The sequence below is a fragment of the Triturus cristatus genome, chromosome 3_1, assembly GCF_964204655.1.
Source record: "Triturus cristatus chromosome 3_1, aTriCri1.1, whole genome shotgun sequence".
Classification (NCBI taxonomy): Eukaryota; Metazoa; Chordata; class Amphibia; order Caudata; family Salamandridae; genus Triturus; species Triturus cristatus.
This window is the reverse complement of record NC_140583.1, coordinates 1,121,087,445-1,121,159,533: the sequence shown is the minus strand read 5'-3', so window position 1 is coordinate 1,121,159,533 and position 72,089 is coordinate 1,121,087,445. Positions and strand designations below refer to the sequence as shown.

Here is a 72,089-nt window from a genome sequence, read left to right as displayed (position 1 = left end):
GGCGGGATATATTCGATTATTAACGTGGAACGTCCGGGGACTTGGTAACCCCAAAAAAATAAGGCACACGTTGGCATATTTGGACAGGCAGCGCGTAGACATTGCACTACTGCAGGAGACCCACTGCGCACCGTCACGCCGAATACCTGTGGGCCGTCGATGGGCGGAATCAGTGCACTATTCCTCTTACTCCTCATATGCGCGGGGGGTGATGGTGCTCGTCAGGAAAGGACTTAAATATACAATTGAGAAGGTCGAGAGGGATGACGTGGGGCGGTGTGTCATTCTGACTGGTCTCCTGCGGGGGCAACGACTGGCTGTGGTAAATGTGTATGGGCCTAATGTGGACGATCCGCAATTCTACCACTCATTGTGGAGCAAACTGCGCGACCTGCAGACTTCGCACGTGGTGTGGGGGGGAGACTTTAATCTTGCGCTCTGCGACGACATTGACCGATCAGGGACGACTACAGAACCACATAGGCGCGCACTCCATGTCCTCCAGGACATAATGGCAGATAGAGCACTCACTGATATTTGGAGGAGTAGACACCCGGCTGAGCTGGCCGCTACTCATGTGACTACGTCGCGAGGTAGTTGGTCCCGTATTGATTACTGGTTGGTCTCAGGGGAAGTTGCACTGTGGACGAGGGAGATTTGTCACCTGCCTAGAACACTTTCCGATCACAACCCGGTGCTCCTCGCCTTGGAGCTCCCAAACTACACACCACCCCCATTCAGCTGGAGATTTAATGCTAAGGCACTCATAGACCCCCTATACGCTGATACCATTGGGCAGGCGATACAGGACTACTTTGAAAATAATGCGTCCACTGCGACCGACTCGGGAGTGTTATGGGAGGCCTGCAAGGCCACTATACGTGGCGTCTGCATCAGCACTAATGCGGGCATCCTTAAAGATATTCAAAAACAAATCGGAGCCAAAGAGGACGAGCTCCGAGCTCTGGAGCGTGAATACGAAAGCACTCAAAATGCTCGGACATTGGGGGACATTCGGACAGCTCTGTCCGAGTTTCAAAAGCTTGCGGACGATGAAATTAAGTATACCATGAAACGACAGATGGCGAGGGCCTACGGGGAGGGAGGCAGGCCTGGTAGGCGATTGGCGACTAACATATGCGAGGGACGTGCACCGCAGAACATACAGGTGATACGCGGACAACTAGGAGAGCGGAAATATGGTGAGCGAGAAATATTAGGGGAATTTATGACTGCATACGGAGAGCTGTATACCTCCAGGCCTACGGCCTCCGAGGCTGAAGTCGGGGAGTACCTCGACGATGTGGCGATAGCGTGGCTTTCGGACGCACATCGTGAATACCTATCCCAACCCGTCACAGTGGAGGAGGTCACAGAAATAATTAAGTCGCTGCCGAATGGTAAGGCTCCGGGCCCTGATGGCTTCACGTGCGAATTTTATAAGGCGTTTGTTGACCAGCTGGCCCCCCGGTTGGTGGAAATGTATGGAAATGCCCATGAGCAACAGCGCCTGCCGCCAACCCTACGCGAAGCATTACTATTAGCACTCCCCAAGCCACAGAAAGACCCGGAGCTCTGCGACTCATATAGACCGCTGTCCCTCATAAACGTAGACAACAAAATATTGGCCAAGTTACTGGCTGCCCGACTGAACCCGCTGATGCCCAGACTGGTCTTACCTGACCAATCTGGATTCATACCCGAGCGCTCCACGGCGCACAATACACGAACGCTGTTTGCGCTTTCCCATTATTTGACACCAGAGACGAAGGCTGCGGCGGTCTTTTTAGACGCGGCCAAAGCCTTTGACTCGTTAGAATGGACATATATGACTAAGGTACTGAGAAGGATGGGCTTCCCGCTCATGTTTCTCCAGTGGATCCATCTATTGTATGATGCACCTGTGGCGAGGATTAAGGTAAATAATTATATCTCCGACACCATAGATATCCGGAGGGGGACGAGGCAGGGATGCCCGCTATCCCCTCTCTTGTTCGCATTAGCACTGGAACCTCTTGCCTGCAGGATAAGACAGGGACATCACTATTCGGCCCTGCAGTTTCCGCAAAGGCCATTGCACATATCATTATATGCAGACGATATGCTGCTATATGTGAGAGATCCGCAGACTAATCTGAACCCGCTACTGAGGGAATACATAAAATTCGCGCGGCAGTCTGGTGTCACTATAAACTGGGCCAAATCACTGATTATTCCCTTGACCGACACCACGCACCCGCACCACATAGATTACCCATTGGAGTGGAAAACGGACCCGGTAAAATATTTGGGTGTGTGGTTTCACAGGGACCCGGAAATTGTGATCAGGGCTAACTACGGGACGGTGATTGACACGCTGGAGGAGAAGGTGGGGAGATGGATTCAACTGCCTTTATCACTGGCAGATCGTATTGCTATAGTAAAGATGGTGGTACTGCCGAAGTTACTCTACTTATTCGCTAACATCCCCATACACCCCCCACGGGAGGTATTCCGCAGGATTGTTTTGATGGTCCACAGGCTTGTCTGGGCGGGAAAGACAGCTAGGGTGGAGATGCGGACGCTCACATTACCGTACAGTCAGGGAGGGTTCGGGGTCCCAGACCTCTATCTCTACTACCTTTGTGCGCAGGCGCAATACGCACATTACTGGTACCACAGGATTCCATTTCTCACCCACACTGCGATTGAGGAGGGAGATGCATTGCCAATCCCACTTGAGGCGATCATTACTCACCGTAGGCCCCCTTTGCACACGCGAGACATAAATACTGTTGACACCACAAACAAAGCATGGCATGCCATGGGCAGATTGGCCAATAAACTACCGCTGTATGCCCCGGCGCTCAGGCTTAAATGGCATCCGTCCATCTCGGTAACGCAAGAAAAGCTGGGATTGGACCTATTGCGCCAAGTAGGCATCGACACTGTAGGAGACTTGTACGAGGAGGGGACATTTAAAACACTTGCACAATTAACATACATTAGTAATATGTCTACACTTTTTCGTTTTAACTATCATAGGATACAAAAAGCTGTAAAGCAGCTGTATCCAACGTACCCCCTAGAACCACAGGCATTAACAGCGCTGCAATGGCTGATAACCACACCTGCAAAAAAGCACCTGGTATCAACACTATATATAAAAATGCAAGAGGACATGGCGGGAAACACGCACGTTTCCATGGGCAAGTGGAACAGCTGCCTAGACACGCAGTTAACGGAGGAGGAGTGGACAACGGCCTGCACACTGACGGGGATGCTGACGCCCAACGGTAACCTCCGCATATTAAATTTCAAATACCTACACCAGACGTACTACACGCCGGCTAGACTACAACGGTATGGGCTGCGTGGGGACTCTAGGTGTGAACGCTGTGGGTCTGAAGGGGCAGATTTCCTGCATCTGGCATGGTCCTGCGCAGCAGTGGGAGAATACTGGGAGCAGGTGACGAAAATACTGGGGGCCATGGTGGGAGGTGGGGTGCGCTGCGAGGCCAAAACCTGTTTGCTGGGGCTGCTGCCCGACTTGCGGGCCCTAAAGCGTAGATTCTGTGTGGTTGCGTTACTGCTGGCCAAGCGAAGGGTCTCGCTATGCTGGAATGGGAGGAGAAGCCCGAAACCGAAAGACTGGCTTATGGACTTAACGTACTGTAGAGATACCCTGAAAACTTACGAAGAGGAACTCCCTGCGGGATCGGCGCCCAGAGACTACTGGATATACCTAACCCAATATCTGCAAACTGTTTCAACAGAGTCCGCGAACGATTAGTACGCAAGGGGAAGGACGATGTGTATAACAGACCTCTGACTAGGAAATGTAAAGGTAACATGGATGTAGGATGCTGTTGTGCTGTGACCGCAATGTTTTGGTTGTTGTTTGATTGTAAATTATAACAAATGCCAATAAAAAAAAAAAAAAAAAAAAAAAAAATTATAGTTAATGTAAGGTTTAGGTAAGGTTTTAGATGTTTTAGTCAATGTATATAATGTTATGAGCTATGCTTCCTTTTCTTTTGGATGGGGGTTGCTATTTTTTCCTTGCAAAAAAAAAAGATATCTATCTATCTATCTATCTATCTATCTATCTATCTATCTATCTATCTATCTATCTATCTATCTATCTATCTATCTATCTATCTATCTATCTATCTATCTATCTATCTATCTATCTATCTATCTAGCTATCTAGCTATCTAGCTATCTATCTATCTAGATATTTGTTTAGATATTTGTTTAGAATATATGTATAGTTAGTTCATGTTCAGGATAAGCTGTCTTTGTTCCATCTTCAGATGTGCTTTAAGGGGGTGGTGGGTTGATGTCTCATATGTTGTTGAGTGTATAGTATTCTATAAGGTAGTTAGCTTAGTGTACAATTTAATTAGTATAAGTTAGTTTCGATTAGGTAGTATTTTTTATAATGAATAAATTGTTAGTAGTTCGTGATTGGTGGTGGCACTTATGTTTAAAGCTATTTGATGGAGTGGTGATATGGAAGTTGGATACAACAGATTAATTCGCAAAACATTCATTTGTATGTCTAAGTGTGGCCATTACATCATCTTCTAGGGAAAGGCTACTGTCATGCTGCTGTTGTATTGTGATCAGTAAACATGCATGAATTTTAGGCTGGCAAAGTTGACTTATGACCTTGCATAGGGATAGTCTGCTGATTTAGTTAGCATCTTATGAGGAACTAACGGAGTTAAAAAACACATTATGCTTCATCATCTTTGTGAATATGGTGAGGGCTCCATCTTGACATGTGGCATGGTATGATGCCCATCACAAAAACCATTGTCCACACCATTGAATATAAAAATATCTGCCAAGAATGACTTGTTAGCAATGCAAGGTGAAGCCAGTTCTTGTGGCATGATACTGACTTGAATATTGAACTAAGTCCCTATCCCCATCCTGAATGTAGGGAAATGTAAAGTTCTTGAGAAAATGTAGTCTGTGTGATATGAAGTATTGGCTAATTTCACACATATCCTGTAATCTCACTCCCTATGAGGACACACACTCAGCAAAATCCCTTCTTCAAATGGCCTTCTGGATCTGTTGTGCTGCCTAAACTGCTCGAGCATTGTTGACACGTTAAAACTTGAATGGTCACAGGCAACACTCATCTTTGTGACTTTAGTGCTTTTATTTACAAGTGATTTTCTGGAGTTATCCGACTGGCCCAGTTCTTTTGAAAACAACACTCACATTGTGTACATGGCCGGTGGAGGGCTAGACAGAGTCCTTGGGGGGGAACATGTACAGAGACTTGTGGAGGTAGAAGAAAACGTCAGTCAGGAGGCTGATTGTTGTGTCATTGGGGAGCAAAGGGCACATTGGCAGTCCATTAAAAGTTCAAGGTGAATGTAGCAGAGTCAATCTGAGGACAGCGACAGATGATGTTCCGAGACATGATGGTAAGCACAAGGCTAAAGTAAAACTACCCATTTGACACAGATAAATCCTACCGCTGACTTCTCCTTATGAATGTTGTTTCATCCACATCTTCCTCTTCTGATGTGTCATATGCCTCTTTTGAGGGTGATTGTGGATTGAGGGAGGCACTGGGAGGTAACACATCAGGAGGGGGAGAGGTGGATGCTGAAGGTGCAGCAGCATTCATCTGTGCCAACAGATGAGGCATCACTGAAGTGATGATGAGCTGCAGGGCTTGCAAGGCTCCAGCAATGTCTCTGTGGTAGGCATAGAAAGACAGAGGCAGCCATAGAAGCCAAGTGGGAATCCTCCTTCCACTTCATATTCTCATTGATCTTGTGCATTTCACCCAACTCTTTGGCAACATCGCTGGTGCCACTTTGACTGGGCAGTTGTTGTGTCTCTGAGTAAGGACAGCGATGTCACCCATGGAATGCTAGAGAGCATGAAGCGGACTGTGGTTGCCTCTTATGGCTTTTACGTGGTCCCTAATGGGACTGAAGCATACACGGATCCCATCCAGTTTGGCCACCAGGCTGTCCAACCCCACCCGCACCTGACCAGGCATCTCACGCTGGACTTCTACTGCACTACATTGGAATAGTAACAGTCGATCCTCAGCACTGTTCCCTGTAAGGTGTATGCACATGCACACCTCTGTTCCCCAGAGCGCACAGTGCGTGTGTGTAGTGTGCACAAACACAGCACATCCCGCAAGAGTGTTCGCACCGCCGCTTTTAAAAGGTGAGCGGCTTGAAAAACAGCAATTCCTGGTTGCGGACAGTGGACGGCAGAGGAAGAGACCACCTTGATGAGTAGCAGTCTGTCTCTAGCGGCTGTGGGCTGAGGGCACTTGCTGCACTCTTTTGATTCTAAAGTGTGGCTGTGGGGCAGACTATGTGCTTTTGTTTAAATATTCATTTAATTGCAGCGCCGTCATGAGCTGTGATTAACATTTCAGATTGACCTGAAAGCACACGCCGTGTTTGTAGACTTTCTGTATTCTTTTATTACTAAAGCGCGGCTGCGGGGCAAAGTGTGTCCTTTTTTCTAAGTATTCATGTTAATGGCACACCTGTTAGGAGCTGCGATTAACATGAATAGTTTAAACAAAAGCACACAATCTACCCCACAGCCGCACTTTAGTAAGAAGGGAATACAGCAAGTTTACAAACACGGCTTATGCTTCCAGGTCAATCTGAAAGCAAGGGCCTTGTTTTCAGACTTGCTGTATTTTTAAATGTGGGTGCCATGTCTCCCATATCAGTCAATGGTCCAGCCATGGAGAGGAAGAAAAAAAGGAACGAGTATGCTGTAGGGTGCAGGAAAGAGGAACGAAAAACTATGAACAACTATTTCATTGAAAACCACAGGTGTAGGCAACAAAATAAATGACGCAGACTTCTTTTTGCAGTTTCCTAAAGCACGAGCTCGACCCGAAGGCTTTGCAGCACTTTACACAAGCAACAGTCACATTACACAAGGGAACATGCATTTTTGTTTTTAATCACAGGGTGATTATGTGATTTCCATGAAATCACAGCACAATTGAGTCGATGCTGAGACTCAAACATCGTTCCCAGTTCCAAAATCGGCAGATCTGACCGTTAGTCCACATCCACTCCACATCCTCTCTTGGTAATCATTTATCATTGTCAGCACGTGCTGCCCTACAGCAAAGATGGGATATAAATGAGATGCACAACTCCCTCTATGGGGCTGCAGCAATGGAGGGTGCCACTGTGAATGCAATGGATCGTCTACTAATTTTGGTGCACGCGATATGACATCACAGTAGAGCGCTCTAGGTTACAAAATAACCTTTACTTGGAAGTGAAGAGCTTGAGTGTTTACCACCTGGAAGTTTCTAACGCGTGCAAAGCAGAAATTGAGGCTACAAGAAGGTCTCTAATTCTACATCAATTCGAAGTTTTGCTGTGTTACAAATAGGAAAAGTAACACATGAAAATAATGTCCTAGATGTAAACTGACAGTAGTGATGCTAATTGATGATGATGATGATGATGATTGGACCTTTACTCCTCGATATGAGTTGAATTTCTTATCTGAATCCTCATGCTCCACTTAAACATAATCATGAAGTTTTTCTAAAAGAAAGTTGGGGTTCCGTTTGGAGTCGATCTTAATTGAAATAAAGTGTATTCCTATTTTTCAGGTAAAATGGTTGACCAAATTCCAAGAAAGGCACCGTTGGACCTGGCCCTTTCAGCAGGGCCAGCCTCAAACATTTTGCCTTCCTTGCCCCATTTTTTCTTAATTCTTTTTTGGTGACTTTAGGTCTCTGTACAGCAAGTCTGCAAACACAGCTTGTGCTTTCAGGTCAATCTGAAAGCACACGCCCTGTTTGCAGACTTGCTGCTGTTCTTGTGTTATTAAAGCACAGCTGCAGAGCAGATTGTGTGCCTTTGTTTAAACATTCATGTTAACCAAAGCTCGTGAAGCGGGCTGCCATTATCATGAATACTTAAAACAAAAGCACACAATCTTCCCCCAGCCGCGCTTTAGTAACACAAGAATACAGCAAGTCTGCAAACATAGCGTGTGCTTTCATATTAACTTGAAAGCACATACAGTGTTTGTAGACATGCTGCAGTTCTTTGTACATGAGATACTGGCACAGCACATTTAGCGAAATATGTATAATTTCATTAAATTTTCATGGAACTTAGCAAACGTTTGTGAGGACATATCATGTGATTTCCCCCAGGATATGGATTTACTTCTACCCTCAGTAAATCTCTGACCATACCTATGATGAGAAAGTCCATTCTTTTAATGTACCTACAAACGTATCAACTTGTTGGTGTTAACACTACATTACAAGGCCTTTATGCCATGCAGTACACACACCACAGCTTGCCATTTGATTTTAGGTCACATAAAATGACACTGTACTTATGTAATTTTATGCATGAGTAAATCCGTTTATGAGTGTAAATTCACATTTTGAGAATAACAAATGTGAATCTTATCTCAGATTTTTTTAAATGTATTTATATTGCTTTCAAAACAATACCAAGAAAGAAGTTTACATAAAAAAAACATTACAAGCAGCTTGGTACAAATACAGTCTAGTTTTGAGTGGGCATAATTAATAATCGGTTATGATCGTTTGGGAGTAGATGCAATTGTAGTCTGTTCCACACAACAAGTGCAGTGGGGAATTAGAAAACAGAAAGGATTTTACATTGTGAAGAACAATCAACATAAAGAATATGTTAAGATCAATCTTTAGTCTTAAATTCTACTTAGGGAACATAGAATATAGAGCCTCAGAATTCAAGGCAGCCTATTGTCTGATTTGGCATCGACTTGGGGTAAAGTGGTGTCCCAATCGGTCAGTATCATCTCCCTCACTTGGCTGAAACAGAAGAGCGAGGTATCCTCAGCTTGTGCCCACTTCTGCAAGTCCAATTTCCCCTTATACAGTGTTGGGGCCTGGGTTGATTTCCAGCTGAGGGCTACAGATCGTTTGGTAGTTGTCAGTGCCAAGTGCTAAATCCTAAAATCTACATTTAATTTTATTGCACTTGGGATATGACATAAGGAATAGGAGGAAGACCTTAGGCATTGATATGTGTCACACACTGCAAGAAGATGTCACCCTCTCCCCGAATGTCACGCACTCTTCCCCACCCCAGTACAATCTAGCCCATCCTACCCCACTTCAATCTACTTCACTCCAATCTACTCTACCCCACCCCACTCCAAACTACCCTACTCCAATCATCCCACTTCAATATACACAACTACAATCTTCCCCACTCCACTCCACCCTAATCTACCCCACTCCACTCCAACCTACCCCACTCCACTCCACCCTAATCTACCCCACTCCAATCCAACCTACCTCTCTCCACTCTTCCCTTATCTATCTCACTCCTCTCGAATCTATCAAACTCTACTTCACTTCATTCTACTCCAATCTACACCACTCCAATACACCCAATCTACCCCATTCCACTCTACACAAATCTACCATACTACACCTCAATCTAGCTCACCTCACTTTACATCACATACACATTACACAGAGACACTGAATCATAGTGGGTAAATCAATGTATATGAAATGTTACATCAGACAGAGGACTACAAGTTGTAGGAGGTACAAGTCATCCATACTGGTAGACAGTGTAGTTTAAAGGTTCTTGGTCTGAAGAAGCACACACTGAGAATTTAAAATGTAACACCATGACTTTGCTTGTAAGAACTGATTTGTACCCAAGTGAAACCTTTTTGAAACATTAGGATAATGAATGACTGGTGGGAAAATTCATAATGCTTAAGTCTATAACTTGCAGTTTGCATGCAGCTCTTTGATAGTTAATAGCTCACTGTTCTATAATAGGATTTAAAGTTATAAACTGCAAGTAACAAAAGGGGCTCTCTGACAGACGCAGTAACACACTGATCTATTTAGGATTTTTTTTTTTAAGAATTGATAAAATTTGATTTAGACCTTGACAGAGGTCAACAAATACATTATTAATAGGTAGTAAAACAGTTCTACTATTCAGACATTAAAACAGTTTTAAAAAACGTAAAAAATATGTATACAGTTTATAACAAGCAAATTCATCAAGTGGAGATTTACAAAAATTAAACTTTTTGCATAGCACAGATTATGTCTGAAACATATAGGCTGATCGATTTACAATGCATGTTATTTGTGATCTGCATGGGTCCCCTGCTTTGCATCAGGCACTTTAACCTCCTCTGGCACTTTAAGATGAGTCAAAACTTCCACTAGACAGAACGCAGATGTCTCTGCAGCAGGTCCATCAATTTCCAGAGTTATCTTGACATTTTTATGGTTGCCTGAAAATTGCTGGTGGCACCAGCCTCAGCAGGTGCTTGTAAAACTGTATTGTACTTGAAAACATGGTGCCCTTCCAAAGTCAGTGCCCGGTGCGGTGGCACCAATCGCATGGCCCTAGAGCTGGCCCTGCATTTGAACGACTGAGTGACACTTTTTCGCAAGCAATGAAGATGAGCTAAATATATAAATATCAGGAATAACACCCCTCCCCCCTCTTTTGGAATTCTTGAGGGACTATTTTAAAACTCTGAAAAGTTTGTCATTACACATTGAATTTGGTATGTCATCAATGCTTAATAGAGGCACAGCAATGTATTTTAAATGCACTACTTCAAGCATGTTTTCTTTAGCTGGAGATAAAGATTTAAACATAGTTCCATTGCAACTGTTTTAGAGAGGTTTTAGCCTTTCCAAGACCCGCTCAATCACAAATGCTGTTTACCAAGCAGAAACCCTAGTAAAATGCAGGTCGTATTGTCCCTTCTTACCAAGTACTATTAATGTTGTAAATTAACATGTCAAAACTCATACATTTCCAGACCTGAGCGGCCGACTCAACTAGTAAGCTTTTCCTTTCAGCACGGTGTTGAAGCCAGTCACATCTTTTGATATCCTGCCTCTCTCTGTAGAGATGACTGCGACCTCTTCTGCTCTCCCAATAGTCACTCATGAGGTCAGGCGGTGGTGCACAAATAAACATAATTGCCACTGTGCCTCACTAGTGAATTCCTGGCGGCAAATGGACACTATCACATGACACCAATGCCATGTGATGTGGCCGGCTCAGACTGCGTGACTCGCAGCACCAATATGCAGCCAGCCAAAGTCAAGCGGAGAAGCCAGTATTGATCTCAAGTTTTCTGGTACAACATTGTGCAATTTAATTCAGCCACTAAAAGCCCGCCTTAACACCTCTCAAATCCCTAACCACTTCCCTTAAGGCATCAATGTGGCCCTTGATCACACCACAACCAAATATGTTTGCCCCCTGGAAAATATTTGTGAAAACACGGTCTATTTTAATTGTGTTTACATGCTAATGTGTGTGAATGAGACGCATAGCTGTTAAAACATTGACATGGCAAAAGGTAAAGAAAATGCAGGTGAGTGGGTGCATTGTGTGGGGAGTTGGTGTAGTAAAGGTGATACAACAAAATAGAAGTGTTAGAGAAGTAACTTAGTTTTAATTAGAAAGTCTTTATCAAATTTTTTGCACACCACTTAATGCATCATCTTCAGGTGAGATCTTTTTATGGCGTGTGTGCTGCTCAGCCCTCCTTGTGAATTTCCTAGTTCACCCAACTCAACTATTTGTGCAGTTTGAATGCCAGGGAAAAGCTGCATCACAGAAGGTGTAACACACAATGCAGATTTATAGACTAGTTTAGCATAATGGGTGCTAATAATGAAGCACATGGGCATGTGCCTGTTTGGCCTAAACTGGAATCCCATGTAACTATTTGGTTGCTTTTCCTATTAGAGTCTCTGGACCAGTCCCATTCATAGTCTGTAACTCTTAGAGATTTTGCTAACAATCTTGTCTTCAATTGCAGGTTTGCCGTCTGTAAGGTATTTGGATTTGAATGGGCATGCGTGAGTACCACAAAGACAAGGTATTTCTGTTTACGTTCCTTGTTGGATTGGGGGTTGCTGGGTGAATAGATTCACAATCTGCACCCCTTTTATTTTGCAGGTTTGTGACACCGTACTACTAATACAATTGCACAGGCAGACTTGAGTACAGGCAGAACAAATAGGTCATTGTTTTGTAGAGTTAAACTGGTGCATCTTGTACATTGTAGTATAACAACATACCTTAACCATGTTTTCTTCTGTTGCAGGTTTTGCAGACAGTACCCCACACATTTCAACGGACATACATGAGTACGAGCAGAACAGGTAATTGTTTGCTAGAGTTAAACTAGTGCATCTTGTACATTGTAGTATACCAACATCCCTACCCATGTTTTCTTCTGTTGCAGGTTTCGCAGACTGTGTCACATACATTTAAGCGGGCGTGCGTGAGTACAAGCAAAACAGGGAATTCTTTGGAAGTGTTAAACTGTGGTGCATCTTGTACATTGTAATATAACAACATACCTTACCCATATTCTCTTCCTTTACAGGTTTAGCAGACAATACCCCACACATTTGAACAGGCATACGTGAGTACAAGCACAACAGGTAATTGTTTTAGGTGAGTTCCCTTATGGTGCACATGGTATATGATGTATCATGGTGTGCTGTATCACAATGTGCTGTTACAATCTTTACTTCAATTGCAGGCTCTACGGACAGTGCTACATATAAGTTTGGAAGGGCAGAGCAGAGAACAGAAACATCCAGGTAATTACGCTCTATGTTTTGCCAGCAATGCCTCAGTACTATGTGACAGATTGTATTCATGAGCATAGGCATCAACTTTAGCCATGTTCCTTTATTTTGCAGGCTTTGTGGCACAGCAGGATAAAACCGGCTCGCACTTAAATGTTCAAGCGCAAAGCTGTAACTTTGGGAAACTTTGGTGCTTCACCACAAAGGAAGAAATGCTGCCTTGCGTTCAAGGAAGAGTAAATGAAAGAAACTGTGGAGGCTGAGACACAGAAATCATGAAGCAAGGTTTGCATGCAACTCGGAGAACTATTTCAATACAGTCCAGACGTGGGCTAGATATCCAAAGCATGTGCTGAAGCCAAGCTTGTTGGGGACTTTTCTACAGGGAACAAATGGAGTGATGACTGGCAACTGGATTACATGAAACACCATCTAATTAGCAAAGTTCACAAGTATGCCCTGGTGATATTCAGAAACAGAAGTGCTGCTGCCAGGTTTGGTTATAGAGTGTGGGCAATGCAGACAGAAACTAACACTGACAATGCAAACAGAATGGAAGTGGTTGAACGACAAAGATCCCTGTCTGAGGAGATAAAGATTCTTATCAACAACGTGTTTATGGCAGTTAAGATGAATACTTCAATGTTTTCTGTCCAAGACATCCATGATCACCTAGCTTTGTATGATAAGATACCAGACAGCTGGATGAGCAAGAACTATGCCTTTGAGTTCATTGAGGCCATCAATAGCATGATACACTGTGAAGCTATGGCAGAACTTCGTAACGCTTTGTATCACACATTGATAATTGATGAGAGCACAGATATTTCTGTTACACAAATGCTCATACTTTACTTCAAGTTCCGACCTTTAACATCAACAGAGCACAAGACACTGTTAGGGGTATATTGAAGCTGACTAGTTGTAATGCTGAGGCTATCACTACTGCTGTGAAATAATTCTACACTGCCAATGAACTGGACCTTAAGAAAATAGTCATGTTCACATCCAATGGAGCATCTGTGATGCTTGGTAAGAATAATGGTGTTGCTACTCACCTTAAGCAATCCATTCCTCATATAGTTGAGCAGCATTGTGTCACCCATCGAGAAGACTTGGGAGTTGATGATTCCTGGAAGAGGGTTCCAATGATTAAAGAGATGGAGACATTATTGAGGACTGTCTACACTGTATTTTCCATATCTCCTGCAAGAAAGTCCAAGCTGGATGAAATCGCATTGGTCACTGAATGTGAAGTGGTCTCTTTTCAACCACTGAATGAAGTCCTGTGGCTTTAAAATCATTTTGCAGTTGGTGCACTAATTCGGAATTACGAGGCTATTCGTAAGTAGTTTGAGCATGAGATCGTTGAGGAGAATGATCCAGTTGCTAAATATTGCTACAAAAATCTATCAGACTCAAACTACCATGTTTCCCTTGCCGTAATTAATGACATTCTGGGAGAATTTGCATGTTTGTGCAAACTGTTCCAAAAAGCTTCTTTGACTACTGTTGAAGTTGTAAAGTATGCAAGAGCAATGATTGGCCAGATTAAGGAGCAGTATTTGGGGGACATTGTCTTTTGGAGCAGCACTGTAAGAGATCTAATAATGTTGTACAAGGAAAGGCAGGAGTTTGACAGTGCGCCTATTTTTTCTTTTGTTTCCCTTCTTTTTGAGCACATTCAAAAAAGGTTATCTGAAGATGAACTGAAAGAATGGGCAAGTTTGGGATTCCAGGCACTAGCAACACAATCTCATTTTGATTTTGGGACTGAGAATGTACAAAGACTTGTTGAAAAGTATAAAAATGTCTTGGTCCTGGATAATTGTGAAACAGCGGAAGATGTTGTTCGACAACACAGAGAATATAAATATGTTGTGGCAGAACATGCAAAGGGTGGGTTATTTACCACCTTTCAATACATGGTGAATTTCACTTTATGCAATGGTGTCTCAGCTTGTTGATGTCTGTGCGACATTTCAAGCATCTAGTACAGATTGTGAACGAAGATTCAGCCTCATAAACACTATCAAGAGTAAATTGGGAAATAGACTAGAGCAGAAGCATTTGGATATGCTAATGAAGACGAAGGCCTACCTACTGAGTGGGAAAGTTGACCTTGATAGAGTTTATCAGCACTGGAAAACTGGCAAGGATCGACATGAGAAGCAACCATGTAACCCATCTAGTGATGGCACTTGACGTGTGGGAACAGCCCTCCTTCACAGTCCATGTTTGCCTGAATGTCACACATTTCACAAACTGCCTCTGACGAGATAGCCCGACATTACTCAGTAGCTTGCACATCAAATTGTATATATGTTATGTAATTTTGTAACTTATTATGTATATGTGATCTTGAATAGGCTCTCAACATTTCCTCACGCAAAGAACAGTGCTCCAGTTAAGAACCTTTAGTAAAATCTTATGATGGTAACACCGCTGGAGTCTTGTGCTTTTCTAAACCTGAAGTGTACTTGCCTGTTCAACCAATTCATGTCATGGCCTGTGTATCCAAATTGCAAACCTGCCTTAAGACCCTTAATGTGGCGCTGTATGTGTGGAAAAGAATCGTCTTTTCACTTTTTTAAGCAAATGTTTGGAGTGATATTTGGTGCTGCACACATGCTCGGTCTGGTTCTTGGTGCACATAGCCATGGCTGCAGTGCACAGAGACCCTACATTGCTGCACACAGAGGAAATAAATTAGAGGGAACATTGGTCCTCAGAGTCCCGGGAGACATCTGTGGTGCTAGGTGGTGCCTGCTGTATGTTTTGCGCAGCAGGTGGAGAGGCCATGATGCTATGGGATCTTGCCACTTCCCAGATGGGCTGCCTATGGAGTCAAGCAGCTCTTGGATGGTGTCGTTGTCAATGGTTGAGAGCTCATCTTCCTCTTCCTCATTGAAGAGTGGGACAGGCTGCTGAGCAGGAGGCGATGTTTCTTCCTCTGCAATGTAAAGGGCAGATACTGTTGTATGTGTTTGTCCACTTTGGTCAGGCATTTATGTAGTTGACAATCAGAGTGCATGACACTTTCTATTCTTATTGTACAACATCACTGATGTAACATTTATGTTGATCATAGTTTTGGACAGTTTCCCTGTATGCCAACAGTGAGGGGCACTTTTCTACGCCCCTGCCGCAACTGTTACATCATCTGTTCAAAACTGGCTGTGGTGCTGGTTGAATCATATTATTGACAATGCAGAATTCATCTGATTAATTTGTCTTTACACTGCGTTGTGGGTGAGTCAACCTTACTCAATCACGTTTACATATTCGTTTTAGTCACTAAGTTTTGAGGTATGTGATGGCAAGTAGATGTGCTTGATGTCCCATACTCTGACAAGTGTCTATGTGTTTGAAGGTGGCCAAATCATATTGACACAGGTCATTCCCATTGATGGATGTTGATGTTCAGGCAGGGACACCTTCTTGTTCATTGACAGTCATTCCCTCTATCCAGTCATCCTTGCACTTTGGTGCATTGGCAATGGTAATATGATGCACGCAGGAGGACATAGGACTTTGAGGCTAGCTTCTGCACAGCAGACCTTTTTTGAACCTCACCGGGATTTGCACGTGGATGATACATTCTGTTCTGCTCAGGATTGGATGCCTTTGTTACTGGAAGGATGTTTACAGACATCAATAGCTATGCATTTATTTACTGTCACTGCTGACTTTACCTAAGGGCCAGTTTCAATGCATGTCAATGTGTCTTGGGCATCCAAAACCAGAACCATAATGACAATGACATACTGCTATCTGAACAACACAAGTAGATACTTTGATGTGAATGACTGCATTTTGATGAATTAGGTCAAGGTGATGTGTAGCAAAATGACATGCATTAGTGCCACATTGTGAATGGGGCCCATTGTCATACTTCACTTAACATGCGTGCAACAGGGAATGTGTGGTTCTGGGAGCATGGGAAACAGAACACACATGTTGTTGTTTTAGGGAACACATTCCTACAATGCTGAAGCCTTACACTGTAAGGTGAACAGCACCTTGGCCCTTCAGAATGTTCATTTTTGGATATATGGAAAGTGCACAGATTTGATACAAGGTGTTTGAAATGGTAGTGCAGTTTTGGAGGGAGGGCTCTCGTCCAGTTTTGGATGTAGTTGTGTGTGCTTCATTCACCTACACACATAAATGCAGCAGTTACACCATTACATTTGCTTTTTGACATTTTCCAAAACACTATTGCAACCGGACCATTATCAAGTCTTTGTTTAGTAAGGGTATGCATGCTTCACAATATTTACATGGCAGTGTTGACCCATTAATGTGGATTGAAAATACCTTGTAGAGGAGGCACACTTTCATTATGATCCTGTGGTCCTATGTACAAACATGTAATGTAACGCTGAATTACTCTTCTTGGATTGACACTGCGCTCAGCAACTTCTGTAAGGGGGCTCAGACTTATTTTCTACATTACGTTGATGCATGAAATTTTGGCATGCACATGCATTTAATGTTGCTGGCTAGCCCCAAAGCAAACATTCTTTCACTTTTGTGTATGAGTGCCTGCTTTTGCACTAGTCAACGACATGGATCAACAATGCATTTTGTAGCACAGGACTGAGCCATATTGTTGTATATAACGTGCAGTGCTACATTTCAGAAGTGACAGAGGGCTGCGTTGAGCCAAGTGGGCTGACCCGACGCTTAGTGAATTATTTGAATATTTACAATCCCCTGACACCACAGGTATGTCACATTGATTGACTTTCCTGTGGTAATAAGTGCTTTGCCTTATTTACAATGCAGCATCAATTCACTAAGTGTGGCTTGACACTGCCTTGTAAATGATGCACTCTTTCACGCTGTACTTTGTGTGAAGGTGGAGGGCAATGATTGTTGTATTGTGTGTTTCACCGCAACACCCATTGATTTGGACACTGCCTCCTATTTACTAGGGCTGCATGACTAGGAGGCAACGTTAAAATTAAGAGCAGGTAAAACCTGGTCTTCAACATGCAAAACGAGGGGAGATGTGCTATTTCTCCTTGTTTTTGCTGCATTGTACAGCACACATAGAAACATAGAAACAGCAAACCATAGAAACAGAAAAAAGGCCAATGATTGTTTTTGTGCGGGAGTGAGAGACCTTACTGCAAAAAAACATTCTTTCACTGAACACAGACACCCTTGCACTGAGTTGAGAGGGTGCTTGCATTGGTGGTAGACTGCTAATGTTTACACCAGCTCTGGGTGAAACGCAGGGCTGCATCATATTGTTATCAATGACGTGCAGCTCTGTGTTACCAAATTGGCAGAGCATGCTGTTGAGCCTAGGAGGCTAATGCAATGCTCCTCCACTTCTCTAGTCAATATGGCCCTTTGCTTCTTGATGTAGCCCAGAGGTCGGAGACATATTTGTGGTCAGTTGTCTATATGTTTAGATATTTACATGTGTATATGTGCTGGATTACAAGTCACTTACACCACCATTGTCTTTATATATATTCAAAAGCTAAAGTGACATGTGAATATATTCCCACGTACCTAAGCATCTAGAGTTTGGTCTACACACAGTGTGGGTGGGCACTGAGACATAGTAAGATAAATAGAAGCACCATTACTCCCTCACCTCAATGCCCCTGGTTCTTACTTACCCTGTTGCTGATGTAGCTGGCCATATTCAGCACTATCCTGTCCCTTGACTCCAACCACCACCTCCTCACAGATGACTGTGGACACCTGTACCTCCAAGGTATCAAGTTCCTCCTGTGGCGCTGGACTCCCACCTCCGGTCTGCAGTGCCAATTGTTAGACAGTTTCCACTCAGTCTTGTACTTGGCATCATACCAGCACTTCTTGCAGTTGGCCACTGTCCTCTTGACTTGTGCTACCGCATTCACCTTGGTCACAATGGACTGCCAAATGGCATTTTGTGTCCCCATGGACACCCTTGAGATGACAAAGAGCTGGTGTTGATTCTCCGTCACCTCAGCAATCAGGATTTCATTTTCCTCCTGACTGAATATTGTTTTCCTTTTCCTCTTCCCATGGGACCCTGGTTGGTTATCCTGGATGTTAGGGGATTGATATCTCCAGCTGAACTGGGTCCAGTCGGCTCCATTTTGCTTTCAAGTATTTATTTTTTGGTGCTTCGCGGGCTTTTGTGGTTTATTTTTCTTGCGAAGCGTTAAGAAAGTGTTGTGACGCTGAGTAATGTTAGTTTTCTGGCCACTGACTGGCCAGCCGTCACTTTTTTCATGTTAGCGGTAAGATTTTTATCACTGTGATGTTAGTGTTTGCAGCAACATTCGCAGCCGCAAGCAGATCCTATCACCATGTAGCGACATATTGTAAATACGTTGGTACTCTGGCGATAGTTTTCGTCGATGCACAGTGGTAAGAAAATTGTCGCTAAGCAACACTAACTTTGCTTACCAGCAACTCTTGTAAATATACCCCACAGAACTGCAATTGTTACATTTACCACCTTGGTGCCAAATGGTTTTGATATTTTTTTTGTTTGAATCAAAAACATGAATACAAGACATTATAAATACCATAAGTATCTTTAATCATAATAAAAGGATTAAAAAGAATGAGCACAGCATATTTCTTTAGATTTGTATCGTTCTCTGTAATGTTAAAATATTTTAATCTATTTGTAAGAAGAAAAACAAATTAAATACATGTTTTCCCAGCTTGCTGCATGTACACCAGGCACCATGGTTTAGGTCCTGCACTTTTTAAAATAAATCAGTGCACCCTGGGAGATGTTGCCTGTTTACATTAATTAATTAAAGCATCTGTCTAAAGTGATATGTAACAGAGGAGTTCTACAGCTGCATAAGCAGTGTTTGGTGTACATGGTGCAATCTGGAAAACCAAAGGGTGTCCTATAAGTTTAACGAAAAGAAGTTGCCGAATAGCATTGTTCTATATGTATGAATGTCACAAAGAGGCAAAGAATGTAATAGAGCGCCCTGCAACATTGTTGGAAGATTTGTAATTTCAAAGACGGCAATGGAGAGTAAAATATTTTAACACCCAGTCTGGTAGATTCTGCCAGCTAAAGACAAAAAATGTAATGAACATTGACACCAGTCTTTCTTTTACCTGAAGTCTAATTTTATCAGCAAAGGGATACAGGATTTATTGGGTGATTTAGACCTTGGTAGGCAGCCCACTAGTATTTCAGGTCAGTGGATGCTATGGCCTTTGCTTCCCTGGATGACAAGCACCTGCCATATCAGAGAACCTACCATGTTGGTATTTCGAAAGCCACCATTGCAGCTGCCACTGCTTCTTGAGCCTGCTGGGCAGAGTACGCTATTTTCCAAATGAAACCTCTAAAGTGCTGGTTGGTGCTGGAAAATAAACAAAATGGCTATGATAAGAAGGGAATATTCAGCCTGTGCATTAGGACCATTAGCCGATATCTGTGCCTGGCTGATGAAGGTTATGAACCCGAAACCGGTCCCAGGATGCTTAATTCCAGTCCAGAGAAGACATGGCTTGGCAGTTCGGGCTGGACTGTTCCCATGAGGCACAGGGTCAGACTGATTTGCATATGGCCATGTCTGAACTGGGGTGGTGGAGTAAGCTAAAGAATGATGATGGATTAAACCCAGATCAATTGACTGGGGGTGAGTGTTTGATTTGCTCTAACGCTCCGTCCATCATCCCCTTTGGTATCGCTTTGTTCGCCCTAAATTGGCAGGGTATGCCCAGACGTGGGTCCCTTGCTCACTTTGCCACTGGATTCAAGATAGCCAGGCTGATGAGCGTTATGAACCCAAAACCGGTCCCAGGATGCTTGCTTCCGGTCCAGAGAAGACATGGCTTGGCAGTTCTGGCTGGACTGTTCCCATGAGGCACAGGGTCAGACTGATTTGCATATGGCCATGTCTGAACTGGGGTGGTGGAGTGAGCTAAAGAATGATGATGAATTAAACCCAGATCAGTTGACTGGGGGTGAGTGTTTTATTTGCTCTAACGCTCCGTCCATCATCCCCTTTGGTATCGATATCTGTGCTTGGGACAACCATTTCTAGTCTGACGATCCTGTCCAGAGAAATCTAGATGACGGTCTCACTCCACTCTGGTGCCCCAGTGGAGGATGGAATTGGTGTATGTCACCTTTGTATGGTGGTTTGTAGATATGGGTGCCCAGCTCCCTGTAGCTAGCCCTTGCATTCTAGAATGTTTCTTATTTTGTTTGGCGTTGATTACTTAAACCATTATCCCCCGTTCCTAATTTCTACCTCCATCCTTTTCTTGCAGCCTATTTTCTACTGTTGCTTTCTTCTTGACACAAGATTACCCGTGTTTTCTGTCAACCATGGCTTTATTATGGGGAAAATCACTGGATTTACAAGACTTGTTTCACCTTTACTCTCTCTTGGTCATACCTTATGCCTTTACTTTCTACTGTCACATCTAGCACTTTAGGAAAGTAGTAACTAGAGATAGGTTAGAACAACACTTCTCAATTAATGGCTGTTGGACCCGGCCTCGTAGAATGGCCCTACGTGCCCCCGCACCACCGAAACCTGGTACCTGCAGCCCAAACACACGGCCCAGCCGACCCTCCCCACCAGGACACACGCACCGACCCGGACGTCCCCGTCCATGGCCTCTCTCCTTTCGGCCACCCCGGGCCCGCGTGCCCACTTCATGCAGCAAGATGGCCGCCCGGCCCCAGCGCGACCCGGGCCTAGAGGCGCCACTCCGGCTGGAGGACATCACGCTTCCTGGGGATGAGAGAGGGAGGAGCAGTTTCTATCGCACCTCTGAACTCCCCTGGGACGATGGGTTTCGATCGGCCCTCCGGCCTCCCTGAGGGCTGGCTCCGTGCCTGCTGGGTGTCTGGGACTCCTCCCGACCTGGCCCCGAAAGGATCAAAAGACAATAGCAGGAAATCCCGACAAGCGATCCCCAGGTGACAAGACCCCTGCCTGCACAGACTCCGGACATCAAAGAGGGGTCGACCTATAACAGGGGGTGCTCTGGGTCTGTCCGGCAGATTCGACGCTGGAACAACGAGAGCCTGCCGACGTGGTCGCGGCTCCTGGAACTTGGACCCTCCTGAGCCCTGCTGAGTGACTCGCGGCTCCCTGAAGATCGTAAGACCTCCGAACTTGTACCTGAGCCTGCTGAGTGACTCGCGGCTCCCTGAAGATCGTAAGACCGCCGAACTTGTACCTGAGCCTGCTGAGTGACTCGCGGCTCCCTGAAACTCGTAAGACCTCCGAACTTGTGCCTGAGCCTGCTGAGTGACTCGCGGCTCCTTGAACCTCGTAAGACCTCCCAACCTGCACCTGAGCCCGCTGAGTGACTCGCGGCTCCAACGGACTCTCACGGTCCCGCCGGACCCCGACTACAACCACGTATCCCCCAGCTCGAGGATTGTGAGCTGTGCGCCGGATACGTCCCTGCCTTGAACCTTTACCAGAGACTGGCCCGCTACCCCCTACCCCTTCCGAGACTCATTGAGCCCGTGCTCACCTTGTACATATTTGCAGTGATAACCTACTTGATAAAGATTGATTTCTAAGAACACCCGGTGTGGTCACTCTGTGTCGTGTGGTGCCAGAAGTACGATCCTAGATACGAGATTCCTCCCCCTGGGGAGTCTCCCGCCAGTGCCCGGCTACAATACTTCGAGGGTGGGTCTCAGGGTAGTCAGGACCCCCTTCCCGGCTCCTCTGAGGTCGCCGTCTAACAATGGCTTACCAGGTTTTATATGTGCATAGGTGCCTTCAGATTTGTCTGTGTGGGTGCCAGTGAATCCGCTGGCATGTGTGCTTGGATCTCTGTAGAAGAGTCAATCCATGTGTGCATGTGGATTTGTGTATATATGTTGTTATGTTCTACTTGTATATTTTTTAAGGCATTCATTGAGTTAGCTTAGTGAGTTAAACAGTAAGCACAGTCATTTGCAGTAATTTGGTTTTCACAAGTTCAAAATTCAGCATGGCACACTAATAGTTCCACCCTCCTGAAAATTTGGAACTTAGAACAATTAAATGTGTAAAATTAAACAATCTTAGTTACAGTGATTTGAAATTGAAGTAATATTGTATTAATGCTCACAGTTAGTCCTAGGAAGCCACTAAATCTGCCCAGGACTGAATACTGCCACCACTTCACCATCCTCCCCACTATGCCCACTGACAGTAATGATTACAGAGGGCCTGATTTTGATTTCAACTCCTTCATAGCGGTGAAGGATATCCATCTGCTGAATTATAAATCCCCTAGGCTATTATAGCATTTATATTTCGGCAGGCGTGGTATCCATAACCATTGTTATGGAGTAACCCATCTGCCAAAATCTAAATCAGGCCCAGAGTCAGCGGGATCATTGCTGTAGGATAGTGAGGTGTTAATGAATATCATCAAGATGGTGCTATCATGGCCATGCTAATGTTCTAGGTTCTTTTTGGCATCCTGGCATCAGTGCCCTGAGGAATAGCCAGGGATTCACTCCTTGAGGTGGTACACAAGCACATTAGTGGCAAGGGAATATCAGGGATTTCACAAGGTCAGGTAATCTGAAGGAATATTATTGATCGCAAGGATTACCTTTCCTGCTTCCAGGACAGAAGGGGAGCCTAGAGGCCTTGGATTTTGTGTCTGGGAACTGAGTGGGGTATGCCGCTGAAACCTCACGCATGAGTTATGCCAGCAGGGGATAACTGCAATGGTGACATTTGAAAGTGTTGGCGGGAAATAATTTAGGGGTAAGATTTAAGTAGCGAGCAACCACTGCATTTTTATTTACTTTCACCATGTCATAATTTTGAAAACTGTGTATCCCCACGATGAAGGCCCAATTGCACCCATAGAATCACAATTACAACGAAATATGTGACCAGTGTCCTGTGCACTCTCAGAGAGGCCAGTGATTGGATGGCCTTGTATTCTGAACACCTTTTTGATCTACTGACAGACCCTCTGAGAAGCTCGCAGAATTATTCTTGTTTGTTGTGCCCTTTCAACAATGAGAACCAGGAAAACTAGGTTGAAGGGTTTAGTGTGTATTTCATTTTAATTCTTGTCAATTGTCTCGCGCGGCTGTGCATGTATTGTATTGATTCAATCTGCAAGCTTAGTTCTCCGAACGTTTTTCCTCGGCAACATTATTGACATGACCTGCTGAGCAGAAGCATTGGAGGTGCCGAGCTCCTTAAGGTGTTTCAACTTGTGGAATGATTCTTGGATAATTACAACCTTTTTGGTGTGTCCATTATTCAACAATTTGGGTGATGAGTTGAGACACCATTCATAAACCCACTATTTTTTTTTTCCCTCTACATTTTCCATTTTTTTAATCCTTCCAGGAAATACTTTATCTATATATTTGATCATCCTTATCAAGAGGAATTCCTACTTCACACAAGGAATACTGCTTCATTGCGGAGTGTTTATTGTGGCATGGTTTATGGATTTTGCTTGGCTCTGCTGAATGACTCACCGGGATACTTTGCAACTATTGAAGGCATTGTACAAATCTGGGAGCCATTACCAAGCAAAGATTCTTCCCCTCCAGCATTCAAAGCTTCGTCACTCTGCCGACAGTAAGGTTCCGGATGCTCTCCGTCATTCGGAGCTCTACGTCAGCCTGTGTGTACGGCGTGACCTTTCACACATCATCACGGAAGGTCACGCTATGCGACACCATTTTGATTCATCTAAATAACATGGAGTGACGTACGTCCTGGTTTCTAGGGAGTTTCTCTGCACATCTGCACTCAACAAGTATTTAGAAGTCGATGCTTCTATTACGGACTTACATGTGTGATGGTAACTGTGTTTTATTTTTTTTCCTACCATCAGTTTTGAAATTTATAAAGGAACCAGTGAAATATATAAAAGGATTATAGTAAACTAGTACCTTGTGGTGAAGATTGGACACTATATTCAATTAATTTCCTTATTCAATGGTCAGTTTGTGAAATATTTAAAAGGATTATAGTGAACTAGTTCCTTGTTGTGAAGAGTGGACACTATTTCTGATTCATTTACTTACACAATGGCTTCACAGAATTTTACCTTGCAACCACCTCAAGCCTTTTGGCCAGTAGGGAGCAGTCCTTGCATGGAATGGACTGAATGGAAACTTATTTTTTAATTTTATCAATGCCAGTGATGAAGAACATAAGATGTCCCCTGAAAGGAAAAAAAACCTATAGTTTTACATTCATTTGGGCCTGGTGATCTAAGAGCTTATGAAGAAATGACTAAAGGGGTTGTAAGTGATGATGTCAATAATTTCAATGCTATCCTTAAAGATTTTGATAACCATTTTGCCCCCAAAGTCTGCATAGGTATTGTTAGATATAAGTTCTTTTGCAGAAAACAGGAAGTTAATGAATCCATAGATAAATATGTTTCTTCCTTAAAGCAATTAGCAGATGATTGTAAGTTTGATAACTTACAAGATCAGTTTATTAGAGACCAGGTTGTCATGCACACCAGACATCCTGCCATTCAAGAGAGATTGTGGATTAATGGAGAAGCCGAATTAAAAGATATTCTAGCTGTTGTGAGAAAAGCTGATTTATCTAGTTGCAGTGCAAAAGTGCTCAACTCTGATAACAAATCCAATTCTGAAGGCACTATTATTAAAATTAAGAATAGGAGTGTTGATAAATCTAGAAAGCTTAGTCCCAAGAGACAAGATTCTCTAAATAAAGGTAGTAATTTCAGGTGTTATCGTTGTGATAGCAGTTCCCACTTAGCCTCCAGCAAATTCTGTCCTGCTTTAAAACAGAAATGTTCTAATTGTAACATTGTAGGTCATTTTGCAAAAGTTTGCAAGAGAAGAAAGAACCCTAAAGTAAAATGAGTGGATGGGGAAGTGTCCAGTTCCAGTGATGAAGAACAGTTAATTAAACATGTGTCTCCTCACAATTTAACAGAATATGACAATTCCAAGAGTTATGATTCTAAAGAATTATTTCTACTTAAAATTATTGATAAGAAAGTTGATAACAAGAAGAAAGCTTTGTGTTCAATATCCTTAGGTGGATCAGTGTACTAATGTATGCAGACTCTTGGTCACCTTATACTATTGTCGATGAAGAGACGCGGAAAAACAAATTTGCCAATAAGTTAGGGCAAGAGTTAATTCTACCTGATATTCACCGGGATGGTTTTTCAGGTGAAAAGATTGATATAGTTGGTTTTCCCTTTTTGCTGTTCAGATTTATAGGGATAGAATCTTTTGAGAAACTATGTATAGCAAAGAAGTGTTCAGCTGTTTTAGGATGGAATGATCAATGTAGTTTCGGCATAATTCTCAAACCCAATAATGAGGATCCAGTTATAATACTGGCGACAATATGGAATTATGTAAAGAAATCCTAAACAAATTTCCTAAGTTGTTCTGTAAAGAATTGGGAAAAATTGATGATTTTGAACACTGTATTGTTTTAAAATCTGATGCTTGTTCTAAGGTTCACAAAGTTAGACATATTCCCATTCTGCTTAGTAAGGAGGTAGAAGTGGAACTAGAGAAGTAAACTAAAGCGGACAATATTGAACCTAGTGAATCCTCACAGTGGATTTCTCCAATTGTCGTCGCCCAACGCAGCTATGGCAAATTGAGACTTTGTATTGATTTAGGCCATTTAAACAACAATATAGTTGTTGACAGATTCCCTTTACCTAAGATTTCTGAAATGTTAACCCTCATGAAAGATGTTAATTGGTTTACTACCATTGACTTATCAGCCGCATACCATCAGATACCTTTAAGTGAGGATAGCAGGTCACTTACTGCGTCTGTTACTCTGTCAGGTTACTTCCAATTCAAGAGGTTACCGTGTGGTCTTGCATCTGCTGCGGCTATGTTTCAAAGATTAATGCATCAGCTTTTTGGGAAACATGATAAAGTGCATTGTTTCCAAGATGATATTTATATTTTTGGCAAGGATAAAGAAGAATATGATGGTGTGTTGAGGGAAGTTTTAAGTATTCTAGAACAAAAAAGTTTTACTGTTGAACATACTAAGTGCAAATTTGACGTGAAATCGATTGCTTACTCGGGGCACTTTATCAGTGGTGCAGGGGTGTCCACCAAACCTGCATTGGTGGATTCTATTGTTAATGCTCCTCACCCTAAAAATAAAGATGAGGTTCAATCCTTTACTGGGTTGGTGGAGTTTTACTCCAAATTTGTACAACAGTTTTTAAGCAGAATTTGTAACATTAGACAACTACTCAAGAACTGAAACATGTTTTTTTGGAGTGAAGAATATAACAATGAATTTGTGGACCTTAATAAAGCCATTGCGAATGCACCTGCCTTAAGTAGTTTCGCTTCTGATCTTAATAATTGCATTACGCTAGCAACAGAGGCTTAGGTGGAGTACTTTCTCAAATTAATCTGGAGGGTAAAGAATGTATTGTCGCTTATGCGTTACGAGCATTATCACCAACTGAAGAAAGATTTTCAGTTATAGAAAAGGAGACTCTTGCATGCATATGGGCTTTAGAGCATTTCAGAGTGTTTGTATGGTGAAAACCTTGCACTGTTCGAAGTGACCACAAATCATTGGTAAGGTTATTAACTACTGAAGGATTGTTTAATGCCTCTGCCAGGATAGCCAGAATGTCATTAAGATGACAAGATTACATTTACAAAATTGTTTATGTTCCTGGCAAGGAAAATGTGGGCGCAGATTTTTGTCACACATGCCTACTAAATTACACGACAGCCCTGACCGTGAGTGCGAAAATGTTCAGGTTGCTTTAGTTCATGACCAAGGTCTATCTATTGTTAAGAAGGATGAATGGGTACAGTTATATAATGCTGACAAAGTCTTACAACAACTAGCAGTATTTTGTATTGTTGGATGGCCTAAAACAAACAGAATTTCTAAAGAGTTAAAACAGTTTTGGGAGATTTGTGATGAATTATCTGTACTCCACGGTAATGACTTAAGAGGTGAGAGAGTTATACCCCCTTTATTACTCAGATTGTGCATTATCAAAATGTGTCATGAAAGTCATGGTGGGATCGTCAAAACAGAACAAAGGGTAAAACAATGGTATTGGTGGCCAGGCAAGGATTTAAGTATTGAGAGAGTAGTAAGAAATTGTGTATGGTGCGCAAATTTAGATAAGACCCATGTCACTTTAAAGCCCGAGATGTCTAAACCTATTATTCCTAGACAACCTTGGCACACTGTTGCTATTGATAGCATGGAGCCAATTGGCACTCAAAATAAATACATTTTATCACTCATAGATATTTTTTCAAGATCGGCAGTGCTAAAAATTGTGGATAAAGTAAATTTCGAAGTGATTTTAAAATTTTTAGACAATGTTTTTGTTGGTGAAGGACTGTCTGCACTTCTCATTAGTGATAATGGAGTTCAATTCACCTCTAGGATTGCGAAGGATTATTTTGAAAGAGTTGGTATGAAACATCATACTACTTCCTTATACAATCCAAGTGGAAATAGCATGGTGGAATGCTTTAATAGAGTCCTAAAAAATTATATTTATTCTGCCATTACTAATCACTGTGACTGGGAAATGCAAATATTTAAATCTTTGTGGATGTACAGAACCACACCACATGATGCTTTAGATCTTTCACCATTCGAAGTAATGAGAGGGAGAGCAATCAGAACTAAGTGCAAATCTGAGTGGTATTTAATACTAGTGTTCCTGTGGATATTATAAGGTCTAGAATTGAGAGAAAGAATCTTAAATACAAGGAGGCCTATGACCTCAAGCATGGCATAAAGGCTTGTGATATCAAGGTGGGAACTTCGGTCAGGGTGAAAAAACTATGGAAAGTAAGGAAAGGTGAGAGCCATTTTTCAGAACCTATGAAAGTAGTTAAAGTCTTGCAGTTCAATTAAATGATGGCAAGGTCTGGAATCTGAAACGCTTTGCTGTGTTGAAAGGTGACATCAATCTGTTTGAGAACCGTAGGGAACAGTAAAGTTATCTCTTGAAGAGAAAGTTGCAATCTTTTGATATCTGTAGCAGAAGCTCCAAAAAAATGATGGTGTACACTGTTCCTAATGTTCACACGGATGCCAGTAAGAGTCATGTAGAACATGATTCTGAACCTTCTATTAGGAAAGATAACAAAGTAATCCTGGTTCTTGTAATGAAGGTGTGGATGAAGGAGAAGGTGTGGATGAAAGAGGCCTCAGTAAATTCATTTGCACTAAATCAAAATGTGTGGATGAAGGAGGTCTCAGTATGTGCATTCGTACAAAACCAAAATGGTTGTCAGACTTTGTCTGTGATGATTCCTCTATATAACACCCTTTTTTAACAAAAAAATTGTAAATTCTCTAGAAGGGATGTGTTGTGTGTTTCTTGTCAATTGCCTCGCGATGCTGCACTTGTATTGTATTCATCTGTAAACTTAGTGCTCCAAACGTTTTTCCTTGGCAACAGGCATTACTGACATGACCTGCTGAGAAAAAGTATTGGAGGATCCGAGCTCCTTAAGGTGTTTCAACCTGTGGAATAAATCTTGGATATTTACAACCTTTTTGGTGCGTCCATTAATCAACAAAGGGTCCATCGGGGAAGAAGTGAGTGACACAACACAAAGGGAAGATGGAATACAGGTGATGAAGTGTTGTACTCCTAACCCACTTCCTGAATTCCTGAGAAAGTGCACATCAATCAGCTAACTAGGCTCTTCCCTCCATAACACAATGTCCCTCCTACCAGTCAGAACTAAAAGCTTTTCTCCTCCCTACACCAGTGCACGTGTGAATTTCCACCATAGTCTGACACAAGGTGAGCTCTCTTACCTGCACCAGAAGCAGTTGTATTGGGTTCTGTGTGGTAGATGAACCAGGAACATCTTTTGTTTGTTCAAAACAAAGGTGTTAAGTAAAATAGACACGGAGTTTGGAAACAGTATATTATTTCATTGACTACATGTGAGAGGAAATGGTTTTTGAAGAACTTCCGCTTTAAATATGTGACTCTACATCAGAGGCGCAACTAGACCCAAACTGGTGCAACAGTCTTTTTTGGCTCCCCCTACCCCATTTCCTCCTTTTCCATGAATTCCTTCACTACCACTCACCAACAATGCACCTCATCTCTCTATAGCACCTTTCTGAAAAACGTTTCATTTTTTTATAGCGCTACTCATAGTTTACTCATGCTCAGTTCTGTGATCTGCATGGTACACGTTCTTTGTATCAGGCACATTACCCTCTGTGGAGTGTGGGTGGCAGGAGTCCCCATGTGAGTGCACTGTGAGCGATGTGACAGTGTGAGAGTAGAGTAATATGAGTGACTGCAGGGTGAGTGAGGTGACCATATCAATTTGGGGGTGGATGTAAGTGCAGAGTGGGGCGAATGAATGCATCATTAGTGATGGGCTAGTTTGAGTAAGATTGCAGATTGAGCAGTAAGAGGGACAGGTGAGTGAAGTGTCACACGTGCAGGGTGAGTAGTGTGCTCGTGTGACTACAGGGTGAGGTACAGGGTGAACAGCACAAGTACATTTTGAGTGCTAAGTGATCACTGTGAGTGCAGGGTGAGCGGGTAAATGGTGTGAGTGCATGGTGATAATGTGAGTGCATTGTGATCGCTGTGAGTGCAGGATGGGCATGAAAGTGAAGGGCGAGAATGAGTAGTGAGTTGTCTGAATGCAGGGTGCATTCCCAGACACTTGAAGTAACGGCATGTTATTGACGGCGTCGGAGGGTTTCAGATATAAGTTAAACTATTGCTATTATGGCATTAAAGCCATATTTTGTTTTCAACACTTATCTGTGCATACATCTGAGAGCAAATATAAATAGAAAGCACTTTCAATTGTGTTCTAGGGCTGCCTGATTGATCCATGACTGATATTTAAAGGGAACAAAAACAGAAAAGTCACATTACAAATGAATACATACTTTTTATTTATAACCCTATTTAGTTTCAAGAGGAGTTATTTGCAGGCTATTTAAACAAAACATGGCTGGCATTTTTCTTCTGGCAATCATACTTTATATTACTTTTTATAAAATGCATTCTTACACTATGGCAGTAAATGTAAAATACAAATGTAAGGAATAGGCAGAGTGAAGGCCCAGGGGGTACTGGAACCAGAAAAAAAACTGAGCCTCGGTAACCAGTTTACAAAGGTATTTAAATGTGCAAATGTTCTTTCAAGACATGTGAAAAACTCGGGCGTGCCGGAGATAAGACTCCAGACACTGCCTAGCCAAGCCACAGCAGCTCTAGCAGTCCGGGCTGAGACACACGGGGGCCTGAAGCCATATTAGCCCTACGTGTGTTGTGCGCCTGCTCTACATAAAGGATGAAGGGGCAAATGAAAAGTTCTCTCTTTCTGACTTCCACTCAAGGTGAAGTTAGCCTCTTAAACGTGCGCATTTAGGAGCAGATTTACAAGAAACTGACGCATCTGTAGAGATGTGTTAGTTTCCCTGCACCAGCCTGCGAAACCCTTACGCCACCATGGATGCACCGTATTTACAATACAGCGCACTATGGTGCAAGGATTGACATTTGCGTCAGAAATTCTGATGCATCTGTTGGAGCAAAAGTCATGCATTGCTGTAGTGTTCCAAGCACGACACAACTCCAGCGATGCATGTTGAGGCCTATTCTCACTATAATTCGTCACTCCTTACGCCTACTTCAAGCAGGCGTAAGGATTTGACGCATTAGCATCCTAGAAGTGGTGCAGTGAAATCTTGTAGATTTCACTGCGTCACTTTAACGAGGTTTTCCTGCATGGGAACGCCCACCCTACATACATTATACCTGACGCATGTTTAATGTGATGCAGGGCTTTGTAGTGTGACACATCTCCCACACATGTTGTAAATTGGCCGCATTTTTTACGGCGGCGCTGCATCACAAAAGTGATGCAATAGTGGTGCAAAAGTACCACAAGGAGCTTGCCCCTTAACTATTAAGCTAACTGGCGGAAATAAGACAATTACGACACATCTACAATGCTGAACCTTCTAATTTGCCAACAGCCTCCTAGAAGCAGCAATCGCTGTGTAGCACAGATGCATGGGGCGGTCACTGTCATAGAGAGATAAGAAAAGCTAAATATAATTACAGAATCAAGTGCAGATGATAGTGCTTAGCTCAAAATAGAGATGTGTTTTTCAAAAAGATCTGTTAGAACTTAGAATGTTAGGATTTACAGGGTAATTACACAGTGCAGCTTATCCATGCTTCCAATTCAAAATGTATTTCAGAAAAGTCACGATTTTTATTGTTTATTGAATCACAATTGCCACTTCTTGCATCGTTGCCGAATGATAAAAGGCACGAGTCAACCTCGCTAGCGTTTCCACCCTGTGATCCCCAGATTATACAAACGCTACTGGCACACCACACAGTGGCCCAAGGATAAACAAACATCAAAACTGTTGTCTGAACATTCAGTCACTGCAGAACTATTAAATGAAATCCGCATATCTCGGACATACAACAATTTCAGAACTTTCATTTAAAAAGCTAGGGGATTTGTTGAGATGAACATACTTTCCTTTCACAAAAGAGCAGCGACCGACGATGCAAAAAGACAGTGCTTTTAGCGAACGAAATAGGGCCATCCATTCGGCCTTCTAGATCAATCCTCCTTTGCTAGAATTTCGAGTTGGGGCGAAGTGTTACTGTGCAGCTTTGCACCAAAAAACTAGAGTAACGTATGCAAATTGTGCCTCCAAAATGGCGCTGCAACCCACTTTTCCCGAGGTCCATAGCCCCATACCAGTGCATCTGCCTCTCGAGCACTCGTGCTGTCATGGCCGATGTCAGAGGCCTCCTAAATATATTCGATCTAAGAGTTTAGAAAGCCTGTTCATGCGTTGCAGGTCGCACACTGGTATCGCACTGGTTGCACACTGGTACCCCAGCTCTCCTAAACCTGACTTTCATGTAATCAGTGACATCTCCTTTGGTGGTTGGCTTCCTGCAGCCAACGCAATGCTTTCCATTCCTGGAGCTGCTCTCATGCGGATTTCAGCGGTTTGAGCAGGCTCACCCGGCACTTCTTATGAGGACAGAGGCCTGTGCCTGCAATTCCCTGGCAGTTTAACACTACAGAGTTTGGGGCGACCTGAAGTGCGCATGCCTGGCCGGCTCAAGACTACCATCCTGTCCGAAAACAATCAATCAGGAGGTTTATAAAGTGCAGGCTGCTCACCCGGTGCAGGTCTCAAGGTGCTGAGTGAAAGGGGCAGGGGGTTCCGGTGACCCTGGAGGTTTACTGAGTTCCATCGAAGAGCCAGGTCTTGAGGTCCTTCAGGAACTTTGGGAGCGTTGCAGTCTGTCGGAGGTGGAGAGGTAGGGAGTTCCATGCCTTGGCCGCTAGGAGGGGGAAGGAGCTCCCTACAGTTCTGTTTTTCTTGATCCGAGGAACCGATGCGAGGGAGAGCTGGACCGAGCGGAGAGAGTGTTGGGGAGTGTGGAACGAGAGGTGTTGTGGAGGTTCTTGTGTGCATGGGTGAGAAGCTTGAAGGTGATTCTCTTCTTGACGGGGAGCCAGTGTAGGGTCCGTAGGTGTTGGCTGATGTGGCTGTGGTGCGGTAGGTGGAGGACTAGTCTAGTGGCGGCGTTCTGGACATTCTGGAGTTTGTGGGTGAGGTTTTTGTTGATCCCGGCATAGAGTGTGTTGCCGTAGTCCAGTCTGCTACTGATGAGGGCTTGTGTGACAGTTTTCCTGTGTTGGGGGGATCCACATGAAGATCTTATGGAGGAGGCAGAGGGTGTGGTAGCAGGAGGAGGTGATGGCGTTGATCTGGGGGTCCATTTTGAGTTCAGAGTCCAGGATGATTCTGAGGTTGCGTGCATGGTCCGTGGGGGAGAGGGGATCCCTGAGGGCAGGGGGCTACCAGGTGTCTTTCCAGGCATCGGGGTGTGGGTCCATGATGAGTACCTTGGTTTTGTCAGTGTTGAGTTGAAGGCAGCTGTTCTTCATCCATCTGGCAACGGCTTCCATTCCATCTTGAAAGTTGCGTTTGGTGATGTTGGGTTTGTTGGATAGGGAGAGGATGAGTTGGGTGTTGTCTGCGTATGATGTGATGTTGAGTCCATGTGCTCTGACGATTGATACGAGCGGGGCCATGTAGATGTTGAGGAAGGTCAGCCTGATGAAGGATCTTTGTGGGACTCTGCAGGTGGTTGGAGTTGGTTCTGAGAGAAATGAAGGTAGTCTGACTCATTGCGTTCTGCCGGAGAGGGTAGAGAGGATCCAGTTGAGGGCCTAGTTCTGGATTACCATGTCGTGTAGTCTGCGGACTAGGGTGCGGTGAGAGAGAGTTTCGAAAGCCGTGGAGAGGTCTAGGAGGATAAGGGCCCAAGTTTCTCCTCTGTCAAGGAGGGTGCGGATGTCGTCTGTTGCTGCAAGTAGAGTGGTTTTGGTGCTGTGGTTCTTCCTGAAGCCTTATTGGGAGGAGTTGAGAATGTGGTTTTCTTCGATGAAGGTGGCGAATTGGCTTTTGACAGCTTTTTCCATAACTTTGGCCGGATAAGGGAGTAGGGAGATCAGTCTGAAATTCTTGAGGTCGGTGAGGTCCCCTGAAAGTTTTTCAGGAGAGGATTGATTTCGGCATGTTTCCAGTCGTTGGGGAAGGAGGCGGTCTCAAAGGAGCGTTTTATGATACGTTGAAGCTCGGGGCGATGGTGTCTGCGGCTTTGCGTAAGATGGGGTGGGAAAGTGGTCCCTGGGGGCCCCGGAGTGGGTGTTCTTCATTATTCTCGGAGTGTCTTCAATGCTGAGTGTGGTCCAGCTGTCTAGTGATGGCTGCATGCTGCTGGGAGTATTGGGAGGGGTTCCTCATGGGGGATGTTGCCATTGAAGTTGTTATAGATGGTCTTGATTTTGTGATGGAAGAAAGTGTTGAGCCTGTCACAGAGGTCCTGAGAGGGAGTGATGTCTGTGGACTAGCTGTTGGGTTGGGCGAACACTTTGATGATGCTGAAGAGTTTCTTGCTGTTGTGTGTGTTGGTGAGGATTCTGTCCTGAAGTGCTTTCTTTCTGGAGAGTCTGATGAGCTTGTGGTGGGCATCAGTAGATGTTTTGAAGTTGTCAAGGTCTGTCTGGGTATTGGAGTTCCTCCACAGTTTTTGAGTCGTCTGCAGGTGCGTCTGGAGTTTCGGAGTTCGTTGGAAAACCAGCTGACTTTCTTGGGGTGGGCTTGGAGGCTTTTGGGGGGGGGGTGGTGTTGACGCAGTCGGTGACATGCGCACTTTGCACTGATATTTTTCAAGTTATCACGCTGCTCCCACCAATCGACCCCACCCTCATGCTCCCGCTAACAGTGGAGGCCGGAGGCACATATGATTAAATGGTAATAACCATTTTATTAATTTACATTTACCTGCTGTGCTTACTGCAGGTGAGGCGATGTTCCGTTGCCCTTTAAGAGGAACCACCACTAGATCCCTCTATATCATCCACTCCAAAAAAGGGGGGAGGACAAGCATCATGGCGGGGAGAGACTCTCCTACCGCATGTCCTTCTGGCATTGCTTCCCAGAAGCACAAAGACAACACGCATGACTTACCCCACTTATTGTCATCCTCTTACCACACCTTATCATAGCTGCTCTCATCCCTTATGGCCTTCAGGTATAAAATGTTGATCCTCCACATTGGGGAGTGTGCTTCAACGGTGATGGGAAGTGTCTCACCCTGGCACGGGAAATTTAAAAGGATTTCACAAGCGTACTATACTTGCAGACAGGAATGAATCCTGAGGATTTTCTAAACCATGAAAAGACGGGGTTCTACCACGGGCTCTGAGATAGCAGATCTAACCACAGTCTTTCCACCCATTAAAACTTGTAAGAATTGTGTGGGAAATTTCTTCACTCAATCCTCACATTGCTAGGGTTTCCGGACAACTAGTGAGGTCTGAAACAGCCATTTGCCTGTTGTTTTCTCTGCCTCAAAGACGTCTTTCAAATGGATGTATGACGTTACAACGCATACTTTTACAACGCATGCACTTACAACGCAATTTTTACAACACAACATCCACTACAACGCATTCCATTACATCGCATGACACTACAACGCATTTTTAAAAACTACCTTTACAACGCATTCCATTACATCGCATACCACCTTTACAACGCATACAATTACAACACATAATATTACATTGCATTTAAGGTAAGTATTGGATAGTATAGGGGTAAAAATTACTATTCTAACTCCAGGGGGTGCAACAGAAGGGTAAGTGTTGGATAGTATAGGGGTAAAAATTACTATTCTAACTCCAGGGGGTGCAACAGTAGGGTAAGTGTTGGATAGTATAGGGGTAAAAATTACTATTCTAACTCCAGGGGGTGCAATAGGAGGGTAAGTGTTGGATAGTATAGGGGTAAAAATTACTATTCTAACTCCAGGGGGTGCAACAGTAGGGTAAGTGTTGGATAGTATAGGGGTAAAAATTACTATTCTAACTCCAGGGGGTGCAACAGTAGGGTAAGTGTTGGATAGTATAGGGGTAAAAATTACTATTCTAACTCCAGGGGGTGCAATAGTAGGGTAAATGTTGGATAGTATAGGGGTAAAAATTACTATTCTAACTCCAGGGGGTGCAACAGTAGGGTAAGTGTTGGATAGTATAGGGGTAAACATTACTATTCTAACTCCAGGGGGTGCAACAGTAGGGTAAGTGTTGGATAGTATAGGGGTAAAAATTACTATTCTAACTCCAGGGGGTGCAACAGTAGGGTAAGTGTTGGATAGTGTAGTGTAATATTATGCGTTGTAATGGTATGCGTTGTAAAGGTAGTATGCGATGTCATGGAATGCGTTGTAAAGGTAGTTTTTAAACATGCGTTGTAGTGTCATGCGATGTAATGGAATGCGTTGTAGTGGGTGTTGCGTTGTAAAAATTGCGTTGTAAGTGTAGTGTGTTGTAAAAGTTGCGTTGTAAAGGTTGTTCCCCCTTTCAAATGGCAACTGGAGGTCGATGGGGCCTCTCTCTGCCTATGTATAATAGTGTTCTAAATGCCAATATTACAAAAGTTATTATTGTACATGTGTGTGTCCGTTGGCAAGCACTATAGGTAAGTCAAGCCTACGATCTTTGTCAATACTTGTACAGACTTGAACAAAACTTTGCATACTGAATAGAACTACTGTAACACTATTCAATAAAATATGAAAATATAAATTCATTGCTCATCCGAAATCCTACCCCAAAGAATTATTACATGTAAAAATTGTAGTGAAAGCTTACTTAAAGTCATTTGAATAGACACTTCAAACCCACCCTTAAGCAGTGAAGAGCAACCTTATCAAAAGAACCTAGTGAGTCACAGTTTGAAGTCTGTCCCAAGGTTCTGTTGAAGTCCAAGGCTCTAGACTATACAGAAATAAAACTGCATATACAAAACAGAGAGCATTGGCATCGCAGTAAACTATACCTGTGAAAAGAAGTCCCAGTTATTGTTCTTTACTGTGCACACTAATATGTGATCTAGTGCAAGGCTGGGTCTCTGCAATACATTTAGATAATGGAATCAAAATGTTGCTAAGGAAAGAAGTTTTTATTTTCTATATAATTTCTTTATCAGAAAGAAGGACATCTGATGCCCTTAAAAAGATACCAAATGACAAGTCTACATTGAATATACTACTACCATTTTCTTTTCTGCATGAACAGTCACGTGTTGCGCCAGCTCTTCCATATGACATATGCTTCTGCATGTATACCATGGAGAACATCCTACATGACCTCCAGTTGCAAACCAAATTGTATTGATCATTACCATGTCCCCATTACTGTGGATGGAGGTGCAGAGTTAACTCATGAACCGTGGTCAAAAGACGCATATCTAAATCTACAGATATTTTTTTTAATTCTGCATATGTTTGCCAATATGGCAAAAAGAGAAAATATACATTGACACCGACTAACGTGTTTTGTTTGTTTACTGACAATGGGGAATTTTGAAATCACATACAATTGAAATATTTAGGTTAGCTTACATACATCTGCCATTAGTCCCCCCTTTTTTATGTTTTTATTTAACACTTGATTTTTTTTGTGTTTAATAAGCTTTATTAATAATAAGATATGTCACAAAGAGCCAAGCGGTTAACAAAGCAGATAAAGGCAAGCAAATAAAACAAAAATAATCCAGTGATAAAAAATAAAGGAAAATCTATTTACATTTTAAACAATAACTGGGGGGAGGAAAAGAAAAGGGGGAAAGGGAATACTCTTACATTTGAAGAACGAGTAGTATTGCATAATAATGAACAACCTTGACAAAAGTACCATAACAATTGAAGAAACAAGCTTATTAATAAGAAGTTAGAAAAGAAAAGAACAGAGAAATTTGCACCTTCACTGAGGTTTAAAATTCTCAGAACATATATGAGAAATCTTTGTTTTTACTATCTGATCTAGATATAATGTTAGTGGTAACCAGTATACGTCCCTATTGACAGATGGTTTACTGGAGGAAACAAAAGCATCATCCAATCCATGGTAATGACATTAATTATTCCACCAATGCTGAATGGAAAGGTTAGATGAATTTTTCCAATTGAGTGCAATTTGTTGGAAGGCTAAAGCCAACATAAGGTCATATAAACCATGATCATGTGTACTCAGACCCAAAGTGTCTAATTAATTTCCTGTGAAAAGACTAACATTAGAGAGAGGAGTATGTATATTAAATATAAGAGAAATGTAGGCCAAACATTTCCCCAAAATGAGGCAACATGAGGGCAAACAAAAAGAAGATGCATGAAGTCTGCTGCAGGAGAGCCACAGGTCCAACAGTTCATGTCAGTGTGAGAGAAGGTAGCTATAGACATAGGAGTGAAATGCAATCTATGATACAGAAAAAACATATATTTGGTAACGGACGCAGATCTAGATATTTTGAGTGATCGACTCCAAATCTTGTCCCAGAAACCGGTGCTCCAAACACAACCAAAATCCGCTTTCCAGGCAAGTTTCACCTTACACTGGACATGAACAGGATCAGGAGATAAGGTGTGTTTGTAAATTAAGGAAGCCTTAGGAAGAACAGTAAGTATTTTAAGGAGAGAGTTTTCTCTAAGGAGAGAGTTTTCTTCTTCAGAAGAAGATGGAACTAAAGGGAGTAAACAAAAAGTTTCCCAGAATGGCTGCCATTAAAATGGAAAAATTGTGCCAGAAGGAAAGAGGACATATAAAAGTGGCTTGAAAGTGAGGGAATGAACAAGGGGTTGTACCATCAAATAGGTCATGGACCAACGTTATCCCCTGCAATCTCAAGGATTTCCAAAAGTGGGGTCTATTATTAATGGTAATGAGGCAATTATGCCATATCGGCGAATGCAGAAAGGATTCTCTTGAAGTAATCTTCGGATGGATTAGGGGTCTCAACAAAGAGAAAGTATGCTTGAATAAGGGAAGAATATTTTGAACAGGCTTGGATGAGAAGGCCAATACCTCAGTTGTAGAGAAAGGCGCAAGAAGGGAGTGTTTAATAGTAAGCCACAAAGGTGTGAAAGGGGAGGATTCTGCGAGAAGCCATTTAAGAGCTTGACAAAGGCAAAAAGATTTATGATAAATTCGAAAGTCAGGAAATTGAACACCCACATTGGATTTGGCTTCCGGAGTTGTGATAAGGATATTCTAGACCTCTTACTTTTCCAAAGAAATTTAGAAACCAGAGAATCGATTTGCTTAAAATAAATAAACGGAATATGAATGGGAAGCATAGAGAAAATGTATACTAGAATAGGAGTGATCATCTTTTTAATGGAATCTAGATGACCCCAGCAAGAGAGAAATCGAGGATTGCAAGAAGAAAGGAGTTTGTCAATGCAAGATGAAGCTTCTACCATATTAGTTAGATTGAAGCTGAAATGGAGTTAGTGAACCATATTCCTAAATACTTAAATTTCGATCTACTCCATAAAAACCCAGTAGAAGAACAGGAATGATGTGTGCCGAATTTGGTGAGAGGGAGAATTTCTGTTTTATCTGAGTTAATCTTATAGCCTGAAACAAGAGAAAATGATGACATTTCTTGCAATAGGGGAGGGATAGATACTTCAGTGTTGTAAAAATAATTTTCATCCGCATAGGCAGAAAGTTTCGAATGATCACCATAGCGAAATCCAGAAATAGAATCATTATTGTGATTAGAAGATAAAAATGGTTCAAGAGTTAGGATAAATAGAAGAGGGAAGAGAAGACATCCTTGGCGAACCCAAAGCCGTAGAGGAAAGTAGTTAGACGTATGACTATTGACTAATACCGACGCTCTAGGGGCAGAATATGGCAAAGAAATTGGCGAGATTATTTTAGGGCCGAAACCATGCCAATTAAAGGCCTTAAACAAAAAGGACGCATTCACCATATAAATTGCTTTTTCTACATCAATGGAAATCGCTGCTAGGCAATAAGAAAGAGAAGGCACCCTGGGCACCACCCCCAAGCCAACGGACCACGCACGCAACCTGGGCTTCATCCTTGACTCCTCCCTGTCGATGACCAGACAAGTCAACGCCGTCTCATCTTCATGCTTCAACACCCTGCGCATGCTCCGAAAGATCTTCCGGTGGATCCCCACCGAGACCAGGAAGACGTTCACCCAGGCACTCATCACCATCCGGCTGGACTACGGTAACGCCCTCTACGCCGGCACCACCGCCAAACTCCAGAGGAAACTCCAACAAATCCAGAACGCCTCAGCACGACTCGTCCTGGACATCCCCCGACACAGCCACATCTCCGGACACCTGAGAGACCTGCACTGGCTCCCTGTCAGCAAGAGGATCACGTTCAGATTCCTCACCCACGCACACAAGGCCCTCCATGACCTGGGCCCCGAGCTCCTCAACACCCGCCTGACCTTCCACACGCCCACCCGCCAGCCTCGCTCTCGCCGACGTCCCACGCATCTGCAGAGCCACCACCGGAGGAAGATCCTTCTCCTACCTGGCAGCCAAGACATGGAACACCCTCCCCATCCACCTCCGGACTACCCAGGACCACCTCGCCTTCAGGAAGCAACTCAAGACATGGCTGTTCGGGCAGTAACGCTCCCCCCCCCCCCAGCGCCTTGAGACCCTACGGTTGAGTAGTGCGCTATACAAATGCCTATGATTGATTGCTTGATATTTAGAACATTGAGGAGTAATCGAGGGTTATCCGAAGTCAGTTTACCTTTCACGAAGCCACATTGTTCTTTACCAATCAAGTGTGCCATAAGGGGTTCCAACCTTAGAGCAAGTAATTTAGCAAAAACTTTATAGTTCACATTGACCAAGGAGAAAGGACGATAATTCTTACAAAATAAAGGATCACGACCCTCTTTATGAATCAAACAACTCATGGCTTCTTGAAAAGTACCTTCCGTTTTATCAGAGAGAAAGAAGGATTGAAAAAGATGTAGAAGTTTAGGGAGTAATAGATCAGAAAAATGCAGATAGAATTCAATCGTAAAACCATCCGGCCCTGAAGTTTAACCTTTTTTGAGTACTTTTAAGGCACTGTAAATGTCCTAAATTGATAGATCAGACTCAAGCGCAGAGAAATGGAGGGCACAATTAGAAGGGGAAGGATTGGTTTTAAGATAGGATTGAATAAGGGAGATATCAGGAGGAGATTCTGAAGTATATAAATCTTTGTAGAATTTCATGAAATCATCTAGAATATCTTGATCCTGACATATAAGCTTCCCATCTGAAGAGTGTATGGAGTCAATTAATATTAGATCTTTCTGAAATTTGAGGTAATTGGCTAGACGCTTACCAACTTTGTCACGTCCACCATAGTAACGAGTGCAACTACGGAGTAGTATGAATGCTCCATTATCAGTAGTTACTTTATTAAAATTCAGCTTCGCACGTACAAGCTCTTGCATAATTGAGTCAGAGGGAGAAGTGAAAAATTTGTGTTCCAGGGTTTTTGATATGAGCTTATATAGATCTATGCTGTTGAAGAGATCACTTCTTTTTTTTTAGACACAATCTATAATAAAACCATGAGCCATGGCTTTAAAAGAGTCCCACAATACATGAGAGGAAAGATCGGGATCATTGTTTAATACAAAAAAAATCCTCAGAGAAAGATAAAAGAAGAGGAGAAGAGTTGGTCCTGTAAAAGAAAATTGTTAAAGCACCATCGAGAAGACCTGGATTGCGGAGGGCGCAACTCAAAGTCTGCAACAAGTGGAGCATGATCAGAAATGACAATTTGTTCAATAGAGGCAGAGATAAGATTTTGAGTTTATTGTTGGCAGAGAAAGATATAGTCTAATCGAGAAAAGGAGCCATGAGGTGGAGAGAAGAAAGAAAAGTCAATAGCATCTGGGTGACATAGTCTCCATGCATCCACAAGGTGTGACTGAGAAATGGAATTAAGAAATTGTTTATGGGATTTGTGTGGAATGAGTCAAACCTGGGATTAGTGGTAAATGAAAGGGTCAACAATCTGATTACAATCACCTCCTAAATTAAAAAAATCAACCCTAAATTGCGCACATTTTTTTGAGACAGTAGGCCAAAATGAACAGTCCAGTTTAGAGTTAGGCCATAAACATTAAATACTGTCAAATAAATGTTATTGATAAACAATTTAGCTAACAACCATCTCCCTTCTGAGTCAGTCTCTTGGGTTAGAACTTTACATTTCAATTTTTTATGATATAAAATATTTACTCCATTTCTCTTGGTGGTAGAGGGGGAAACTAAAATGGAACCAACCCAACCCCTTTTCAATGTCAATGTTTCAGCCTCCCTGAGATGTGTTCTTGCAAGAAAACCAAATCTGGATTATAGGAAGCAAATGAGCTAAAATTCTCTGTCTTTTGATAGGATTAATAAAAATATTTCACATTGCAAGAAATAACTCTGAATGTAAAAATACCAAAAATATATAGAGAACAACATGTTCAACAACGAAGAGAGTGAATAGGAAAAAGAGAAAAGGAGAAAAAGAAAATCTGCAAAAGTGTCATTAAAAGGGAAAGGAATAAAGGAATGCAATATGCCAAGAATACATGTAGAATGTTAAGATCCACAATGAAGTAGCAAAAAACATACATCGGGAAAGAAAAAGGTAAAACAAGAAAGTATTGCAGTAGTATCAGCAAATGGAGAAAGAGAAAAACACTAGAAAGGGATAGGGAGGAAGGGTAGAAAAGAGTCAATGAGAAAAGACAGTACATTTCAGAACCTGACGACTGTAATACGTACCTTCACAAGGGACAGAAAGAAAATAGGGGGTGGCGACGGACATACGAAGACAGAACACCCAACAGGAGAGGAAGGGGGTGCACAGTGAATTCCAAGAAACCTGCAATAACAATAGAGAATCAATGTGATATCCAGAACAACAAACTTCAATATAGGCAAAAGAGATCGAGTGTAACAAGAGAACTATCAAAGTCAGGTGTTGGCAGAAGGACCAGCAATCTCAATCGAGGATGTTGAATGAGAGTGAATGAATTTCCTGAGATCTACAGGATCCTCAAATGAAGACATTTTGTTCTGAAAGGTGACCTTAAACAAGCAAGGATGGAATAAGCCATATCGAGCACCAAGAGTATGAAGAGCAGGGCGAAGGTCTAGGAATTCCTTCCTTTGTTTAGCAGTGGATGTAGAAACATCTTGATAAATAAACAGTCTTCCGCCAGATAAGACTAGTTGTTTTTTTAGCTTAGCTGCCTGTAGGACTTGAAAGAGGTCAGTGAATTTCAAAAATAAAATAATTTCTCCATGAGGTTTTGAGGGGGCAGATGAAGAAGATTATTGCGGACCCAGTCTGTGCACACGTTGAATGTTTAATTTGGTCTTTGACGGAAGGTCCAGAAGCTGTGGGAGAAAGGTTGTGAAGTAAGTAACAGGGTTGTCTCCTTTAAGGCCTTCAGGAAGGCCATACAAGCAAAGGTTATTGCGCTGATTTTTATTTTCAAGGTCTTCAGTTGACTTTTTGAGTAGCAAAACATCTCTCTCCAAGTGTGTAATTCTGGTTGATGAATCCTGTACATCACTGATCTGTTGTTCCACCATGGACAACCATTTATTGTCCAGAGTCTGTAGACAAGTGTTTGTTTCCTCATTAAAGGGTCTTAGAGCTCGTATCACCTCCAAAACAATATCCAAGGATGCAGGAGACTTAGACTTGGGTGGAGAGTGGGTCCTGTTTGATCCTTTTGTTGGTAGAAGAAGGTAGCTGTACTTTAGAAGCGGGGATAGGCAAAACTGCGGGTTGAGAAGACACAGATTGAGCCATTTCCCCATAAGTATGAGACAAATTGATGGAGGGAAAAATATGGGTAGAGCAAGAGAGGGGTTGGTTGAAGGAATGTCTCTTGATAGGGTGCAGTCATTTCTTGCTCCTGCCCATGAACCAACACAGTAAAAACCAAGAATGACTGTGAGGCAAAAAGCAATAATGAGCGTAAAGTGCATAATAGGCAGCAGTATGCCTCAAAACGAATGTTCCTTCCTCTAAACAAGTACAGCTCAGATATAAAAAATGTGAAGGAGACCCATAAAACATATAAATAATAGTATTCCTGAACCAGGCAGAAGGAGAAAATCATAGGAACTAGAAATACAAAATGGCGGCCGCTAGGGAGAATGTAGAGTCACCTGAAGAAATTAGGGTCCAGCAAGGAGCATTTTGAGGAATGACAGCAGCCTCATCTGAAGTAGGAGTTAATGTCCTGGGAAACACCAGCTGCAAGGAAGTAAAGGTGCTGGAACCTCCGTAATTACATCGGCGATTCCCGAGTGGGCGCAGAGCTCTGTGCTCAGGCGGCCATCTTTGGTCTCGTCGCACGCGCCTTTTCATTAATTAACACTTGATCTTAATGTACCTTCTGAAAGGCTTTCTTAAAGTGCTGAGTCATGATGTCCAGTATTTTTTGGAATGACTGTCAAGTGATTCTTCTATTAGTACCACTTATCTTCTGCAGTACGGTTTAGTTACCGTGATGTACATTCCCCATACAACACATTGTTAAATATTGGTGAAGGTGCTCCAGTAGCTAGCTGGTATTGGCTCACTACTTCTAGTGCTCTCATGTGCACACCAGGGGTGGACTGACCATAGCAGGCACCAGGCGTTTCCCCAGTGGGCCGGAGGGGTGAGGCTGGTTTTGTACCTGTGGGGGCGGTTTTGTTACTGGGGTCTGGTTATGCAGCAGTGCTGCAATATAGGCCTCCTGTAACAATAGCGGAAGTGGTGCTTCTCACTAGCACCCTCCCCCACCCCCCATCGCCCCACCGCTGCCGGGGCTGGTTGCTGTTCCCAGTCCGGCACTGGTGCACACCCCATCCCTCAGCCAAGCGGTAATAAGAAGCACCCCCAAAAGATGGCGGCTGCTCTTCCAGTTCACCTAGAAAGACATCAACATTCTGGTATCCACACTGACTGCTTTCTAGTTAGACGATTGAGTGGGAGGTGGCAACACCAGATCACCCTTGCAGTGAGATCACTCATCTCCTTCACTCAAGGATAGCACACAACATCCGGCCACTGCCAATCCTGAATGGCACACTGGAGGATGCAGCATAGGACTCTTCCTAGCCCTGTTCCAGTTATCTCATGCTGAGTATTAAGAATTAAACTTTTCAGCGGAGTAGGCTGTTCAAGTCCTCATAAATGGGCAGAACAGCTCATCTGGAAGACAATCTGTCTTGATGTTCTAAACTCCCCACATCATATCAGGAAGCTATACTTATAGAAGAAGCTTGAGACATCAGGCACCTATCTTGATCTGCACAAAGGCTATAAATCACCCAACATAGCACAAAGGAGGCAGCCTTCAGCACCTAAAGATACAGAATAAACTAGACTGATACTGAGGATATGATTTCAGATGTACCACTTTCAGTCTTTGATAGCCATTTTGGGTGGAGGAAACCCTGCCACCCATTTACAAAAAGCATGAAGAAAATGAAGAGGAAAATATAAATTGTGAAAACATACTTTGCAGATATTAATTGTATCGTGCAGTCCTGTTAATGATATCTGTTCTACATAGCCTACTTGTACACAATAGTAATCTTTCCCCACGTAAAGTGCTGTGACTCCCATGTGGTCTTGCCAGTGCTGTATACAGTTGCAAAATAAAATTGATCAACAAGTTGTACATGCTATTGTTAATCATGGTGAATGCAATGTCAATGTATGCCATATTATACATACACATAACAATGTCAATTCCTCTAAATACGCCATGACAAATGTAGGTATAATAATGATAATATCAGTAAATGCAGCATCAATGACCACCTTGTTATATGTACACGTAATAATAAAGATTTATCATTGCTGTCAAATCCACCTGAGATGAACTCCCCAAAAACCCTATGATCAGACAAGCCCTGCAACTCACACCCAAGCGTATTAATTGATAGGTCACAGGTGGGGTAACACTTAGCCCAAAGTAAAACACGTGAACAGGGAAAATGGTGATCTATCCCACAGATAATCAGCTACACCACAAAAGGTCAGAGGAAATTGGCCCCAACAAAGGCACTTGGCAAAAGGGCACACAAAAGGCCACACATTCACAAAATACCACAATGTCAGATGCCACATCTAGTTAGGAACACTCAAGCAATCAGAACACAGCATGCACACTACACACAGTGATCATGCTCTCCACCATGACGGACATATGAACACATACACACTGGCCCACATTAGGTCACCACAAAGTTGAGTCCCAGAGGGCCCCGTTATCAGATGGTTGAATTTATGGTTCCTGACTAGGCTGGGATTTATGTGCTCTACAAGAATGTGTATTTGGTTTATTGTACTTCAAGAACTGTATATAATGTCGACTAAAGCCTCTGTACATCGAGACAGTCTTCAGCCACGACTCTGTTGCTGCTCACTCGGCCGCTGCGTTAGAATAGTTCCTGTTTTGCCAAATGTATCTTGTCTTTTCATATTTTCAAGGTAAATTCATATCTGAGCAACATTTTGGTGAGCCAGATAGAAGAGATTGGTTTATCGAGCCTGACTTCTGCCAAAGGACAAGGACCCCTGCCCAAACAGATTCACAGCTGCACAACAAGACCGGTGAGTGGATGCGATAGTTGATTAAAAGCTCTGCTGAATCTGCGGGATGAAGGTCTGTCTAGAGACTGCCCACACAGAGTAAGAGACTAAGGGGCATATTCTCAAGGACGCTTCGCCGATTTAGCGGCACTTTTATACCACGAAAGTGGCGATAGATTTATCGCCCTATTCGCACATTTTCTGTAGTGCATTCAGAATCGTGCATTGAGCTTTGAACTGCTGTTGTACTTTTTTTTGTGCTGGAATATCAAATTATGATGCCATTTTGCACGCGCATCAGCAATCAAATAAGCAGCCATGTTTAATTTAAATGGTATAAAAAAATTTCAGTGCCATCACAATTTGATTGAGTCTTGTTTCTTACTTGGAATGACGCACTCATGCACTTTTTACACAGATGTTAACTTCTGATTGCACTTAAAATGTTGTGTCTTATATTATTTGGCGAAAGAAATAAGCAATTGCCTACAGTTCACAAGTATAGATGGAAGAGATATTGGTTCTGATTTGCTCAAATCTATTATACGTCCTTAAACTCAGGAGTGGCTCAAGAAATTAAATGAACGTTGGCCTTCACTGCGTGAAAAAGTTATTTTAAGGACCCATTGGAAGAAACTTATGAAAACAGCTGGGTGGGTGGTCATGGGTTCTTTGTTGACTAGATTTGAATGAGGTGAGAGCTCAGAATGCTATTATGTGTTGAAATGCTGGGACATTCAACAAGCCATTCAACATACATGCAACCCAGTCGCTCATTCTTGAGCACCATACAGCCATTCATCCTCTCACTCACTGACTTGACTTTGCATTTTACCCTTCCACACCAAATATCCACCTAAACACAAGATAAAGTAAAATAATAAAAGTGGAGAAAAGAAAAATACACTGTTCAGAATTTGACTTCTGGGAATGTTATTGCCCCAGTTACTTACCGGTAATCTTCATTACTCCGAGCATAGTCTTCCTCGCCACATGACTAACAAAGTGAACTTCAGCTCGACACCAGAACTCTCCAAAGCAAAAAAGTCAGCCTCCCATGCCTCCCATCCCTTCCCAATATGGCCGACCCATTAAAACCCTTGACCTCTATAAGAGGCGTGCCGGCCCATCCCTTCAGCCTGAAACTACCAAGCTTAAACATGAAGCCAATAGCCAGACAGGGAGGGAGGGATGGGAACTCATGTGGCGAGGAAGACTATACTTGGAGTAATGAAGATTACCAGTAGGTAACCGGGGCATTACCTCCTCATAAGTCTTCCTCGCCACATGATTAACAAAGTGAGCACATACCAAAGCCAAGCGGCTTCATGGAAACTCACAAGAAACCAACAGACCAGAACGGGACACCCACGAAAGAGGGCAAACCCAAAAGACCAGACGAGTGGAAGGACCACCCAAGAGAGAGGCAACCACGAGCAGGAAGAACCAGACCGGCACAGAGAGACACCCGGAGGGCCGAAAACCCGGACCCCCGAGACACGTATGGCCGCCAGAAAAAAACGCCCTAACCAAAGACAGAAGGAGGACAGAGAAGGCATGGAACCAGACCGCACTGAGCCAAAAGCAACAGCAAACAGGCCCCAGAACAGAAAACAGCAAATCGGTCCAAACACACCAAGACTGCCAAACAGACAGCCAAAAGCAAGAGGAGAGCAAAAGCCCAGACAGAGGAACCGAAGAAAACAAGGGCATCCCCACCACAGTGACCCAACAAAAAGCCACAGCTGAAAAGAAACGCAGTCTTACAGAAACACAGCAACACCGCACGGTGGACCACCAACCGCGAGAGAGCCAAAACCACCAGAGGAACGGGGTAGAGGAACCAGACGCAATTAAACAGACTGGCAGGAGCCGCAAGAACGGATAGGGGTGCAAAAGGAACCGAGCACGACAACCGAAAAACCAAAAAAATGAAGGGCACCACAACCCTACCCGTAAGGATATAAACAGGTGGGACACATACTGCAGTCGTACAAAGGACCCCCCCGGAAGGGAGCGTGGAACCAAAGAGAGAATCCAGGCAGGCACAAGGCAAAATCTACCCTAGGAAGGCGCAGGAAACAACACCGAAGAGACCCGGCCACCAAGGGAACCCAACCGGCCAACAGCGAAAAGCGGAAAGCCCAGATGGCTGCCCACGGAGCCCGAAGAGCGGAAGGGACCAGACCCAAGGCCAATTCACCAGAAAGGAAGCGAATCTCCACCAGAGGCCACCATGCAGAAGAAAGCATATAGAGCCCGGCAGGGAGGGGAACGCAGCACGGAGGAGCGAGACCGCCCCACACAGGGACCAAGCAAACTGTCCCAGCAACGTACCACAAGAAGGAAGCGAGCCACTGAAGCGAGCACCCAGGCAGCCACACAGCCAGCCAACAACCAGGCTCGGCGCGGCCAAACAGCGAAGTGCCGACAGGAACAGGAGCGCACAGGGAGGAAAAGCCACAGGCAGAAACACACTAAAGTTGAGAAGGACAGAAGAGCAGGGCGAAAAGAGCCTGAGCCATGTCAAAACTCCCAGGGAGCCACCCGAGCCAGCAGGCCCCAGGACCCCAAAACCAGGGACAAAGAAGAAGAGGATACAAAATCCACACCGGAGGAGAACCGGGAGGCCAAGCATCCCCGGACACCCAAAAGCACCACCGGAAACAAAAACCACCAAGGGAAAGCTAGAAAGTAGGGGCAGGACACAAACCCCGCGCCCACAGAGGCATAACATGGACCAGTGAGCCACAGCTCCCAAGTCCACCAACCGCAGTAGCAAACGCCAGCGGAGAAGCACCCAGGCGAGTACCACCAACAGGACAAATGCCCTGGCCAGGCCAAACGAGCCCAGAACCCCTGGAAGAAAAGGGACCCTAGGAAAGCGCAAAGCCGGGAGCCCAGACGAGAAAAGCCAACACCGGCAACACAAGCCAGAATAAAAATTACCCAGGCAAGGACAGCACCACCATGCTAAAAAGCCAAAAGGGGGCAAACCCCACAAACCCCCCCAGAGCACAAGGCAGGGGAGAAACCGCCCAGGAGAGCAACAAGAAGCCCCCCGCAAGCCCGGGGCAAATCCCAGATAAGCCAAGGAACGGGCAATGGAAGGCAGACCAACCAACCCAGCACTGACCGGGAACCCACACATGCCCCAAAGGACGGCAAAGGCTGCCATCACCCGGGAAGGGGAACCCAGAACAGGAAGACCATTGGCCCAATACGGAAGTGTCCGAAGACGCAGGACCACAATACACACAAGACATGGGCCCCACAGGAGATTTAGCCCACAGCACCAGGAAACCCCAGGCAGTCAGCGACCCTGCGCAAACCGGGAAGTCAAGCCCCTGCCTCAGCCCCAGAGGCCAGTAAAGGCCACAATCACCCAAGAAAGGGACTCAGAAAAAGAAGGCCGCTGGACCTACCTGCCGACAGGAAGGGACGGGAACAGAGCACCTGGCCCACAACCCAGAAGAAGGGGGAAGAAGTGGGTACCACCAACTACTAACCCAGACCGGACCAACTCAACGGGGCACAACCATCGGTTGACCGGAAACCGAGGGACAAGGAGACCACCGGGACAATGGAAGGCACCCACAAGGAAACAGAAGAAGATGTAGGCCGGAGTCGAACCCTAGTCCCGTGTGAGCCTGCGCCACAGAGGTACAAGACCAACCACAAGTCCACAGGACCTGGCAGCCCAGAGGAGCCACAGGTAGAAGCCGAAAGCAACACCAGAACCCCCAACCATGGGACCCAGACAGGACCTAAAACCAGTGGGGCAGAGGACTAAAGAAATCAACAATGCCTACACTTTCAACTGAGCACAAAGTGCCAGTGAAAGACAAGGGATTGAACACCTAATCTTTAGCGTAAGAGTCTAAGCTCTTAACCATTAGGCCAGAGTGACTCACTAAACCAAGGGGGAGCGCCCAGCATCAGAACAGCATGCTACCACACCGAAACAGGCCGAGACCATGAGAGGAAGGGGGACAGGTCCCAGCCGAACATGGTAGGATCCGAAAGACAGCTAACCGCGCCACAGCAAGCACTGGCCAACGACCAACCGCAGCAAAGGTGCTAGCCGAATCCCCGACATGACACAGCAAAGGCCGCAGCCCACCCATTGATCAACCGCCACCAGGCACGAGCAGGCGAGTCCCATAACTGAAAACAGGGGACAGCAGGGCGGCAAGGCAGGAGGCAGAATCCATGATCCTGAGACAGAGGTCACCCGTGACGCGAGGAGAGGCAAAAGACGGCCCCACAACAGAGCCCCCAAAAGCACTGTATGAACCAAAACCACCATGTGACACCATGAAAGCACAAAGGGAGACGAGAGCAGACATGATCAAGGTGGAATGGACACAGACAGAAAAAACACCGACCTCGGGACCCATAGCAGAACTCCGAACCCTTGACCTGTGATAGCCTGTGCCAACCGAGGCACAAGACAAAACAGTGAGCCATGCCAACAGGAACGGGACAAAAAGCCAAGCCCAAGAAGAGCCTGAAAAAACACCAACTGGGCCACACAAGCCTGCGGGCAGAAGACAGAAGACAGAAATTAGGAACTGTGCACCCTAGCCCGTGGGAACACCAAATCTCCCCACCATCCGGAACCCCCAGTGCACCAGGAACCCACGGGCAGGACCACAGGGACCCACTGGCATGCACCCTGGATGGAAGAACAAGCTCAGGGTTCTGCACGCACCATCGAAGAGACAGACAGCCATGGGGGGGAGAGGAGGGTGCCCGCAACAAAGGCGAAGCAGAGGGGCAGTCAACAGGAGAGAGCCCCAAGGGAAAAACAAGATCCAAGAACAGGTTCCACCGAGACATTCCGCGACACCGGGAAGTAATATTGTGGGGGCGCGGTCGCTGACCCTGCGCCAGCAACGAGACCCGGATTAAAAACAAAGACTCTCAAGCAAGGGCAATCTTTTCTCTGATTGTAAATGTAACCTTTAGTGAAATGATTTATGAAAAACCACTCAGCTGCTCCAGGTAAGGTACGGACACACAACCTCTGCCTGGCTCAGTGCAAGTACTGCTGTAGAAGTACCGCGTGCTAACCGAGGGGATCCCTGGAGCTCACTGTCACTGACCGAAGACTGTCTTCTATGCCCCCACAAGACATAGAAGCCTAGCTGAACACGCCGCACTCAGGTCCAAGACAGAGAGTAAGAAAAACACAGCTCACAGATCACAGCCCAGACTGAACACAGACAGACCTTGGAACCGCATGAGTGAGAGGGAGACAGACGTCCACTGAACAGCGGGACCGGCTGCACCTGAGAGAGAAACAGCCACGCCCCTCGAAGGCAGAGACAGAAAACGCGATGGCAAGCGGCACCCAGCCCCCTAGAAGACCCGGCCAGCCTAGCGTGTGGAAGTCCCGCAGGAGAGGCCAGGCCGCCAGACATGAGTGCCATGGGAGAAACAAGCCACGCCGGGGACAGCACCGGCCCAAGCCGATAAGCCCCATGAGTTCAGAGGAGCCCGAAAAAAAGGAAAAGAGAGAAGCCCCACTGCTGCCCGCCAGCCCCTCGGGACAGAGAGCATAGGCTGCAGCGAGGCCCCTGTGGGACACACGTAGAAGCATAAGACTAATCCTGTCCGGTAACTTGCACACGCGTGAGGCAGTCGGATGTCAGTGTAAATTAAGCTGCGGAAGACGTACCGTACTCCAAATGACACGAAGGAGTCTTCAGGCATCCTAGCACCAGAATGCACTCGCGCAGGGCTCTGTGTACTGGAGCGCCCAGGTGCAGTCTCATCTTGAGCTATGGAGCGCCGCGCTAATCAGACAAGACGAGAAGCCGTGATCCCAACCCGTGAGTATGGCGGATGAACACATCAATGGGGACGCGGCCGCGGCCCGTAGAACCTCCCGTCGGGCCCCCATGCTCAACCCTGCCAACATCCCGACTCCTGCAGGGGCGCCCCCCCCATGTAAAGCACATTAGACTCAGAAAAAAAAGCCCCCCGCACCTATCACTGTGACAGGAGGGCAGGGCACAGCCAAAGAACCAAATCATTGTCAACACGGACGGGGGGTCAGAAAGAGCCGCAAGGTAGGGCCCCAAACCACCCCGGCCGTCCCCCCTGTAAACCCTTGGCTCACTAAGGCAGAGCCTAACCGGCCCTGTAGGATACCGGGGAAAGGAAGGGGGGAGGGTCCTTGATCCCACAAGTCCGCTAGAGCAGGACCACCAACCAGGGACCCATGTACGTGCTATAGCAGGAACCACTTACCTGAAAGCGCATCTGGAGAGTTATCGTGCACAGAACCAAAAAATCAGGCTGAAGGGTTGGGCTTGCCCGCCTCTTATAGAGGTCAAGGGTGCATTGGGTCAGCCATATTGATAAGGGATGGGAGGCTGACTTTTTTTGCTTTGGAGGGTTCTGATGTGAAGCTGAAGCTCACTTTGTTAGTCATGCGGCGAGGAAGACTGACGAGGAGGTAAGGTGCAGTGTATCATTGTTTTAAATTTCCAACATCTCCACATGTATCAGCAATATGTTTGCCAACTTGGAGTGGTAAAATAATGGTACACTATGCGCAATACCATTCCTGGATGACTGCTCAGGTCACCTTCGACTGGTATTATGCATTGTATATTATAGTTGTGCCGATCCAACATTTAGCAGAATACTTCAAAATGTAGTTACCCTCTTGGAATGATAAAACAACTATACACTATGGACAATACCATTCTAAGATGGCCGGCTAATTTAGAAGCAGGGTTATGTTGATGCAGCACACTGCAGATTAAATGAGCGCCCAGCAAGATGCCTGCTAGCACTGTTCAGGGAGCTGGAAGATGCTGTTAAAAACTAAAGAAACAAAGAGGTAGGAAAGAAATTCAAGGTAAACTAATAATGGAGAAAGTGCAAAGCAAACAATCATTTGCAACGCAGTAGGTCTCGCATTTGCGAGCTTTTGAGCTATTGGCATTGCAAGTGACAGTTCCTTTTATTTATGTGTTTAAAAAACATGCAATAATAAAAGGCATTCTCATTTACAATACCAATAGATCAAAGTTTTGAAAATGCGAGCCCTATTGCATTGCAAATGCTTGTTTTATGCACTCATACAATTGTCTCTCATGTTTTCATTTTAACTCGCAGTCTAAAGCAATTCACGCCTGATGGGGAACACATACATCCAACCCCTTTTAATGTACACTGTTCAATGCAAATGAGATGTGGGAGAACATTTTTTAAACATCATTAACTTTAAGTTTCTCCTCTTAAAATGTGCTTAGCTATTTACATGCAAACAAAATGAATGCTGAAAATAAAACCACCAAAGATATACCGTCTAAAATAAAGAGCACTCATTTTTCTTTCACACCCCCAAAATAAAGTCTCGTATAGTCTGGAAGAGAAATTGCTCCTTCTTTGTGTTTTTTTTTTGTACTTTCTATTTTCCTCCAGTAATGTTCGTTCGGTCTGTTCTTGTGATTTATCACGTAACATTCTAGAATGTAATCCGAGGCCTGGATGTTAGCATTGGGGAATGCACAACTTGCTTTGATTTAATATAAGACTTCAAGAGCCAAGGAAGCATGCCTTGAAGCATTTCTCTGGAGATAAAGTTGTTGGTCGTGACTAGTAGTATATTATTGCTAACAATCCTTATTTTACTTCTTGCCCATTCTTTGTTGTTGCCTGTAGAAGATCTCGAAAATCTCATTAACTTTATGAGGACATAAGCTCGGAAAGAAAATGGATGAATATGTACATTTTGCATCATATTATTCAATCACCAACCTTAGGGGGAGAGGATGTGGCCTGACGGGCTAGGGAGGTCCATCTCAAGTCTGGGGAGCCGCGTTAGAGTCTCGGCAACGACATTCATCATCCAGTGATTCTGGGCAAAGCACTTCAGGGCAGATTTACAAGCCCCCTGCGCCACCAGTACGTCAATTTTTGTGACGTACTGGTGGCACAGGGGGCTCCTCCATATTTACAAGGACAGGAAAAGCCACCCTGCGTGGCTTTTCCTGTCCTTGTAAATACGGCCCCGTCACACGCAGCACTTTGCGTTGAAGGAGCGTTCCATGGGTGTTGCTGTGGGTGTTTCCACGCAACACCCATAGAACAAGACACATCTCCAGATTTACGACAAATCGTAAATCTGGAGATGCGTATGAATGCTACGCCACCCTAGAGATGGTGTAGCGAGGCGCAACGAGGAGAAATGTTTTAATTTCTTCTAGTTTTTTCCTCTTTCAATGCGTGCTGTATTCTACAGCATGCATTGAAAGAGGAAAATGCCTGTAGTGATTGTATTTGTTCAGGAAGGTGCACCTTCCTGCACAAAAAAAATCTCCCCACGACGAAGGCATCCTTGCACCATGGTGCAAGGGTGCCTGCACCAGTGCATGGCTGCAGTTTGTGCGCCAGCGCACGGGGAAGCTCAGAGATGCGACATATTCTTGTAAATATGTTGCATCCCTGTTTTTCGGAAGTGCCGCACTGTGGCGCAGCCAAAGGGCTTGCGGTGCCACGCTGCGGCACTTCCTTGTAGATCTGGCCCTTCATCTCCCTGTACCTAACAAAAATAAATGTGTCCTTGTGCAGTGTAACTGGTGCTCATGTAAAGCGCTCTGATACCTTCGGGTCAAGTTCGCTCTATATATAAAAAAAAACGTTGTCAGTGCCCAGTTACCAAGTGTAAGGTTTCCAAATTCCATATGCAGAAGAGCTGTAAAACATTTTAAAGGTTATATAATTGAATACAATGTTAACACTTATAAACTGTGATTAATCAGATTGTTAAGTAAAATACAAATCATGCCAGACTAACTTCATTTCGACTGAGAGCCATGAAAGGGCAGAATAAAAAAAAGAAAATACAAACAGAAAATAGCTAAAACACTAAGAGGCATATTATCAAGAACGGCGTTAAAATTATCGCCGCTTTAGCAGCAGGAAACTGCTGCTAAAGCGGCGATAATGGGCTTGATAATATGCCCTTGAGAATTCCAAGAGAAGCCCAGGTTCACTCCAGAACATGGGCTTCTATGGGAATTCTCAAGGGCATATTATCAAGCCCATTATCGCCGCTTTAGCAGCAGTTTCCTGCCGCTAAAGCGGCGATAATTTTAAAGTAGTTCTTGATAATATGCCCCTAAGGGGGATATTCACAAGGACTTATCTCCGATTTATCTCCACCTTAACGCATCAAAAGTGGAGATAGATGTAACACCCCATTCACAAGCAGGTGCAAACTGCAGACAACGCCAGTATTCCAGCGATAACTGCCCCAAAATTTATCTTCACGGTGGACACCACCAACTAACCCTAATGAGATGCAGAGTAGGCGTTCCCGTGCAAAAACACACAAAACACAACAACACCACTTTCACAACTAACTGCTAGATATGCGAAGCGAACCAGAAACAGGCGATAAACCGCAGTAGCACCAGGGATTTAACACATGCCTTTTGCGGGTGCTAAGCAGGACAGCTACCCACAGCATGAAAGGGAGCGCAGCTAAGAGCTATGGAGACAATGATCATGCAGCTCCGATACCCATGAGGGCCACAACACCCACCCCCACCACACCCAGCCCCCCCTCCCCCCAGACATACACATACCGTGCATGACACAAGAGCAACAAACAGCGCATGATGACGCACATTGCCAAAAAAACCACACATATGTGGGCAGAAGAACGAGAAACAGTCACACAGCACTGAAGTAACAACCAAAAACGTTATTTTCAAATACAACACAAAACACCAATGCGGAAGACTCCTGTCGGGTTCGTCAGGGACTATCTCGACTTCACAGCCTGGAAAATAAAGCACAAAATCAGGACGTGTGTCATGCGCACATCAAAGGAGCGAGACACAGATAAACAGAGAAGGAAAGAAAGCCAGAGATAGAAAGAGAGGGAAGGAAAGGAATGGGAGGGAGAGAGAAGAGAGAGAGAGAGAGAGAGAGAGAGAAAGAGAGAGAGAAGGGAGGGACAGAGGGACAGACTGAGAGAGAGAGAGAGAGAGAGGGAAGGGAGAGAGAGTGAGAGAGAGAAGGAAAGGAAAGGAAGGGAGAGAGAGAGCGAGGGAAGGGAGAGAGAGTGAGAGCGAGAAGGAAAGGAAGGGAGAGAGAAAGAGTCAGCACCGCCCCTGCGCATCCAGGCTCTACTGTTCACCTGCTGCCACCGGTGTGTCCGCCAGTGGGCACACCATGTGCCTGTGCAAGCTCCAGGCCCCGGTCCAGCCACCGTGGCATGGTCCACATCATGCGGACCCGCCCCATGGCCCAGCAAGTCCCACAAATGACTCTGAGTCCTGAGTCATCAATGGCAGAGACCACATCAGTTCACACGTCATCATCGCAGGCTGCACACCCGTTCAGCTATTTTGGTGCCACTAACCCTGTGCAACGCCAGTCAGCGCCATGTGGTGGTAGGCCCGTGACGGTCGCAAGGCTTTGGGTGCCACTAACCCTGTGCAACGCCAGTCAGCGCTACGTGGTGGTAGGCCCATGACGGCCGCGAGGCTTCGGGTGCCACTGACCCTGTGCGCAACAACTCATGGGCCCTTTATGATTATGAACCGTGGAGCATCCATCATCCAGTCACCAGCAGCAGAGGGGAATGTGACGTTGTTGGCACCTTATATTTGCGGGGCCAGATGGCCTGTGACGCCTGTGCCAGATGGGTGTGGTGTGTGGGCAAACCTGCCCTCAGGGAGAGGCCGTGACATGCAGACAACTAGACCAGTGACCTGCACACCACCAGCGAGTACGCCTGCGACAGGTAGCTATGCGGGCCACCCCTCGTAGCGTAAGCTGAGTGGTCTGGCTGGGCGTTCGCCGGACCAGCGCAGGGCTTGCAACAATGACTCGCGGGCTCTGAGCATGGTTCAGTCCACGTCTGGACAAGGAAGTGACTAATGCGTGTGTCCCTGTAGTGATGTCCACGGCACCTAGAACACAATAGGCAATGTAGCACACTGTGACTGACCTCCCACTAGATGAGTATCATTGACGTAAGGGGAATCACTGTCCCTACATTCATCCACACATTCATACATGAATGATGAAAGATATGAAACAGCAGTGCGTTACTGGATGGAGTTTTGCAGCTGGAGCGGTACAGGGACATGCCAAGCAGACCTCACAATATGAGGGCCAGCCAGAGTCCATCCGGGGATGACGGGTACTGCGGAAGAGGAAGGGTACAGTCCGCAGTCCGGTCACCATGTTATTGGTCATCAAACAGGATATGGCAGTCCATGTCGCGGTCCAAGGGGAGTGCAGCGGAGTGTATCGGGGTCAGTGGAAGGTCATGGGGCCATGTGCTGCACCAAGCAGAAACAGGCCAGGTGGCGGAAATGAATGCCAGTACCTCCTTCTAAACTCAAACCCATCCACGTCCTTGTCTTCAGATGTGTGCTCTGCCCCACCTGTGGGTGTTGCAGTACCGGCTGCGGCACAGTGTGCCACTGACACATCAGATGCCGGAGTGGATACGCCTGCCACACAGTGAGGCACTGACACACCAGGGGGCGGAGATGCGGACGGTGTGGGGGCGGCAGCATTCATCAGTGCCACGCCTTGTGGCAGCAATGCCATGATGAGGATCTGCAGGGCATGGTAGATCCCAGCTACATCTCGCTGATGTGCAGCGGTGGCTGCCATCCTTTCCGCCTCCATCCGCCTCCATCCACACTATGTCCTCCATGAGCCTCCGCATGTGTGTCAGCTCACAGCTGGGACCGCTGGAGCCACTCTGAACGGACAGGTGTTCTTCTCTCCACGTCATGACTCCAGCGATGTCAGTCAGGGCTCATTGGAGACCATGGAGCGGGCCATGGGTGTCTGTTAGGGACTGGAGCTGGTCCCTGATGGGACCTAATCAATCACCCATGGATGCCGTTCAATTTGGTAGCCACCCACACCTGCTCAGCCGTCTCCCTCTGGCCCTCCAGCACACGGCGTTGGAAAGCCATATGTTGTTCCTGGGAGTCTTGGGAGACTGCAGGGGCTGTGGGTGCCTCATGCTGGGTGGTTTGGGTAGTGGGTGGGGTCTCCTCAATGCAGCTGGGCTTCCCTGATCCTGGAGGTGAGTTGCGGATGATGTCAATGATGTCTTGGAGGGCTTGGGTGTCGATGCTGGGGGTGTCCTCCTCGTCAACAGTGAAGAGTGGCTGGGACTGCTCTACAGGAGGTGTTGACGGTGCCCCTGCAATGTGAAGGGGAGATGGTGTATTACAATGTGTCCACATGTATGTAGCCGCATGGTACAGGTTGACATTCAGACAGCATGGCATTGTACATTGTGACAGTATGTGTATCAGGGCCATGACCCAGTGTCATTGTGGGTGTGCACTGTGCTCTGCTTGATTGTGCATGTGTGCCATTGTGGCCATCTCCACCCATCCACCCAGTACCTGGTGGTCACTCATCCTGTTGCGGTTGTGTTGTGTCCTGTCGAGTAGTGTCCGGTCCCCCGACTCCGGCCACAGTCACCACACTAATGACTGTCAACACCAGCTCCTCCATGTCATCCGGCACGAGCTGTTGCGCTGGGTTCCCACCTCCAGTCTGCATTGCTGCCTTCTGGTTGGCTGCGAGTTTCTCCTTGGTCTTGCACTTGATGTCAATCCATCGCCTCTTGGCCTCGTTCATTGACCTCTTGTGCTCTCCCATGGCATTCACCTTGTCCCCGATGTCCCGCCATATTGCATTTTTGGTGCCTAATGACAAGTTGAAGGTGACAAACAGTTGTTGATGGTGTTTTATCACCTCCTTGACTAGGATCCTGTTTTCCTGTGGACTGAACTTCGTCTTCCTCTTCTTCTTGTCCTTGCCCTTCCCTGTCCCTAAGGTCCCAGGCTGGTCATCCGGGGTGCTTGTGGGGTTGCGCTCGTCCTCTGCGCCTACTCCGGCTGCCTCCATGGTGCTTCTGTGTTGGTCAGTTTGTGCTTGTGTGTTTTTTCTACTTTTATAGTGATTTTCGCACCTGTGTGTATTGCAGGCCTAGCGCTGCTTATCGCTGATTTCCTCATCGCGCTATTGCCCATCGCACGTTTTTTCGCATTGAGGTTTGTGTTTTTATCTCAGTCGAGGTGATTGTATCGCGGACGTTGGCCACGGTTTCGGCAGACTATCGCATGGTACCGACTTGTTGTGAATTCCACGTTGACACGGGGTTATATTCCCGCGATAGGCTGCGATGTGTAAAGTTGCATTAGCATTTTTTGGTGATGTTTAGCACACGTTCTTGTGAATATACCCCTAAGAACATCGCATTGGAAAATCAGCTGTTACAAGATAAAAAAACTAAAATATTAAAAGTGCAGAGAAGCACTGAACTGGGCCGTGGACCATCCAGCCTTAATTTTTACTGTGGGGGGTGGGGCGAGGGGGCGTAGAGGGGGTTAGGGCCCGTCTTCTAATGAGTCATATTTGTCCCCAAAATTTGGCAATAGAACAAGCAGAGGACGGGAGTTTGATCTTAGGATTCTGAGGGCGGTGCAGTGACAATCTGTGCCCAATGTGACTATTGAGGGCCAACGTAAGCCGGACAGATTAAAAAACATACGAACAATAGATTCAACAGCAATACTGCAAGCAGAACACGTCAGAATCATTATTCGCCTATTTGTTAGTGATCGATTTCAAAAGCAGCGCAGCTATCCTTAATTGGAAATAATATTTCTTAATTGGAAATATTGTTCCTTTATTGGAAATAATATTTCCTGTCCAACGGGACTGTATTGAAGTCCATTACTGTTCCAGGGCTCTAGTGCATTTAAAGTCAAGAAACTCTCCTAACAAAGGAGCTCTGGCAGATTTGGCTACATCGCTCTCCATTGACGATGATCTATAAGGCCTTTTCAGCAACTCTTTGGAAAGGCTAGGGATTTGAAATGGTGTCTCCCAAAACTCTTTCATGCATAGTGAGAACAATTACTTTTGATGTGTGAAAGCCAGGAATCCTTGTTGAACCGGCCAGCATTCATAACATCCTGCAGGGTGGCAGCATAGTGGCTGAGTTTGGGTGTGCACCAGATGCTTCTCCAAAATAACAAGGGGCTTATTTACAAGCCCCTTGCGCCGCCCGTACGACACTTTTTTTCATTTTAAAAGTGATGCACTGGCGGCGCAAGGGGCTTGTAAATAAGCCTGTAAGAGTGCAATCTAGTGTTGGTTTCGATTGCCTTTCTGTCTATGTCAAACAGCAGTGTATATGGTGGGGTACTCAGTAGGAGATAAATCAAGTTATTTAAGAACTTGTTCTCCGAGCTTATCAACCCAGTACAGTTGAAACTCCCCCAAAGTTCGACACCAATACAATACATACTGTCATGCTTTTCTCCTAACTAGTTTGGCCTCGTATCACAAATCTTACTCCTTGATACAAAGCAGCAACCAATCGCACACTTCCATATTTCAATGGCCTAGACAGAATTGTTTTGAGAGTTGGCCGAGTACAAAGGGGCATATTTCCACTCTTTCACGGAACGCATGGCAACCAGTAAACCTGCTGCTCTGCATTGTGTGAAAGGGAGAGAGTAGAAATGCTGTATATTTACAAAGATGTGGAGCATTTCTGCTTTCTCCTGTCCTGACACACTGTATGCTGCCTAGCACGAATGCAAGGACCCTTGCATCTTAGTGCAAGGGTTCCTGTGTTACAGGCAGGATTGTTTTTGTGCAGGATGGGAATGCAGCTCATGTGGAAAGAGGAAATAATGAGTAGAAATAAAGATATTTCTAGTCATTATGCTTCACTGGGGAAAGAGTACCCATTTGATGTATTCCCAGGTTTATTAGCTTTAGTAAATATTGTGTGCTCTCCCAAGTTGAAATGTAACATAATCCAGAGAAAGCAGTTGCGTTGTGTTACGTTTCTTTACAAAGCCATGAAAGGCCACAAAATCAGGCTTTTTATGGGTTTCTAAATTCCAAAACCCATTGTGTTGCCCTGCATCACCTTGCATGAAGCAACAGTGGCACAAAGGCTTAGTAAATCTAGACCAAACTCTTTAACACATCATGTACACATTCCATACACAAGCAACTTCCCAAATTTCTAGTCATTAAATTCCTCCCCTTTATGGCTGCTCCTTTCTTTAAGGTGTGACAAACAATGTTTTACTCTTAGTTCCCAGAGCAAAACAGACATCTTTTGGCACAATTAATTTTCCATAGAATCTGCAAAACTACAAGGTCAGAGCACAAAATATTTGTGACTGATGCTATTACATGGCCTCTGTGGTACGTTAAGGCACTGATTGGTGCAAACGCCTTTTACCATCAAGATATGAAAACAGGAATCTGCATGTGGTAATGTTTTACAAGATTGATAGTGCATATTTGTTGTAGATGATTCTATTGTGGTGCCATGTGTTCTGTTGTTTTTTGTATGCTGCTGTATGACTGTGGTGTGTTACTACAATGAAATGTCATATTGTACTGTGGTTGTTGTGTTAGGTTTGTTTTGCCTGTTTTATCCAAAAGAGTGAAATTCCGCGTATCACGTTTGAAGCCATATACAGCACATATACAAAGAGGAATAATCTCTAGGAATATGTTTTGTACAGGCAGGTATCCCTTCCTGCACAAAAAGTATTCTGACTACAATACAAGTACCGTTGAGTTGTGGCACCAGAGGTCTGTGTTGATGCTAGGTAGCCAGAAGTGTGACGTTTGTTACTAGAGATCTGAACTGCGCTGTATCTTCACAGATATGGCACATTTCTCCTCTCTCCTTTTGACTCAACGCAGCACAGCAACTTCTCTTGCTGTGTTGTATCCAAATGCAGTAAATCAGGCCCTGTCTGTTTTAAAATTTCGTATCCCCGGTAATTTATGAAGGAAAGTTCCTTCGAACACTTCCAATTTGATTAATTCCTAAATCACATAGTTGAGCATCATTTGGCAGCAAAGTTATAATCTTTATCTCATAGGTTTGGTTTGAACAGATGCTCATGATATTCTGACAAAAGTTTACTGATTTTTCTTTCAGATCCCATTTCAAATGGCCACAGACCAAGCACGAGCTACTGGGTCCAACTGTTGGGGTTGTAACCTTTTACTCCTGATGTTCCTTGGCCCTACCTACTATGGGTCCTGTGTAACTGGGCCAAATAATACTACTCCAGCACTTCAAATTGCAATGTTTGGGGGTGGGTACCCCCAGATATTGCTGGAGCCGGCCCGGGGTATGGTGGTCCCCAGGGCCATCTAGGGCACCAGACGGGGGACCACACGCACCAACTCTTTTCTTTCATGTAGCCTTAGAGAGGTTGTGGTCCGTGGGGATGAGGGGCTGAGGGTCTGCAATGGACCCCCTCTTTTATATTTTGAGACCCAGGGAGGTGACAGTCCCCAGGGCTGAAGGGTTTTGTGCGCCGGCCATTATTGAGATTTAAAGCCCAGGGGAGGTGGTGGTCCCTGGGGCTGCGTGCATCCACATTTATTTGAAGAAAGCCCTGGGGAGGTGGTGGACCACAGGGCTGTGGTGAGGGTCCGCACAGCCCCCGCTTCCACTATAGATAAAACCCTGGGGCAGTGGCGGTCCCCAGGGCTGCATCAGTTTACTTGGGTGTGTGGGGTGCCACATGGGCAGCCCCCACATTATTATTAATCATGTTCCCGGGATGTGGCCTTGCACGTGGCTTAATGAAAAACATAAGATGTTTGGCCAGCCAAAGCCACAGCAGATGCTCTGCTTCCACTAAAAATATTCTTACTTGCTGGAAGTGGAGCAGAATTGATTACCTACACATGGATCTGCCTTTCCAGCGGCACACTGTGTGTGAAAGCAATGCCTGCTCCTGCATGAGGCAGGTAGCTGGCAGGGACCATGAGGCCTTCTTGATCCCCCCGCAGTCCCAGTGGAGAATGGGTTCCCTGGGGCACCCGGCAGACATGGCTCGGCCCCAGGGGATGCGGTCCCCAGGGCCGAAATTGGCCTATTGAGGTGGATTGCATGGCCTCCCTCCTTCTTTTGAGTAAAGCTGGGTTCCAAGGATGGGGTCCACAGGGCCAAAATTGCCCCTAGGAGGATGGCCGCCCTTCTTTAATTAAACACATTTTTTTAAAGTCATCCTTGCAAGTCACTGGAGGCCCTGCCCCCTTTCATCACTATTGTGCAAACATGCCACCTGGTGCACCACTAGTCAGTGGATGAAGTCCCCTTGGCTGCTGGGGACCTTGGGGACCAATATGGCACCCTGTTACCTCCAGTAAGTCCCAAACAGTGGGATGTCCTGCTTCGTGGTTTCCTGCATCTTTGTTCCTGTATTAGCCATTATTCATAGTCTCCTGTCTGCACTGTTCCTGATCTGCCCTTTTATGTGCAGACTTGCCTTGTTTTCCTGTTTGTCTGCATATTTCCATCTTGCCATGTTAGAGTGTAGATCTTTCCTAGTCTTGTTTTCAGTATTTCAGTTCTGTGTAAGCCATATTCCTTGACCATGGTTCCAGTCTTGCTTTTCCCTGTGCCTACTTCCTGTTTTGTTGTTCCTTATTCTGTTTCCTCTGGACTTTTCTTGTGTGTTCTGAATTTAGAAGAGGAAGACCAAAGTTTGACCATGGCAGAGACTATTCCATCTTGCGGTGGCTAAACTTCTCTCATGGCCTTCTCCCCTGGCAATCTGAGAATTAGCTATATGAATTCCCTGTCTGTAAGGGGAAGTAAAAACCAGAAAAATGCCCCCTCACCAAGGGGTGCATTGCTTTTTTTTTATTTTCATAAACCAAAAGCCACTTTGTAAAGTTTGCGATACAGCTTTGTCATATTTTCTGGAGCCGCACGGCAAAGTTCAAATGTAGTCACAGGAACTGCTTTGATGGAGCTACCTGTGAATGCTTGAAATGTCTGTCAAGCTGATGGATCTTTCATATTTTGGCAGTTGGAACCTCGAGCAGAACAACACACTAAATTACCCTGGCAGAAGTGGTCCCAACCATCAAATTATAAATCTGGATCTAAAGTCTTAATTAAAATTTGCTTTAAAATTCGTCATTTGCCACTGTTTTTTCAAATATATCCCTGGAACCTAGAGTTTGTCCATCAGGCTCATTCGCCTCACTCACTACATAAGTCATACTCAACGTTTACACCCCATCCCTTTCAAATGTTACCAGCCACCACTGCCCCCTCATGTATGCACTTTTCTCAATGAATGTTAGATTGGAGCTAGCTTAGTACATCACCACCCCAATATATGCACTTTCCTTAAAGTGTGTTAGATTGAAGTTAGAATAGGAAAACTGACCCTTGCTATGTATATACTTTCCCCAGTGTTTGTTAGACTGGCGATAAAACAGTAATTTGGACAACCCCACCCAAATATATGCGCTTTCCATAATATCATTGTAATAACAGAGGGGCATATCTACAAGGCGGCGATAGAAAATTATCGCCGCTTTTGCGGCCGTTTTCGGACGAAAAGCGGCGATAATTTTATCGCCTAATCAGCAAGGTCACGCTATCGCGTGAAACCTTGCATTAGTGCCCGGATTCTTAACCCCCAGCTTTGCATCTCTAATGGGATGCTAAGTGGGCGTTCCTGACCTGACATGACAGGAGAAATGTTGCTCAGCGACATTTCTCCAATCATCAAGCCCCACGCTATGAAGCATAGCGGTAAGAAAAGTAGCGATAACCCCTGTTATCGCTACTTTCCTTACGTCTGCTTCAGGACTGACTTAGCCATGATATCCTATGGAAGGTGGATATCATGGCTAAGTATGTGAGGCCCTATCATCAAGCTAAGGCCACACTTCGTGAGATTATCGCTGGGTTTCCAGCGATAATCTCACGTTAGGCAGTTAGCGCTAGGATTTTTATCGCTTTTGAGATAAGCGTTGCTAATAGCACGCTATCTCAGCGATAAAAATCCACGCTAGCCGGCGATAATTATCCTAGCGCTAAGGGCGCCTAGTGATAATTATCGCCGGTTGTTGCTGATATGCCCCAGAGTTCGAATAGTTTATTTGACCTGCTTTTGTATGTTTGTTATTAATATGTGAGAGACTGAATTTAGATTAGTACATGGGATTTCCTTCCCCAAATCATGTATGCACTTTGCTAATGTTTGCAGGATTATACTTATTACAGTGTATTGGACTACTATTTTTGTTTCAATATTTTGGGATGGAATTTTCATTTATATATAAGTATATTAGGTTTTTAAATATAATACAGAAATTATTATCTTTTATATTTGAACTTTATTTAATCTTGCGGATCAGTGACCAACAAAGCATCTTAAAGTGAGGAAAGATGAGATCAGTGTAGACATGGGTGGATTGTTTCCTTGGGCAAAAATGAGTGTAGGACATCAGGAGAAGAACCCATGCAAATTAAATGTACGAACAGAGCCTTGTCCCATAAGTAAAAAGTACGAATGGATAAGGAAGTAATGCACCTTTATTGTTTCAAGCAAGGATATTTCCATAAGAACTGCCCCAACATTGTCATGAAATGAGAAATCTTGTCCTCTAAGGACAAACAGAGATCGATTTTAGGTAATTAATTTGTTAGCATGAAATCACACTTTTATATGAAAGTAGTACTTTCAACATATAATGGACAGGGAAGAACTATATTCATTAATAGACTCTGTAGCAACTCATTATTTCATGAATACTAAGGGGTCAATTAGAATGTCGGGTGTATTGCCACCGCCCGCATGGCGGTGGTGATCCGCCCGACTTTCTCTCCCGCCCGCATGCCATTTCCCCCACTGCCATATTACTATTTCGGGGGGGGCCCCTTCGGACGGAAAGACCGTCCGCCGATTTCCGCCCGGTCGATGAGTCGACCAGGCGGAAAAGGTTTTAATATGGTGGCGGTGTCTGTTAGACACCGCCATCCATATTATGGTTGCCTTTCTGTGGCGGTGTTGCCGCCACGGAAAGGCATGCGGTCCTTGCCATTGGGGGCCCGTTGCGGGCCCACAGGAATTCTGGAGGGTGAGGGGTGCACATGGGCGTGGTGCCTGCCACGTTGTGCATGCAAATGCACAACTTGCATTTTTGGCATTGCGGCGGGTGGTGCCGCAATGTTAAAAATGCAGGATGCTCCCCCAGTGTGGCGGGCGCATCCTAATCCCCCCCCCAGTACCACCGCACCTATGGCGGGCGGTCCCTTTTTACCTAATGATGCCCTAAGTTTCAACAAGAGATTCTGGCACAAGTCAAGGAAAGATGGGAAGCTATCAAGGGAATTGATGATGCATCTCTTATCTCTGGTAAAAAAAACAAGATCTTGATTATGTCTGCTGAAACAGGATATGTAGAGTTCATGAAGTTTGAGATCATCAATGCTTCAGCCTTTTTCTCTGTCTTAAGAATTTTGTGACTATGTCAATATGATGCATTTCTGTTGTTTGTATTGCCAAAGAAACTCTTATGCTTAGAAGGAAATCATAGACTTTGAGCAGAGGGATTTGTTCATCCATGGAGGGTTGGTGCCAGGCCTGCACCAACAAATGGGTATGCTTGAATGTCATGTGCTTAAAGGTGTCGGCAAAAGGAGTAGTCTGATGTGTTCAAAATACCTAGAAATCCACTGAAAAAGCCAAAGGTTAAAAGTAAAGTTATAGCTAGCTTTGCTTATAAGACAGTAACATACGTTTTAAAAATGATTTCAAAGTTACTGAAAGAGCACAGGCAAAGTGAAGTTATGGTTACAAAACAAAACCTAAAAAACAACTAAATGTTCCTCTTATGTTTAGGTGAACTAGCCATACTTCACACCCCTGGCATGCAGTGCTTATGACTTCACTCATGACATGTTGAATTACAATATTGATGATGTCACTGATGATATCGCAACAGTTGATAAACTATCAATGTGTTACGACTCTGACACAAAAGCTTTCTTAAAATGTGTATATGGCTAGCCCTTATACATAAATGAAAAGCCAACAAAGGAAATAGATATAATACTTCTATGTGCACACAATTTCATATGGACTTTTTATGATAAACAATTTTGAAGATGTCCCATCATTTAGCTAAAATTCACTAGTTTGGTGTAGTCCAGTGTTTTTATTTTAAGTTAGTTGCTTAATCCTTATTATTCTTATCATTATATGGTTACTTTTCACATTAGTAAATCAAGTGACAAAATGGCTTCTTGCTCCTGATATATATTTCAATCTGTGCTGTCAATTTCAATTTTCCCATACAAATATGTACAGTCAACTCTGCAGCCATATTCATTTCTGTTGGATGTTTAGAGTTGAAATCCAGGATATATCTTAATTCCATTCTTCAGAGAGCTCTCCCTCTCAATTTCTTCCCCTGTAATGCTTTATTCGATTTTAAGCATGTAAAATCACAAAAGCAAACATATCAGATAAAAAGGAAAACAATTTAGAAGTTATTATCTCTAAATTTAAACATACAATATGTTATAAACTTCATCCTACATGAAACTTTAAAGAGTAAACATAACTCATAAAATTGGAGAAGAAAACCATTTTACAGAACATCTTTCTCGCATAATTAAATCCATCGGAAATTTCTGGATCACTTTTTACAGAAGTTTGTCCAATCATGGAGTACATACCTCAAAGACACAACGCATTTCCTTCAAGTTTTAGAACAGGTCAGGATTGACCCACAAAGCACAACATACCTTTGCACCATCGATGTGACAGCCCTCTACACCTCGATCCCACACTCTGCGGGCCTCGAGGCGGTAGAATGGGCGCTCCTCAAAATGGACGACATTGACACTGAAAACATTTTCATTCTCCAACTTTTGAAATTTTGCCTCCATAACAGTTATTTCGAATACCAAAATCGATTCTATGCACAACTAAATGGTACTTCGATGGGATTTTCGGGAGCTCCAGCCTACGCAAATATCTACATGGCACAGTACGAACAGGACAACATAATTTCCAATCCCAATTGGTGGACAAAAATTATCTTGTATTATCAATACATTGATGATATTTTCCTCATTTTGAATGATTCCATATTGTCTTTTACCATGATGATAGACGAACTCAACAACATCAACCCACACATACAACTTACATACTCCATTAGTGCGGACACAATCCATTATCTTGATGTACAAGTGAACAAAACATCTCTTAACCAGTTCAGTACGAATGTATTTCACAAACCCACGGATCGAAATAGTCTTCTAACTTTTTCGAGTTTTCATCCACGCAATTTGATTACGAATTAGCCATTATCCCAGTTCATAAGGATACGCAGAATTTGCTCTGACGATACCAACAGTACCTTTGAACTACTTGAAACTTCTAAACGTTTTGCAGCTAGAGGCTATCCTCAAGAAGTATTAACATCATGCACGAAGAGAGCAATGAACAAACAGCGAGATGTACTCCTGAAACAACAAACGCGCCCTTCCAACCAGAGATTGGTATTGGTAAGCAGTTTCTCGACTGCTTCATCTAAAATTAAAAATATTATCTACTCTAGATGGGAACTTCTCCAACAAGAACAAGACTTCCAAGGTTTATTCCAAGAGAAACCAATGTTTGCTTACACCAGGCAAGAATTTACGTTCCCTCTTGAAACCCACTACAGTTCCTGAGAAACTGAGTACCTACCATGGTACACGCAAATGTCAAGCATGCGTGAACTGCAACAATGTCATCACTGGCAATATCCTTACCCATCTCTCATCTGGTTCTAAGACCTTTTTGAAACACACCAGTGACTGTAATACCACACACTCCATTTACTGTATTAAATGCCCTTGTGGCAAGGCATATGTAGGTAAAACTGAGCGCAAAATTAAGATTCGAATTACGGAACACAAATCCAGGATCAGAAATAAAAACTCCACCTCAAGCCTTGCGATTCACTGGACAGAAGCTAAACACACAATTTCACAGCTTCGTTTTCAAATTATTGAAACCATCAGTGTTAGACCAGGAGTAGACATCACTAATCTCCTACTGCCTAAGGAAATCTTTTGGATTCAAAAATTACACACCATGGCCCCATCAGGTCTTAATGACCGCCTGGATCTGTCATGCTTTCTATAGATAAACCCCTTTACATTCTGGTTACGAATTTTTTAGGGTTCACCATCCCATTTTTTCATCATTTTCCACTAATGACTCTCACACTAGACCTCTTTTGTTTGCTTATCACCATTCTTGTTTGTCTTGACACTTTCTTGTTTCATAGTCACATGTATTTCATTCAGTTTTCACTATTGCGCTTCTGTGTATCGCCAGCTTCTCACATATAATTGTCGCACTCAGTAGTCCAGGTCAAGTACGTTTTTTCCATTTATATATTTCTCTTCTCTTCTATTCCATCCGTTACGGCTCCTTGTCAATCAGCTGCGTCTCATGTTCCTTCATTTTTTTATTTTTTTATTTATTTATTTATTTATTTTTATTCCGTTTTCCTTTTTTACATCTTTTATTTGTAATTTGTAATTATCCGGCTTTTCACCGCGTCCATTTGTTAGTCATATTCACCTCTTTTTTCCTACTATGTCAAGCTCTTTTCATTACTTCGTTATGTCACCCCCTTTCAATATGGCCACCATGGTTTCAGTCCTCATTCTATTTCTATTCCGGTAGTACGCCTTAGCCCGTCCCTCCCGAGGTATACTTAACAACGAGTGAGCAGCGTTACTGTGTGCTCCTCCCTTCGGTATCGGAAGCTTTGCAGTAGAACGGTCCACGACTATCCCTGTCGTCCACATTTGTAAGTACTGTTTCTGATTTTGTGCGGTTATTCTCGTACTCATGCCATCACTAGTGCTGATCGCATACTTTCTTTGTTTTTAGTTTCCACGACTGTGGGCCCGTTTTCAATATTGCTGGTGAGTTGGGTACTCAGTACCCAGTCGTCTTCTTTAAGCATACCACCATTTTGGCACATTTGTTCATTCCCATGTGTTTCTTTCCTCCCCTGCAGCCGCATTGAGATCCGGTAGTTGTGTATTCTTCTTCTTTATCACCCTATTATCAACTCCATCGCATTTATACATAAGGTGAGGTTCTCTCGCCATACACTCTCATGTTTTCTCCATGTTTTCCTCGGCACGATTTCTATTTTTAAAGCTACTTCCCCTATTCACATCACTATGGTGATTTTCACACTATTGGGTGACGTTGATTCTTTTCCCTTTTATTAATATAACGCAGACCAGTTTTGTAAAGCCTTTTCTCCAGGGGTATGTAGAATGATGTACCCACGTGGGTTAAACACGATTGGTAGCCACAGGATTTGTGAAGTTTAATATTGGAGCATCATATTATGTGATTCTAAGTTCTTTTTTCAAATATGCAGTCCGTGTTTACTATGTTCTTTTGTCCACAGATTGCCCCTGACGAAGGGACATCTAAGTCCCGAAATGCATTGGGCTCACCTTTAAGCCATCTAGTGAACAATCAAATGTATTATGCAACATAGATTTTACTTTGTTAGTAATGCATCCAGTTGATGATTGTAAATATTTATTGTAATGTTTGAACATTGATTTAACCACCTTTGTATACTTTCATTTTGTATATGAACTAATATACAATATATGCTTATTTGAGTTGGACCGTTGAGTTTGATTTTCTATGATAAGGTGATTATTTGTTTAGGGTCTGAGGCACCCCAAGCACAGTGCTCAGTGTCAACCATCAGTTGGTTGTGTTTTTGCTTCTCTTTCACAAGGCCACATCCCAGATTGGCTAAAAACAGGCCAAGTCACCCCTTCCTGAAAAAACCAACAGCAGATAACTCCGACCCCAACAATTTCCGACCAATAACCAACATTCCTATGCGAGCTAAGATCCTGGAAAAATGTGTGCAGCAACAACTAAACCAACACATCTCGCACTTCAAATTTAACTCTCAAAAAACAGAGTTTCTCCTAATCTCCCCCCCGAAGAACTCCATGGAGACAAAGGAATGGATCAAAATTATCACTGCGTTGAAATGCACGCCAATTGTAGTAGACTCCTCCTTATCACTAGGTATCATGCTTGATAAGAACCGCAACATGCAACATCACATCAAATCACTGACTAAAAACGCCCGCTTCCACCTCAGTTATCTCAGAAAAATTAAACCTTTTCTCGAGAGTTCCGACCTCAAATCCGCAGTCCAGTCCTTAGTTATCTCAAGGCTTGAATACGGCAGCACCACCCTCGCTGGACTTCCCAAAATCTCTACCGCACCGCTAAAAGCCTGTCTCAATGCAGCAGCAAGACTCATAACAGGGTATAGGAAATTTGACCACATGTCACCTCATCTGAAAGCTCTCAACTGGTTACCCTACGAAGCCCGAATCCAGCTAAAAATAGCTTGCATCACACACAAGGCGGTACACCACAACACCCCCCAGTACCTAGCCCAAAAACCCACCTTATCTGGAGGAAACAGAAATTCAAGGAGTTCAAACAATCTACTTCTGAATCCCTCACGTTTCAAAAAGTCTAAAACTTCCAACAGAGCTTTCTCCGGGGCTGCGCCAAG

At 44.3% G+C, this 72,089-nt stretch overlaps 1 pseudogene; it reads left to right on the top strand.

Moving 5' to 3' along the window:
- Window positions 1–13,042: 13,042 nt before the first annotated feature.
- LOC146861610 (uncharacterized) lies at window positions 13,043–48,513 on the top strand (annotated as a pseudogene).
- Window positions 48,514–72,089: the final 23,576 nt, after the last annotated feature.